Source organism: Pan troglodytes, chromosome 21, assembly GCF_028858775.2.
Source record: "Pan troglodytes isolate AG18354 chromosome 21, NHGRI_mPanTro3-v2.0_pri, whole genome shotgun sequence".
NCBI lineage: Eukaryota > Metazoa > Chordata > Mammalia > Primates > Hominidae > Pan > Pan troglodytes.
This window is the reverse complement of record NC_072419.2, coordinates 18,384,591-18,456,679: the sequence shown is the minus strand read 5'-3', so window position 1 is coordinate 18,456,679 and position 72,089 is coordinate 18,384,591. Positions and strand designations below refer to the sequence as shown.

Here is a 72,089-nt window from a genome sequence, read left to right as displayed (position 1 = left end):
GTGATAATTCTTGTGTACCTTTATATCCGGAAGAGGAAACAAAATAACTAGGGTTCTGTCAGACTTGTGCAAAGGTCAGGTCTCCTCAAAGTTACATTAGGAGAAAGGCCAGCCTGGCAGCTTCTCAATGCTCCAATTTAAAAGATGCACCAAAGACATTTCTAGAAATAAAATTGCTTTAAAAATCAATGCCACAACTCTATTTACCAGAATTCCTCAATGGGGAAGGAAGCATCCTTTGTGTGATGTCTCTCTCAAGGAGAGGGGAGACCATCAGTGTGACCCTCTGGGCCTTTCTCGCCAAGGTAAGTGGAACATTTTTGGGGCAAGAACTGGCATTGCCTAGCCCAGCCCCTTCTTCTCTGTCTTTCTTGGAATCGAGCTGCTTACAAGAAGCAAGCATTTGCTCACCCTTTGTGGTAAGGAGGGCTAACTCAGTCCATCCAACCATGTCTGAGATTAAATCTCAGTCTAAGGCTCAGTATCCAGAAACCCACTTTCCCACAGATATAAGCCATGTCCTCCAATATCAGCTTTATTTTAGAAAATCCATCTCTGTCTGCAGTGTTTAATCTTACTTCTCAGTTGTTTCAGAACTTGAGATGAAATGAGAGATATTCTTTATTGGCTCCATCCTGAAAAGCTGTAGCAACCAGAGAACTAGTCCAGGAACCTCAAGAAACATAAAGGAAGTGTCACTGATGGATCATAATAACAAACAGAAAAGCTTGGGATGTGTCTGCAACATGGGCCATGGCACATTCTTGTGAACAGAGCAAGTTGCAGATGTCTGTGTTGGTCATGGGACTTGGCTTTATCACTTTGCACTTGGGCCCTTAGCTACTATGATGCAGGCAGGGAGCATGAAGTCTAAAGTGCCAGCTTCACAGGCTTTCACCCTTGTGGAGGTTTTGTCCATAGGTGAAGGTGTATTTGTGGAGGCAAGGCTGTGAGCAAAAGTGAGTGCTTCAGCGAAGATGCTGACCTTTGGGTTTCTCCAAGGCACAAGCTTAATTGTATGTCAGGTGGCCAGTGAGTATCAACCAATAGAAGGGGTCCAGACAAGCAAATGCTCTTCTGGCCTTTGCAAGGAGGACTCTCAGTAAAGGCATAGGCTGCGTGGTGTCCTTGGGAAAATCTGAAGATTCTATGTGCATGCTACTGCAGCTTGTTCTCATAAAGCATCTGTGCTGGCCTCACCATGCATCTAAGGGCCACTTGGGAAAGAGTAATTCGATGGCTGCCGTCCACTAACAAGCCATGGTCACTATGTCAGTTATATAATGCTATGTAACAAACTTGACAACGTTATGGCTTAATAGCTGCTTATTATTTTTCATGAGTTTAGAGATTGGATGGACAGTTTTGCTGGTCTGGGCTTAGCTTGGCTGAACTCGGCTGAGCTTGCTCATGTGTCCAGCTGTGGGCTAACTGGTCAGCTAGGATGGCCTTAGCTGGATGACTTATCTCTGCTCCACATGTTTCTTGGAGGCCTTCAGCAGGGTAGCCTGGGCTTGTTCTCACAATAGTAGCAAAGATTAAAGAGAGGAAGTAAAAATGTACAAGTGCTTTTTACAGTCCCTCTTTGCATTCCATCTGCTTACTGTCCAATTGGCCAAAGCAGATCGCATAGCCAAGTGCAGAATCAATGTAAGCATTTAATGCAATCGAGCTACCTCTGCCACTAACCTGTGTTTTAAGGTGGTAGGACCTGTTAGCTGTAGGGCTGTGGCTGTGTTGAATGGGAGGCTGGCTAGGGATAGAGTGAATAACTGAAGACAACCAAGGAGAGACTGAGCACCTTCATCAGTTGCCTTCCCCTCTGCCATTTCTCCTTACAACAGGCTTCAATACTGACACAATGTTTACGGAATACCATGTTGAAGGTAAGATGTTATGAGCTTACCTCAGTGCCCACACCGCTTCATCCAGTCCTGGCTCTCCTCTGCCTGAATCCAACACAGAGTCATGAAATCCCCAGGTACATGACTGAGAGCAAAGGCTTTGGAGAGGGCATAGCCTGAATCCTGTGCCAGTTCCAACCTAACTGACTTAATGCCTTCAAGTTCACTTTCCTCATTTTTAAAAAGGGGGAGGAGGGAAAGCACTCCCTCCCTGTCAGAAAGAAATTGGACAATGGACAACACAGGGCACTAAGTAAATGCTCAATAAATTATAGCATTTACCATGGTTATTATTATCTACGAGGACAATGTAAATTTCCTCAAGAGTGGACAGAGTGAGAAAGGAGTAGCGCAAAGCAACTCCATTAACAGTGACAGATATTAATGGAGCAGATTCATCCACAGTAGAAAGGGCTTGATGTATATTTAAGCAAACAGCCTCTGCCGGGATGCAGGAAGAAACACTGTTCTCAGGAGGGAGAAGAAGGCATGTTTTTGGCTGATGATAGCTCATGAGAGAAAGCTGATTGGTTGATTTGACATGGGTACTGTCCCGTCCCCCACTTTCCAACCCTCTAATGTCATCCTCCTCCAGGAGAGCTTTGATGAAAAAGACCACAGGGACTGGGTCTTTAGGTCTGGGGCATCTAAGGAGTAATGATACTCTAGGTTCACTTTTTTTCTTAATTGTGAAAAGCTGAGGCCAAAAGACCTGAGCAGCCACAGAAAGTAGATACACAGCTTCTGATATTGGATAGGACTTATGTCAGTCCCGTTAATAAATGACATAGGGATTTGATTATATGGCTACCACAAATAAGTAAGTATATTGCGCCTGGGTGAGGCCAGGAGGAGCCATTCACATGATAGTCTATAAGAACAGTGCTCCCAGGCTTCATGTGGTGCACAAACCACACAGCTACACATGGTGGCCCTGCTTAGGTAGAAACACGTAAGTTATAGAGCTAGTGTGGAAATTCTCAGACACCTGTTCGTATCAGCCCTTTGTCTTTGAAACATTGACAACTTTCTCCAGACTAGACCTAATGGCAAACCTGATGCAACATTTGGGACGGTCAACTTGCCTTCCTGAGAATTAGGACGGACCTGAAATTGTGTATGATCTCTCACCCTCTTTCAGTGTTTCCATCCTGGTTTGGTTCCTAACACAGCAAAAAGAAATTGTCACCCTTTACCTTCAGCGTTGTACCATTTGGCTTTATTGCTGCTGTTGATGCTCCAATTGTACTCTAAAGTTTTAGAAATCCATTTATTATTTAAATAAATGAATCGTGGGCCGGGCGCGGTGGCTCACGCCTGTAATCCCAGCACTTTGGGAGGCCAAGGCGAGTGATCACCTGAGGTCAGGAGTTTGAGAGCAGCCTGCCCAACATGGCGAAACCCCATCTCTACTAAAAATACAAAAAATTACCTGGGTGTAGTGGCAGGCGCCTGTAATCCCAGCTGCTCAGGAGGCTGAAGCAGAATTGCTTGAACCCAGGGGGTGGAGGTTGCAGTGAGCCGAGATCGCGCCACTGCACTCCAGCCTGGGGAACGAGAGCAAAACTCTGTCTCAAAAACAAACAAAATATATGTGTGTGTGTGTGTATATATATATACATATATATATATAAATGAATCATGAACAGTGTTGAACCTCAATGCTTAGAAAACATGTATCCCAAATTCCTTTGTGAACCTACGCATTTTCAAATACTACTGAAGCTATAATTACCAAACTGGATGGGGAGGGTGTAAGCTCCATGCCCCCCAGAGAGTTTTCTTGGAATCTTGAAGAACTGTGAACTGTACAGTTTAAGAAAGTGTATTCAACATACCAGTAGTACTTGTAATAAAAGTCTTAGAACACAGAGGTCAGCAAAAACCTTAACTGGTGGGAATAGGGAGAAAACAAACTGAGATAGCATTTTAGAAGACATAAGTTAAAAAAAGAAAAGTTTGAGGAACTGTCTACTGAAACATGTAATTTTTCCCATAACAGACAGTAAATTATAACTGAAAATTGTAAGTGACGCTTTCAGACTCTTGAATATTCCATAAGTATAGGACTAAAGTCACAGATATGAACTTCTGTTGAATAAGGTATTTCACTCTGTAATTTATGTGAAACTTTGACTTTCTTAAAAAGAACTGCCTCCTACATATCTTTCATTCTCTTCACTTTCATTGACATTCCAGCAGCCAAATTTCTTGGGGGAGGCGCCATTTTAAGGGAGAAGCAAAGCTATTGTTTTGTTGAATTGCAGTATTATTTCTGTTTTCTATTGTTTAAAATTTTATGGTATGTGTTTTTCTTCTTCTTCTTTTTTTTTTTTTTTTTTTTGTTTTATTTCCATAGGTTTTTTGGGAACAGGTAGTGTCTGGTTACATAAGTAAGTTCTTTAATGGTGACTTGAGATTTTTGTGCACCCATCACCTGAGCAATATACACCACATCCAATTTGTAGTCTTTTGAGTTGCAATATTATTTAGATGTCTCTATGTTCCAAGGAGAAAACTCCAAACACACAGGCATAAGTAATACCAGAATTTACTAGATTAAGCATCTGCAAAGTCCAGGGCTTGATCCAGATGTCATGAGGGTTGTGGCATTTTTCTTCTGTGATTATTTTGTTCTGTCCTTCCCTGTACATTTGCCTTGTTTTCAGGCTGTCTTCCCTCTTGGTATCAAGAAGGCAGTCAGCAGTTCTGAGGAATTCCATCCACTTCCTTGTTCATATCCAAAAGTGAGACAGAGTTAGTCCTGGTCTATGTATTTCACTCTGACTCTGATAAACTAATTGCAAAAATGGCTCCAACATTCCACCCCTCCCTGAAACCACGTCCTTTGCCATGTGAACTTGTGGTTCCTCTCACCATGAAGCAGGGTCTATTTTTCCACCTCTTGAAGCTGGGATGCCCTCACGACTTGCTTTGGCCAATAGAATATGTTGGAAATCACAACATACTAGTTCGGAGCTTAGGCCTCAAGAGAATTGCACATTTTCGCTCTGTCTTAGAGTTTTTCCTTCACCATAAGCACAAGCCTTAGCTACCCTGATGTGGAATGAGAGACTACACGGAGCAGAGATAAGCCACCTCAGCTGGGCCTAACCCAGGCCAACCTGTAGACAGCCAACCTCAAAACACACGAGGGCCCAGCCTGGGAGAACAGAGCTACTTTCTGAACTGCAGCTGACCACAGACATCTAGGTAAGCCCAACTGAGATCAGAAGAACCACACAGCTGACTTACAGAGTCATGAGTTGTAACAAATGTTTATTTTTTAAAGCAACTGAGTTTTGGAGTGGTTTGTTACACAGCAATATCTAACCAATACATAGGTCCTTTAAGGCTGCCTTGATTGCATTATTTTAAGTCACTGGCTCACTTCTAAACCAAATGCTTGGACCTAGTCCGATCAATGCCCACTTGAGCTGTAGTGGGGAAGTGGAAGGAGAAACTTGAATGAATATCAAGAATTATTAAGAGGATGGGAGAAAACTGGGGATGGTGCAATCACTGTGGACAAATGGCCTGTCCACTACTATCACTTCATAAGAGTTCCTAGGTGAAGGATGATGGAATAATATGAGAATGACAGAGTAGCCACACTGGATTAAGTGACTCCTACCCAAAAGCCAGCTTCACAGCACATTCAGATTAAATATCCTGTCTCAACAAAAGTACAAACTACCGACTACCCTGAAATTTCAGGTTGCTTGAAAATTCTTGAAACCACAAGGTCAAATCTACCGACATCAATGTTTTAAGTACTAATGGTTTCTCACATTCCATATAAAAAATATTGAGACCAAATCCCACGCCTTCTAAGCTCAGAAAGCCTTCAAAAAAGAGAGCAGCCTGTACTAAGTAGGGCATGTTTTCCCATGAGGATCCAGCGTAGGCATTTAAGGCCCATAACTCACACATATTTTTTTTTTTTCTGGATGCTTTCTGTAACAAGGGATTCCTCTTGCAATACATATCAATGTAATGAAACCACTTGGTAACTCTGCTTGGAAACACCATCGAGTGTTGTTTCAATATGTTTTTTAACATTTATGTTCCAATTTTCTTTAAAGCAACTGGGACAGGATTGAAAACATTCTAGAAAAAAAAGAAAAAGAAAAAGAAAGTATGTGCATTAGAAGTGTGCTAACCTAACAGGTATAAATAGTGTAAAAGAATCATCCAGGCTGGGCGTGGTGGCTCACGTCTGTAATCCCAGCACTTTGGGAGGCCAAGGCGGGAGGATCACAAGGTCAGGAGATCGAGACCATCCTGGCCAACATGGTGAAACCCCATCTCTACTAAAAGTACAAAAATTAGCTGGGCGTGATGGCACGTGCCTATAATCCCAGTTACTCAGGAGGCTGAGGCAAGAGAATTGCTTGAACCAGGGAGTCAGAGGTTGCTGTGAGCTGAGATCGTGCCACTGCACTTCAGCCTGGCAACACAGTGAGACTCCGTCAAAAAAAAAAAAAAGAAGAAGAAGAAGAAGAATCATCCAATACAAAATAGTAATAGAAGCTGGACTTCAAAGGGCAAATAGCTACCATTAAGAGAAAGGAAACAGCATTACCTTCCAATGGGGAAGAGATGCTTCTGGCAGCAAACATCTCATGCATTGCATTTCCTTTTTCGAATTTCCCTTCTGATCTTGGAAGAAAAAGCACTACAGAATGTGCGTGCTGGGAGAAGGGATCTGCAGTCCTGAAACAATTTAATAGCATTTTAAAAATAGTATTTGTAAGTAGTCAGGTTTTATTACTAGACAGCATATCAAAGCTTAGGGGAAGCCTCTGGTAACTGATAAAAGAAGGCAACTCCAAGGAATTTTCCCATCAAAACTGACCAGATAGATTGGACAAGATTTAACATCAAATACTATGTGTACATTTAAGGACTCATCCATAAAAACTAAGGAAAACTGGATTATATTAAACAGCTGTGAAAAACAGGAACACGTGAATAAAGGTTTTGGTATCTTAACATTTTCCTATAACTTGACATTTATTTAAGGAGATCTTAGTAGGCTGTTGGTACATTCATAGTATTCATGGCCCCAGTTGACCAAATCTGCCTATATCCATGCACTTAAGTATCACGCTACCAGGCAACTCTGCTTGACCATGCGATTCCCTTTGGCCAATGAGGCAGAAGCAAATTTGACAAAAGAAGAGGCTTGAAAAGTGCTTGTTTGTTTTCTCCTTCTTTCCTGGGTTCCTGTCACCATGATGTTTGCAAGCTCAGGCTAGCTTGTTGTAGCCACATGGAGCAGAATGAAATCATCCCGCCCTAGAATGGATGCATCCATAGAATCTGTGAGAAGGCAAATCCTTAAAATCTTTAAAGGGCCTTTTTTCTGACCTCATTTCTGGTATCAAAATCTGTAATAGTTATTTCTTGCTGCATAATAAATTGCCCTAAAATGTAAGGGCTTAGAAAATAACAAACATTCAGAAATCTGGGTGGATCTTAGCAGGGTGGTTCTGCTTTGGGGTCTCTCAAGAAGTCGAAGTCAAGATGTTGGCTGAAGCTGCAGTCAGCTGAAGGCTGCCTGGGGCTGAGGATCTACTTCCAGGAGGGCTTGCTCTCAGGACTGACATTAGGAGACCTCAGGTCCTTGCTGGCTGTTAGCCGAGGCCTCCATTCCATACCACTTGGATCTCTCTATAGGATGGCTTGTGCATTGAGTGGCTTCACAACATGACCACTGGCTCCCCATAGAGCAAGTTATCCAACAAAGCAACTCAGAAGCTATAATGTCTTTTATGACCTAGTCACTAAAGTCACACACCACTATTTGTGCAATATTTTATTGGTTTCATAGGTCAGTCCATTCAGTGTGCAGGAAATCATACTGGTTTGAATACCAGAACATGAAAATTACTGGAGGTCATCGTAGGGGCTGCTTGATGATTTTGTAAATTTAGACTTTCAAGGATAGTGCTCCAAGAGCTGTATGTTTCCTTCTAGATAACACTCTTGCATTACCTGAATATCTCTTAGGCCTCACCAGCATGCAGCTCCCAGAGGATGCTACTTCAACAGTTTGTTCTAAAGCCCATGGACTCATTGGCTACCACAGGCAAATGGCAGGATTCAGCTCACGCCTGTCCTGTATCTCTCTAGCAGGCACCAGGGTTGGCAGGGGTTGGTCTTACCTTGTCTCACACTCAGTTCTTTCTAACTTCTGCTTTATTACAGTTGCCTCTCTTCCCTCATTGGTTCATACAACTATATCTACACAAACCTATCCTGGTCACTTATTCTCTCTGATGTCACTGATGTTGCTGCCACTGCCATCTGAACTCCCATCCCCAGATGCCCTAGGTACCCTTGTGTTGAAGAGGCTTATACTGGGTCATGCTTTCAGAACCACAGGCCCCTCCTTGAGCTCTGGTGCCCACCTCTCAGGCTGAAAGGAGCTCTCTTTCTCTTCACATGCATGTATGCCTGTCTGCCTGTATACATTCTTGTGTGTAGAGAAAGCTGCTTGGTTCCTGAGTGAAACGTATTTCCCTATTTTAGTCTACCTCTCTCTCTTTACTATGGTACAGGAGAACTCCACCAGTTGGAGCTCTGAGACTAAATCTAAGACTTCTGCTCTCCTCTTCCAGCCCAGCTACTGATTATGACCAATAACCTTCCTTATTTATCATGATTTTCCCTCTCTTGACCCCATGACATTTTCTGCAATCTACCTTCCACTGCCCCATCTTTCAAGTCTATCAGATGTGTCTTTCTATGTCTGAACTTTGTGTTCATAAATTCTTATTCTCTTTCTGGTGCAAGTAAATTTACCTATTTGATAAACAGATATTAATAATACTGAACATCTTCATTATAATCTTTCATAAAAGCAACTACTTAAAGACAACTTAGTTTGGGGGTGATTTGTTACATAGCAATAACTAACTCATATACAGCTCTTCTAAGAGCACATTTACATGCTGATTTTTTATTTTATTGTCCTTTTTAGTGTTCAATTATTTCATGTTTATGGGACGTTTTGTTTAAAGACTTATTTTAAATGGGAGAGTCTCCTCCAACACACACCTCCTTCCTTTTGTGCATACCTCCAGCTGCCTGTGTTTCTGCAGAACAATCCAGAACTACATCTCAGATGGTGGTGCAGAGCTGGGGGTGGCTTGGCTCAGCTCTTTGTCTCAAGGCTATGTCTGTGCTATTCAACTCCCCATATCTGCAATTGCCAGGAGCTATAGTAAGAGGCAGCTGTAGTTGGATGGGTGGTTCTTCCTTTCTCCTTTTATGAGTTTGAGAACCCACTCTCAGCCTATGGCTTCAAGCAGGTGGCTCCTCCGAAGAAATATCTCATGGAGTATGGACCTTTCCAGGACCTGCTGTTTGCATTGAGACCCGAAGATAGCAAGGCTGGAGCTTCCAGGTTCCTCACTGTGTGTGCGCGCACGTGTGTGTGATTCCGTTCCTTTTTCCTGGACATGTTTATTCTATATTTAATCCCAACTTTGTCTTTTCAATTTGTCACTTTTAATATATAACCTTTGTTACTATTTGTTAAAGAGGAGTGGAAAGTGATGAAGCTTTCACTCACCACACCACACTGACCTGGAAATCTTCATTCCTGCTTTTGAAAGATCTTCCTGGCTGCTAGAGTGGGCTAGGTTTGAGTACCAGGAAATGTGTTAGGAGGCTGTTTCAGGTAAGAGACAACTGCAGTGAGGGCTCACATGAGGGCAGTGGAGCTATGGAGAAATGGACAGATTAAAGATATGTTTTCAATGTCAAAACAGCAGGATTTGCCAATGGACAAGATATGGGAAGTGATGGAAAAAGAATCCAGGATGATTCTATCTTAAGCAGTTAGGCTGGGAGTTGTATTTTTTACTAAGATTGGGAAGATGAACAAGTTGTTTTTATTTGCTTTGGTTTTTGTTTGGGAGGAGTTGTATTAATCAAGACTTTCATTTCAGAAATGGATATTTTTAATTGTCCACTTAGAGATCCAAACGGAGTTGTGAGAAGGCAGCTAAACATACATGCCTGGAACTCAGGTCCTGGTGGAAGACATACATTTAGAAGTCATTATATATCCTGCCCCAAAACTTAGTGGCATGAACAGTAATCATTTTATTCTGCTCCCAGATTTGAGGGATTCGTATTGGACAGGGTATGGTGAGTACAGAACCTCCATGTTCCCTGATGTCTAGGGCTTCAGCTGGGAGTAACTTGAATGGCTGAGGCTGGAACAGCTGAAACTGGAGGATCCACTTCCAAGATGGCTTCCCCTCTCCCGTGCCTCTTCCCTGGGCTGAAGGCCTGACTCAGCTGGAAATGTTGACCAGGATGCCAATGTGAAGTACTAGGGTAGCCCATCTCTTATAGGACTATGTAGCCCTCCAAGAGCAAGTGTTCCCAGTGACCAAGGTCATGGCCTTTGATGACCTAGCCTTAAAAGTCACACAGCGTCACTTCCACTGGGAACTGTGAGCCACCTAAGTTCAAGGGAGTAGACATTGACTCTACCTTGTACAGGATGGAGTAGCAAAGAATTTAGGATCATGCTTAAAGCTACCGCATCTTACTCATCATCTCCCTCACTAGAAATTAAGCTCTGTGACACAGGGACTTCTGTATCCCATGTATTAGTCACAGTTCTCTAGAGAAATAGAACCAAGAGGATATATAGAGAAATATATAAATGGAGATTTATAGTACGGTAGAGTAGCTCACACCTGCTAGTAATCTCAGCACTTTGGGAAGCTGAGGCAGGAGGATCCCATGAGTTCAGGAGTTCAAGATCAGCTTGGGCAATATAGCAAGACAGTGCCTCTACAAAAAAATAAAAATAAAAAATAGCTGGGTGTCATGGTACATGCCAGCTACTTGGGAGACTGAGTGGGGAGAACGACTTGAGTCCAGGAGTTTGAGGCTACAGTGAGCTATGACGGTGCCACTGGACTCCAGCTTGGGAGACAGAGTGAGACTTCATCTCTTAAAAAATAAAAATAATTTAAAAAGAGATTTCTTATGGGCATTGGCTCACATGATTGTGGAGGTGAGAAGTTCCGTGCCAGCTGTTTGCAAGCTGGAAAGCCAGAACACTGGTGATATAATTCTGTCTGAATCTGAATGTCTGAGAACCAGGAGAGCCACTGGTTTTAGGACCAGAGTCCAAAGGCCTGATAACCAGGAACTCCAATGTCTGATGGCAAGAGAAGTCAGAGGTACCAGATTGAGAAGAGTGAAGGAGAATTCATCATTCCTCTGTCTTTGTGTTCTATTCAGGCCCTCAATAGATTGGATGATGCCTATACATATTGGGGAGAGCAGATCTTCACTCAATCTACTGATTCAAATGCTAATGTCTTCTGGAAACACTCTCACAGGCACACCCAGAGACAATGCTTTACCAGCTATCTGGACAACCCTGAGCCCAGTCAAGTTGACACATAAGATTAACTGTCACACCCTAGTACCTAGAAAGATGTATATTTGTTGAATGAATGAATGAATGAATGAATGAGGGATATAAAACCATGGAACCAGATGACATCACTTAGGGAGAAAGTACTAGAGGAAAGATTACAGGGCTCAATACCAAGCCCTCAGGGACACTCCAACATTTAGGGAGTGTGATAAAAGAGGAAGCAACAAAGTTATTTTCCATGGATCACCTGAGCACCTCGCAAATTAGTCAAGGGGACATGCCTACCTAGAACTTATGCTTCAACCTCTCCATTATGCAGTTAAACAGAACCTGGCATTCTCTGTCCTCGTGGTCTTGAGCTCCCTTCCTCAAAAAGACAGGCCATGCAGCCATGGTGTGCATCCCTAGTTGCTAAGGTCAGTTTTTTGGTGTTGGATTGGGAGGGAGTGAGTTGAATGTATGATCTGGGGAGACCATACGTAAGTAGGGAGACCCCCTGTGCTTTGAGATAAAGTCAGAGGCGGTAAGAGAAAGGGAGTACGCTATGAGCAGGGGCCCAGGACTCAGGAACCACCTCTCATCAATCACCATATTCCTTGGTGCAGAACTTGGAGGGACTGAGAATTCGAAACTTGAACCTGGCTTCCAGGTTGCTACAAAGTCATATTTGTCAAGGTAGAATACTAGAATATATTTTATTTAGCAGTTTTTCAGCTTGATTAGTATGCTAGAATATATTTTATTTAGCAGTTTGTTAGCTTAATTTATAACTTTTAATATTTTGACATATGTAGGGAGACATTTGTTCAATTGTTCTTGATTCTCTAACTGTTAGAGTTGGGCATAGTTAGGTGAAGGGTCTGAGGTGGGACAGTGTGGCTACCTCCAGAAGCCAGGGCATCTGAGCCTCAGTTCCAATCCATGGAAACCCATGCTGCACTGGCCATTACAATTTGCAAAAATTGGATTATGTTGCCACCAAGGGAACTGTGAGAATGCTCTAATAAAATCATGATCTAAACTTCCAGACTTCTCCCAGATATGATTAACAAAGATTGAGAATGCTTTTCTATTTAATTAGGGATTTTATGAAGTAGGAGTCCTCAAGTAAGCAGCTATGCATAAATCTCAATCTCTGCATTTAATGGGATGTATTATTTAAGTTTTAAAATTCAGGAGTCCAGTGTTTGTAAAAACATTAGTCTATGTTATAAGATGCTAGAGCTTGGTTGATCAGAGACCCCTTTGTTCACAGAAGTATCTGTAACAAGCCAGGTTTACTTTCAAACATATTTTCAGCTATAAATTATTGGAGTGGGTCCTGTTAGCACTGCAAATTAAATTTAGGGAAAACATTGTCTCTGCTCAGGAACTGCATGCCATGTATGAATTCTTTGATTCAATCCCTACCACAATTTAAAATATTTTTTCTTATGAAAATTTTCAAAGATAAAGAAACATAGATTGTAAAATGAAACAATGTACCCCTCACCCATTTCAACAATCACCAACATTTCCTTCAATTTTTTGTTTGGTGATAATTCCACAATAGTCTGACGTAGAATATCCTCTTTTTGACTGAAGGCAATGGGGTTCTTTCTTAGTTTGGGGTTACTTTTATTTCTTTTTTTTTTTTTTCTTTAGCTATCTGAATGAGTTTCATATGTCCTCTTTGTGTCAACCAGAATGATGGGGACCTGCTCCCCAATGAACATCTACAGATAGATAAATGCATTCATTCCACGTATGGGTTTTCACAGCATTCATGTTTGGCTACTCTTCTCCCCTGATTATTGCATAAATGCTTCCATTGTTAACCAGAAAGGAAAATGCTTCTAGGAAGAAATTGGAAAGGTGACATCAATTTAACAAAGCCATTTGGGGTTAGCACAAAATGACAGGACAGCAGGAAGCAGTTAAAAAGCTTCCCCTGACAAGAAAAGCTAAATGACTCAGAGAGCTGCTCCCAATCAGACATGCTATTGACAAGAGACCCGTTCTGATAATGACCTATGAAAGATGGCATTCTGACAACACACGATAATTTGTTTTTCTAACCAGGGTGACTTAGCAGGGGTTTGGGTAAACTGCATGGCTCCTGTGCAAATGACAGTCACATGGCAAAGCCCAACACCTGGCTCATTTTATTTATTTAGGCTGTAAGAAGCCACTTGTCATGTGTCTGGTGACATTAAGCTGTTTCTTCCCACCCGTCTCCATCATTGTGACAACATGGCCCCCACGGGCTCGTCCACCAGCCTGGTCCCTCCTTACTCTCCCACCTGTTGTGAAGCGGTCTTTTAGCTTGAGATGTGAGTGCCATTCTGCAAGATAATGTTCTTTCACCTTCAATCTTTGCTGATCAATGTGGGGATGAAGATGCAGGAAGTGGGACAGGCTGCCCAAGTCCAAAGGCTATAAAGGGAGGTCAGTGAGCAGCACTGGTGAGGCCCCTGAGGCAGGAAGGGTAGAAAGGAGGGGTGAGTGTATCCAAGAGGACCTCTAGCTCCCCATGTGAGGCTGGCTCTACCCAGCCTGAGAGAACAGCAAAGCGGACAGGAAAGAAACTTTGACACCGTCTTCTGGACTCCGGATATTTCTCAGGCTGCTGTGAGCAAGACCGGGCACTTTCTGGTAAGGAACAAACCCCGCACATCCTTTCAGCTGCTGCAAGACCTGAGGGCAGTGCTCTGTGGAGAGGAGTCAGGAGGGGCCTGGTTTCTCGCCTCTTCTCTTTATCCTGAATGGCTGGTGGATCTGGCCTGCACTCCAGGCCCTACTTGGAGGCCCAGCAGCTGAAAACCCCCCAAGGAAAAGATCTACAAAGATCATTCATGGGACTCCAGCCAAGGCTTGGCAAATCCACAAAGGCTCCTTACAGAGTTTGGGCAGTAGGCCACCAAGGTCTAACAGAGACACCTCCCTACCCCTGGCAGCTTGTCACTGTGCGACATCCCCCCACTTCACCCAAAAGAAGCTGACTCCTTTCCTTCATCCCTCTTCCAACAGCTTTGCATCTCAGAGGAAATGGTCTGGCTCATGCTCTCTCTCTCTCTTTCTCTCTCTCTCTCTCTCTCTCTCCTGTCTACTCTCTCTGTGCTCACTCCCTTTTCCACCCCCATTCCTTTCATGATTTATTTTGCCTGCAGCTATTGCTTGGATATGGTTTGTTCCCACCAACACTCATGTTGAAGTTTAGTTGCCAGTGCAGCAGCATTAGAAGGTGAGGCATAATGGGTAATTTTGTGGTCACGGGGACAGATCCTTCACCAATAGATTAATGCTGTCTTGTGAGAATGCGTGAGTTCCTGCTCTCTTGGGAATGGATTAGTTACTGCAAGAGCAGGTTGTTGTAAAGCAAGTTTCTTCCTCATGTGTTGTCCCTCTTTGCACACACCTGCTAGTCTTTCTGCTTCTCTGCCATGTCTTGATGCAGCATATGGTTCTCTTCAGAAACTGAGCAGATGCCAGTGCCATGCTCTTGGACTTTCCAGAATCATGAGCTAAATAAACCTATTTTCTTTATAAATCACTCAGCCTACCATACTCTGTTACAGCAACACAAAATAAACTAAGACACTTGTGCTATCCTGTTTCTAGTTAGGCCACATCCATGCTCCTTTCTGGAGTTTTCTTGAGTCAGAGGCCAATGTGACTTGCATATATGGAAGATTTGGTTTTACTGATCTAATACCTGTTCAACTGACACAGTGGGTGTTTCTTTGCAACTACAGGAAAGAGTTCAGTCCACTTACTACCTGGACTCTGTCTCCGTAAATGAGACATTAAAGAACGACAAGACGACCCACCACAAACATCCAAAAAATACCAAGTAGAGCTTTCTTGCACATATATTATGTGTATACATTGGACCATATCAGAAATAGATGTAACTACCTCTGCTTGGTTATGCTTTCTTGGGGTGTTTGTCTTTATGGGAAGATGGGTTCCTCCTGAATGTAGCAGGAGAGGGTAACAAAAAGGGGGTGAGAAGCTTTAACATTCCGCAGCTGGGAAGAGATCTGTCCTCAACTGCAGCCCTAGTTTTCTGATTGGGGTGAGTGATGGAGCCAACCTCTGAGAAGCCACCATGGCATGTGACTCCCATTCACATTGAATGCTACCACCAACACAACTGTACCTACAGTCATGGCATTTTTATAGGAGGTAAAACCACTCACTGGTGCACTTGAAAATATTTGAATTATATCACAATTGCTCTATTTTAATATATCTTTAAGATAAGTGTTAAATATATCTTCATTTAAGATAGATAAAATAAGTGTTCAAAGCCCAAACAAGTTAAATTTCTTGGGCTGCCCTCTCTTGATTTCTGGTAAACCTATGTGGCAAATAAAATCTCAAATTTGGGGAAGGAATGGAGTGATTTAGCAACTCTGTAGTTGACTTTTTGGCTGTTTAATAAGTAAATATGATTCCTCAATAAGTGCTATAGTCTGAATGTCTCTGTGCTTTCAAAACTCCTATGTTGAAATCCTAACCTCCAATGTGATGGTATCATGAGGTGGGGTCTTCAGGTAGCAGGAGGTAGTTAGGTCAGGAGGGTGAAGCCCTCATGAATGGATTAGTGCCCTTAGAAAAAAGTCTGCGAGACTCTTTGCCCCTTTCACCCTGTGAGGATACATCAGGAAGATGCCACCTGCGAACTAGAGAGTGGACTCTCACCAGACATTGAATCTGCTGGCACTTTGATCTTGGAATTCCAAGCCCCAGAACTGTAAGAAATCAATTTCTGTTGTGTATCAACCACCTAGTTAGTTATTTTGTTATCATAGGCTGAACTGTCTAGGACAGTAAGGAATGCAGGATCTGAGATACTCTAGAAGTTAAAACTTTCTGTTCTGTGGAAGGACAGTGAGAAAGCAGCCAGGGCTTCCCTCCAGGGCCATTGGCAAGAGAAGGGTGCTTCAGAAAGGGAAGAAACACAAACAAGATCAGCGGCATTGTTGTACCTCCCCCAAGACCACAGAGCAAGGAGCTGACATGCAAATGCATGTGGAAATTGTCAAAGGGAACCAAGACACACGGTGTAGTGTAGGAAAGTCACATAAGAAACCTATTCTGTTGAGAAGCCCTTGGTGATATGGTCACAAAATGCAGAGAAGATTAAGGAACTCCTTGTCAAACACTGCTTAGGAGTAAGGATGATGTGCCCAGACCAGCGACTTGTGAACTAGCCCTATCTAGACTTTCCCCATGTGCTGAGCTTTCCCAGGTTGAACACTGTGAGTTGGGCCCATGCCAAGGAACCCTGAAGAGAAGAAATGGGAGAGAAGCTCTAAGTAAAAAGCTGTGTGAGGCTTCTTGCTAACCTGAGCCCCATCCTTCCTCCCTCTTCCAGCCAATCCTCCTTCTGCAGTTCTCTCTGACTCCAAGGGTTGGCTGAGCTGTTTTCTTTCAGCACACGGTCTTGCCCCATCTTCCTGGAAGAAGCACATGGACCATCTAAGGTTTCCTTTGGGGTGTTGCTGTGAACAGTAATAAAACAGAGGAGAAAAGATCCTTCCTCTTCACCTCCACAACATTTTTTTGCTTTACTAGGGCCAGGTTTCCTGAGTTAAATTGTGCAGTGATGCGAGCAGGGCAGTATGTGAGAATGGAAGTAAGGTCATAAGTGACAAGATAAAAATTATATCTAATGAGGTGTTTACTAACTCCAAATGCAAGTTCCAGCTTGAGGAGTCAGAGCTTGGGGGTGAGACACAGTCCAGTGAAAAGCTACAGCTGTGCTGGCTGGAGGGTTGGGGCCTGAGAAGCAACTCTTTTATCAGCAGAATCAACTAGTTACATGGGAGGAGAACTGCCACATGGATATTTGGACAGTTTATGCCGAGTATGAGGGAGAGTTCTCCTCCTCTCCTCTATAAAACCTTCAGTAAAATCTTCAGTTCACTAACGCTTTTTGTGCAAGTAGATTTTCTGTGGATAACTTCAAGTGGCATTAAATGTAGGGTCTAGGTTGAAAAGGAGCAGAGTGTCTATCTGTAGGCTTCTCCAAGCCTAGGTTAAAGTTGTGGCTGCTTGACTGTATATATGGCCAAATATGCCATCCCTCTCTGTACACACAGCCCTGTCTGTGTGACTTGCAGCCCTTATCAGTAAAGAAGTCTAATTCTCTACCCCATGCACCTGGGAGGCCTTGTGACTTGCTTTGGCCAATAGAATGCAGCGGAAGTGACAGTTTACGAGTTGTGAGCCAAAGCCTCAAGAGGCCATATGTGTTTCTTCCTGTTGCATGTGACATTTTTGTGCCTCCACCATAGCCATGAAGATGTGCTTGGGCTAGTTCGCTGGAGGATGAGACAATCAGAGTAAACCTGCCCTAGCAGAAGGCAGTCAACCCTCACACATGTGAGTAAACCCAGTCAAGACCTGCAAAGCTGCCTAGACCACCTGTGGAAGCACAACTGCATTGCAATATGCGACTGAGGTGTTGTGTTTGTTTTGTATTACGTGGGCAACAGAAAGCTGACACAAATGTATTTTAATTTTGACATTCTGGGTGGTAGGTCAGAGGCAAGAAGGAAAAAGACAGAGGGGCTCGAGAACAGGCTGGACAGGGGCCCCGTGAAGCCTAGTGGGCAGATAAGTCAGCTTGGGTTTGGAGGCTGGGAGAGGATGCACTGCAGGCCAGCACCTATCTGGAGGAAGTGCAATGGTTACAGAGACAGTCCCAAGCATAGGCAGGCACTAAGACCAGTTCATGGTGATCAGACCATTAAGTAGGTGGCATGTCAAGTGCATGAGTTAGAATCAGCACACTGCTGATCAGATTGGATCTCTGGCCCTCTGAGAAGCAGATGGAAGGATGAGGGTATAGGGAGATGAACAGGCAGGAGCCAGGTCAACTAGCAGAGATCAGGATCAAAAAGTTAAGAGTCAGAGACTGGGCCTTTGATAATCAGCCCCACTGCACCCTGGGTAGCTTATCTTCACTTTTCTAGGATCTTCATCCTTCTCCCCATCTCCTGACCCCTGTGGTCTTCATTGGCATGGCTCTCACCGCCCTAACTGCTCCTCTGGCCTCCAGCATGATCCAGTCTGTTCTTCCCAGATGCAGATGGTGGTTTTGTTGGAGTTGGCTCCAGGGTCATGGGTTCAGGGTATAAGCACCAGACTGATTTCTCAGAGTGTGTGGTGCCAGGGTCCCCAGCAAGAATCACAGTGCTAAGCTGGAAGTCCATGTGGCATCGAAGGAAGGTTCCAGGATTTGTCTACCTCAGGGTTCTCAATCTTTCACGCGCATTAGCAGAAACCTGACTACCTCTCTCCAGCTTCATGTAAACAAATGGGACTGGCTGTGCCCAAGACCTCCTAAATGAGAATCTCTGGGGACAGGTTGGAGGATGCTCTTACAGGTTTACTTTGCAAAATAGAGGAGAATATGGTCCTGAAAAGGGGACACAGAATTAGCTTCTGGGATGGTAGAGCCCTAGGGAAATGAGGTCCAAGTGCTGGCTCATGAACTGAGACTGCAGATGGGGACATTCGTGGGGAAGACAGAGATGAAGTACCAACAACCATGGGGACACCCAAATAAAGTTGCGAGTGCTTCGGGCACACCTGTGTTTACTTGAATAAAAACAATTAGCCATTCAAATATTCCCTGTAACATTCACATTACTTATAATAAAGGTCAAACCTGCCCTCAACACATAACAAATAAAGTCAATGCTAAAACTGATTTCAATCTCAAATATTTGTAGAAGGCACTATATCTAAAATTGCGTAAGGCTGTAGGCCACAAAAAGACCTTATTTTGACTCTAGCATAACTAGTAAAGGTGATATTCATATTTTTTTCCTGCAAAATAGACTCCTCTTGGAAAATGTCTCAAAAACTTGTTATGCACACACACGTTCAGCTTTTACAAAGTAATTTTCTGAGAAATCCTACACAATTCTCTAGCAGAGAAGCTGTCTGATGTGCTAGAATCCATCTAATCAGAATAAATCATTTCTATCTCTCATTAACATGACAAAATTGAAATATTTATAAGAAGTTTGGTTAGAGTATGAGAATTCCTCAATAACCCAGCTCTCTGTAGCTTTATATTCTCCCTATTGACCACAGTAATTTAAAAAAGCAACAAAATCACTTTTTAATTGTCTGCATTGATCCAAATTGTTAAAAGTAGGTATAAACTATAAGTAAACTGGTTCTCATAAATGCAAATGAGGCAAATGCATAGGTTTAATCTGTGGCTTTTAACATTTTTTCACTTAATGAACATTTATGTGGCACTTCGTTTTTGCCAGGTACTATTGTCAGTGCTTTAGAAATAATGTATTTCATAGTCATAATGACCATTTTGAGGAAGTCACTATTGTTACTGCCATCATTCTTGACGGAACTGAGGCTCAGAGAGGTGAAGTAACTTCTCCAATGTCACCTGCGGTTAGAGCCATGGTCAAAACCAGGCCGTGGTCTGGCTCTAGGATTTGAGCTATTAACCTCTACCCTGTTGACTCTTGTTTTACCTTCTTCCTAAAAGATTGTAAAGATACAATCAAGGGTGGATTCTATATACCAACTATCTACAGAGGATGGTAGAGAAAAACTGTTTGCCTTCCCTCTCCATAGGATAAATGTAAGGCAAGAGGTTGCATCCCACTTCAGCAAGCCCCTTTCTGACTGGATGTTGAAAAGCACACAGCACCCTGGGGATCTCCCCTCCACACTTCTAAGACCTCCATCCTTCTTTCCATCCCTGGCCCCTCTGGCCTTCACTGGCATTGGCATGGATCTCTCAGCCCGAACTGCGCCTCTTTCCTCCAGTCTGATCCAGCATACTGTTCCCAAGGCTGTTTCTAAAACACAAAACTGTTGTTTTCTGTAACTCAAATCTCTATGTCACTGATTTATTTTGTGGATAAAAACCAGATAATTTAGCCTAATACACGAAGTGCTTACTTCATGCCTCTGCCCAGCCGATCATCCTACTCCAAACCTGGCACACAGTAGGTGGCCTCATTCTTCCACAGGTTCCCTTTACTGAACTGTATTAAGCTGTCTGCCATTCTGTCCCCACTGATATTTCCTCTTCCAGAATTCCCTTCATCCCCCTTTCCCCTCATGACAATTTGCATCACCAGTCTTCACAAAGATCATTCTAGTGCATCCTTTACAACCCAACTTAAGCATCATTTCCTCTGGGAAACTTACTGTTCTACCCCAAGGCAAGCCACATCACCTCTTACTGGTCTCTGACTCTCCGGCATCTCTGTGACTGCCGGGGATGAAGCAAAAGATCAATAAATGATTGGTGAATGAATGAATGGTGGGTTGATCCCTTGAATGATTCATTAAACCTTCTGTCTCTTCTAGGGAACTCAATTATGCAAAAAAACAATATATTCTTCAGTCCATTAATGCCTCCAAATGTTCTTGGACTTTTTCTTGAAGACTGAAGAGCTACGACAGCCTTTAATTTTGAATTGATTAACGTTCAATGCACTGTATCAACACAATTATAAGGGGTGCTGAAATAATTTAAAGTTTAGTACTGTTTAAGACAAGCACAAAAATGAAAATTCCCTAAGACAGCTAGAATGTCTCTCAAAAGCACATTTTTACATATTCTACAGTATAACAGAATGTACCCTCTGCTTCAAGCTTTGAAAGATTATTTGTGCTTCCCTAGTCACTATCTTTCTTTTGACTTTTCGAAGATAGTTTAGGGAAGAAACTTCATATTGTACAGCCACAGTAAAGGCTGCTACATATCAAAATATTTTATAGACTTTCCTTGTTTCTCACAAAAGTCTTCATACTTCAGGCTGCTCACTGATTTGCTGCAGCACTCCATGTCAAAGCTAACATGGAGGCCACTAGTATGACTTGTCTTTAATTTCTTTCAGGTGTAATTTTACTCTAAAACCATTGAAATCAAAGAGAGTTTATTAAATATAAAACTGCCCACCAGTCATAAAAACAAAAATGTCTTAATTTGAAGTAACTTTCCGTACTGTTGTCACATGAATTGAAAAAGGACATCATCCTCATAGTAACTTTGAGCACATGCCCACTCTGATTACTACCAACAGCTTAAAGAGAGATCTTAAGAGTATTGTTTAAGGGCTAGTAGTCTCATAGATAACTTTTATTATGTCCTACATACAGATATATTTAAAGTACAGGTTTAACAAAGAGTGGGTTGTTTTGTCTCACTATCTGTCTTGAGGTTAGGGACTTTTTAGATGGCAGAGCATAAAACAGCAGCATCTGCTAGTAAAACTGCTGTCCACTGGACACTGAAGTAGATGGGCATGTGAACAATGATCATGAGGATAGTTAGGGTCGGCAAAAATAGGAATTACACTTTCCCTACTGCCCTTCACATCTCAAAAAAGTTTAAGAGGCAACAGGGGGAGATGCCCAAGTTCGGAAAGTATACCCAAACATTGTCCGGAGACCAATCTGTAGCTGCTAGTGCCTTACACTGCTTGAAGTGCGGCAGGGTCGGCCACAGTCTTCACTTCTTCTTCACAGGTATTTCCATCTCACCTACCTGGCAATTTCTTAGTTGAGAAACTTTTCACCAGTGTTTATGTTGGTTATGGAAATAAATGAAGAAACTATTTTTGGAAATTTTCCCTGGTATTAGTTTTTAGAACACATACTCTGAAAAGAAGAGGATAAGGGAAGTGTAGAGCAAAGGGAATAGTTGGTCAATAAATGTAAATGGCTCCATAAAAATGTTGAAATGTACTAACGAGGAATCCACAAAGTGTGTTCATCTTCACCGAAGCACCTCAAAGGCACTCAAAACCCTGCTCTAATAAACACTTAACCACAGGTTTTCAGGGCAACTTGCTTGTTTTGGCCTCCACATTTTATACCGTTTAGGTCCTCAGAAATGCTTTTCTCCTTCCTGTTTTCTTCCAAGTGTAAGCCCATGGCTTTCACAGGCAAGTTATAGAGTCGACTGGGAAGACAGTGTACTTTCCTCGACATGTAGATCCCAAGTCCCAACAATGAAGGAGGATCGTTCCCAATTGTCTTGGAATAATGAAAATAAACATATATGGATTAAGTGGCAACAAAGATGAGATAATGGCTAAGGCATTCCGGGATTAAAGATCTTACAACTCAGGTTGTAACTGTGATTAAACTGATGAGAGTGGGGAGTTCCAGTGCCTTTGTTCTTTGGAGTAATTCCAAAACTCCTCTGGGCAAGTATGCTATGGAAACTGAATCCCGAGTAGATGAAGCGGTTAAGCAAATATACAGGGTTTCACACTAAACTGCAGTAGAAAAGCATCAGAAACTGCAGAAAAAAGAAGTGTATGTTCATAATTATGTATGATTATGTGGATGTGTGTATATAAATACTTGATATAAAGAAATATAATGGAAAACTAGTTGAGCATATAAAAACTATATTCAAAATTCTTACGTGCCATTTTTTAAATTCCTAGACTTAAGCTACTGTAACAAAGGAAAAAGCAGCATTGGTCATATCAGAAGCCAGATGTCATTCAGTATCAACACCCCCCTTAGCACAGGAAGATCCAGACATTTGAGCAACTATAGCTTCAGAATACCGGCCAACCACGAATTCCATAATAGAAATATAAATGCATCCATTCATTCCCTCTCATTAACAGTCAGGCTTTGAACAATGCAAGTGATTAACACATTCATTGTTCTGTTATCCTTTTGCCTCAAATTTTTACTTCTTTAGGGATCAAAGATATCTGAACACTTAGCTAACAAATGCCTCTGCGAAACCATCTCTGCAAAACGTAGTGGGCATCAAAAGTGCCAGAATGAATTTTTGACTATTTCAAGGGTGTGACAAAAACACTAAGGAAAACAAATCTATGAACTAGTTTTATTTGCATTTAACATGATTATACACATTCATGTGTCTAACAAGATCTGCACTGTTACATTAAAAATACAGTACAATAACATTCAACATGAGGTACTTCATATTTATGTATTTTTTCCTTCATAAATAATGCTGTAAGCTACTAAATTCAAGCACACTGATGCACAAGTGGCTACAGTGTCTTGAATTAGCTGAGCTTATTTAAACACCTTAATAAACAAAAAAGTTCAGTGCAATAATTATGTAGAAATTAGACCATTTACTTAAATACTATTTTAAGATATGCTTAAAGAATGTCACATTAGAACTGCTAGCCTAGTTCCCCTTTATCCCCAGAATGAACAACGACAAAGACTGCCAGCCAGATACGTTGGGGAAAAGCATCTACAGTGTATTCTGCTTAATAAAGTTGTGTTTATAGAATAGAGTTGCCTGCTTTGTTAGAACAATGGTTTCTAGTTTTAAAAGCTACAAAATCCAAGATTACAAAAGCAAATAAAGCAAGCATATTAGCCTTCATTCCATTTCATTGAAAATGCATAAAGGACAATAGGGTTTAAAATGTAAAATTTCTTATTCTAAATACAATTTTCAAATTTTACCCACAGCTCTCGGTACCAGCCAATCAGATGGTAGATATGTTTTAAAGTAATAACAATTAACATAAAATTACATTATTCTATACACAGTGTACAGGATTTCACACGACTTTCACCAGCAGCTCACTAGTCACATGGAGGCAGCTAGCAAACATGGGCACTGACAGTGAGCGTTAGTGATGAACGCACTGCACCTGAAGACTATCACACCCACCTCAACAATCTGATAGGATGCAATTAAAGTTTCTTCTCTGGCTTACAAACAAGTGCCTTCTTATAAGGTCTACCAATTTGCACAGTAGCTATGAGTTACTGAAATGTGTAACCATAATTTAAAAACCAAATCTTTTGTAGAAGTGTGCTTTTTAATTGAAAATGTACCTTTGTACTTCAATGCTTTGCCAAACTACCTGTAATCTCCCCAATAAGAAATAATTGTACTTTTAGAACGTTGTCCTGGAAATACTCATCTATAATCACCAGTAACAGCTTTTCATCATCTATGCTAATAGATGTAGGTAATGGCAAGAGTGATTAAAACATTTCCAATAATCCAGTGTTCTCCTCCCTCAGGGAAGCCGGCTGAAGGCAACAAGCCCACATCTACAGGGGAAGAAGTGGCCCAGAGGCACAGTGAATACGTCAGGGCAGTCACTCATGGGCCTTGCTGGGGCCAGCAGGAGGACCATTACTGTCCCACCTCTTACTAGCCAGGTAGAGAGGAGACAGCTCCTGAGCTGGCAAACACACTTGCATGCGCATGGGTGCGCAGGCACACACACACCCCAGGACTAACTCCTGGCTCCAGACAAGCCAGTTTCAGGCTTGCAGAGCAGGAGCAGGAGGCGGCCAAGGACCACACTCTGGGTGGCGGCGGGGAAGCCATCTCAGGATCACACTGAGCAGAAAAGCTGCCCAGAAACACATGGATACTTCAACTGGAAGTGAACACACTGGACACTGCCAGGGACACAGGCACTAAACCAGCACAAGCCAGCAGCGAAGGAGAATTTAATAAGCTTTTCCCTCCTTTGTTTACATTATCTGCGGACAAGTAAGGGAGCTAGATGTGATACCGATGCAGTGAATATTAGGTATAATAAAATGTGTCACTCCAGGCCATTTTTTATAAACCCTGCAGGCATATGTTGGCACTTTAAGATGGCCAGGGGCCAGATTCTAGCAGTCTAGGAACAGGACAAAATTAAAATTAACAAAGAATATAGTATACAATCAAAGTGGATCAGGTAAAGTATATTTCAAATTTAAAAAAATGAACAAAGGTATCTCATTACATTAAATGTAGTGCTACAAAACTAGTTGCTACTCCATTTGTATAAATAATTGTTTGGTCCTCTTTTAATGGGGAAAAAGAAAATAGAAATTCTACACAGTATGACTTATACAAATAAGCAAACAGTGGGGATCAAAAGCTAAGTGGAGAGAAGAGTTTGGCTTTTTCAAACTGCATATTCTTACATGCCATCAGTTAAATTATTTGTAGTATGAGTCTTTTTCAGGCTTCCTTTTTAAACTGTCTTAGTTTAAATTAGTAGGAGTTTAACTTTTTACTGACAATAAAATCTAAAAATTTACTTCTAAAAGAAGTATCTGTATTGAAATTTTTTGTCTTCTAAACTAAAAGAAAATAAATCTGCTTGTAGAAGTCATGGCCTAAACAAATGCCCCCAGTTCGTTATTTTCCAATTTTACATTGATATTCTGAAGTGTTTAATACCTAACAATCTTATGAATTTAGTAATTTTTTAAATCCCAGAAGCAACAAATGTAAAAGGAATAAAATGAGAGCCAAACACAACCACTGTCTACTTTCTAAATTATTACTCATTACAAGGCAAAACTTCTTTCAAAATTGTACACTGAGGTTTATCTGTTTTGGGGGGTAAGAGGAGTTCTGTTTAAAAATAACTCTTGTTATCACTTTATTTCTGTTCATCAAATAACGTCCAAAAGGAAATTCAAGGTGATCCAAAATTATCTTCAGACGGACAAAACTGAGAGGGTGGTGGAACGCTTGGGAAAGCACATAATCTCCCCAGGTTCATAGATGCAACTCTAAAAACCACAAAGCCTTAATAAGAACGTTAGCTCTTTTAAGCAGATAGTTAAAAGCGGAATGCTGCATTTTTGCCTGTACATAATTAAAAGGTTAAAAGAAATTAGAACCTGCCTACCGCTTCATTCATTACAAATTACCGGCACTGATCACATATTTGCAGATGAGCTAAGCATCAGGCAAGTTGGAACCAGATGTGCACTTTGGAGCTCAAGCTGCTTCAGGAAGTGAGTTTTCAAGCATAGAATATAAGTTCAGGGATCTGCCCTCCCTGTACCCCAGTGCCATTGGTGCTATCTGAGGAGCACTGAAACTGGACAGTCACTTTGCCACACTGAACTTCTGTCATGCCTTCTTGTCCAAAGTAGCTGAGTTCATTGCCATCCAGTATCACACTGGCTGTGTAGAAGGTGTCTGGCTCGATCTGCACTGGGTATTCAAACCATACGGGAAAGGTATTGCTGGACCCATCTGAGAAGTACTTGCTCAAGTTCTGCCCCAGGACAACGCCCTGCCGCTTAAGTTCAATCTTGGCACTGTATTCTGCAGAACCACAGCTGGAGCCATACAGCCCAAAGCCAGCAATGAACACTCTTTTATCAACTGCAAACTGGATGCTGTCACAGCGACCACGATAGCGCCATTGGTTGCTTCGATAGGCACACGACTGGAAACGGTGACAGCGCTGGGGGACAAGGCCCTTACGGGCTTTACTCACAAACTGAAGCTCAGGCTTTTTGGCTGCAGTATACCAGAGGAAGATGTCGTTGGTCTCATTGAGAGTTAATACCCCGGACTGTGCAGCACCATTTGCAAAATCATCGAGGGCCATTGTGGGTATGCGGATCAAGTAAAGTGCCTTTCCTAGAACCTTGCGTTTATTTTCAATGCTCAACGCCAGATCTTGTCGTTGGCATTCTACTTCAGCCCAGTTGAGAGCTGCCTCAAAAACCACAATTTCTTTGGCATTCAGAGTTTCCCTACGGAGAATACTTTCTAGTGTCTGGAAGTCAATATCGCAGAATCCCTCAGACTTGAGAGCTAACTCAGCCTGGGCATCAATCACCTCCCAGCAACGCTGGGTCAGGTCTGGCTCCTCGAACAGGCAGCTCTGGGAGAGGAGCACACAGGCATTCTTGGCACTCAGGCTGGTCTCCAGGAAATTAACACAGGCTCTGGCAAGGTGAGGGACAATGTACTTTTTGGCAGCATAAAGTGTGGCCAGCACTGTGTCAGCAGCCAAGTCAATTTCATCACAATAGATATATCTGTAAAAAGCACATAACATGTAAGTGGAATTTTCACAAAATGAGTACATCCAGCAAGAAAAGATACAACCACTTTCAAGTTTGTTCTGAGAACATCATCTTATGTGACAGTTAATACAAACATATTTGCAGAGTAAAGGAACATTCGAAACATATTAATAAATTATTAATATTTTAACCCAGTAGTAAAGTTTGTATAATTAAAGATATTAACTTTGTGCTACCATTCTAGCCTCCATTTTATAAGCTGCATTCAGTGTCATCTCAACAAAACAGAAGCTATTGAAACTGAAAAACAACTGCATATTGAATAGTCAACATTACAAAAAAATAGCAAAATTCTATTATATATACTACATTATATTTAACCAAGAATAGTCTCGTTATGTTTTAAGAGCAATTATTGCATCTTCATGCTTTTGGAGTTTTCCTAAACACAAAATAAAACCTGAGATTAATATTTTCCAAATAGTTCCAAGTTCAATGGATTATCAAAAGTATGGACTGCAATGCTATCGTCCAGTTAACTTTACATAGAATCCAACAGACTTTTTGTTTGTTTTTGTTTTTTAAACTCAAAACTCTTCCTTCTCCACACATTCCTTCTACCTTCAGAATTCAAGATTACATTATTTCCAGATATATTTAATTAAAAGACAAAGTAGGAAAGCTTAAATATGTATTATTCCTGTGCTTCTGTGAACTGTCCTTATTTCAGGATATAAAACACTTCACAGGATACACTTTTTGGAGACAGTGGCAGTCTCCCAAAGAGGCATGTAAAGGTAGTCATCATCTGCTTCTCTTCTACCTAAGGTCTACAGCTACTTTATCTTGAGTTTTCCTTTAGTTATTGTATTTCACCTTAGTGAAACACATAAAACTTAAGAAATTAGCAACAGCTTCTATAAGAAAGTAAAACACAAGAATGGCAATGAGAAAAATGTCCACGATCACAAATGAAACCTGCCTTTTTGCTCACAGGAACTTTTCTCTTCTCTGATAGGCTAAGTCACCTACTGATGGCAAGGCCACTTGATAGTACACCTGCGGCTCAGTGATGCTCTGACTGTGAGCCAGGACCCTGGGGAGGATCCTAGAGCATGGTCAGCACTTTTGAGCTCTTACCCTGGAACTGTCAAGGGAGCAGCTGTCCTCTTTTTCTGACAACCCCAGGAATACTGGCTACTCATACTCGATGAAGCAGGCCACCACTTTCACAACTACAGCACTAGAGCAAATGGCACCTGACTCATTTCTGATCTTACCACATTTTGTGGACTGCATGTATAATTTTATAAAGCTTTATCAATATATACTATAGGCAATGCATCTGTGGGAAAAGATACTTGTCAAATGATTCATCAAATGACTTAGGTGAGATGTAATTCTCTGCCATTCTTGTTCATGTTTCCTAATTATGTATATATCAGGAATGATACAACATCCTACTTGACTGCAGTGAAGACAAAATGCTGAACTAGTGCTAGCAATCTCCTCAGCAACAGAAAACACTGTAAAAAATACAAAGCTGACTTCATGCAGTGGGGATCCTTGCAGGTAAAACTGGTTTCTGTACATATATCTCCAAAAGATTACAAAGGTTAAAAGTAGCAGATTAGTTTACATTTTGGTACTTCACACGCTCACTTGCCTTTAATTTCCCCATCCCCTACTGTGAAAGTTCTTGTCAGTGACAATTATATTTCAAAACTGTAAGATGAATAATGAATTAAATACTTTTAAGTTCTAGAACTAACTACAGTACTTATTTTTCAGAAGACAGTAAACAATGTATGGCAACATTTTAACTATATGTAGGAGTACTGTCCAACTTGTTGACCCACTGAATACTTTTTTCAACAAACATTTTACTTATTCCAATGAACTGAAATCCCTAGAGCAACAGATAACCTTAAAGTAATACACTTTGCTGTGCTAGAATAAAGATTAGGAAAAATCATATAAATACTATTTGGAATAATAATTAGATTATGATCACTTGGTGGACTACCACATTGTCTAGTACCGTACATGATAAAGAAGCTGATTCTATAACGTGTTTAACATATACTGGTGCCTGCAGAAGACCCACCAGACAGAAAACTATCTTTTTTATAAATATATAACGTATCTTTAAATTTCATACTTCTGTATTACCAATGAAAGTTTTTCTGTATAAATCCACATGAAACTGTACGAGACTATCCATATCTTTCTAAGATTTCCCCTGTAATGTCAAATGCAAGTACTTTTTACCCTTGAGAGTGTCTGATTTTATATGAGTATGTATATGTATGTGTACACAAAGATCAGATTATTTCAACAGATGATAAGTTTTTCATTTGCTCTTAGGAGACAATAACTCTTAGAATACTCAGGAATCTCCCAACTGGTGTTACTTAAATAAGGTACTTAACTTCTGAAATTGTGAAGCAAAAACATTTGTTTAAAGACTTTTTCACACACAATGCTTTCAGAGAGAACATCTTCTATTAAATAATGCTAATACCAGAAAGTTATTTGTCTTTAATTTTAAGTTGCTAAAAATCATCACTACACATGCCACTTGCTCCCAAATTCTACGTCACGGTGCGATTATAAATGCTGCATAATTCCATATGCTTTCCACGGAAAGCTAAAGTGTTCTTTTCCGAAAACATTTACAAGGTAAGCAGCACCCTCTTTCTTCATCAGTCTTCTTTTCTGTTACGCAGAACTTAAATTTAACTGTGAAACCAGCAGGGTACAAACACAGCATAAACAAACTCTTTCCAAACACACGAATGATGCTTACTTCAGCATAGCGAGAAAAGCAGCAGGTTCGACATCTGGTATACGGATTTCATCTTTGTCCTCTGCAAGTTCTCCGTAAAACATCGCATGGAACACAGAGCTCCCAACAGCTAAAACATACTGTGTAGAAAGGGAAATCTTATTTCATACACTAAATTGAAGGCATTTCCAGCAAATCAATGCAGAAAAACAACACTAGGCAATCAGGTTTAGTAAACATAGCGTACCTAAAATCTACTGCTTTGAAAAAGCCAAGGTACACAGGGTAGCTTGCCATGGAAGCATAAGACCATGCTGCTAATTATTTCAAAGCTTTAAGAGATTAATGCACATGTCCCCTCATTACTAAATACATACAATAATAGCTTACATAACTAATTTCTAGGAGAAGGGTAAACATACGACTTTCCTGACCTGTCACAACAACTTCCCATGTCTGGAGAGTTAAGAGGGGATGTGTGAGATATAAAGCAGTATAGAAGGAAACAAAGAAAAAATTAAGCGTGGCCAAAGCCCTCTGGAGAGGGTGCGCTCTCTCCCTAATCGAGTGAAACATGCACTGCCTGACATCGGCAAGCTGCCCACACCAAGTTACAGGCTTATGGAGAGGGTCCCTCTTTGTAAACGTCAGGACTAAACCGGTCATGCAGCTGTTGCTTACTTTGTGTCCTGGCAACCGTTGAGTCCCACCTGGTGGCCCAACCACAAAATGTACATCTGCCATCAAATCATTATTGAACATCATCGCATTTCTATAAACAGAGGCAACTCATTAATTCACAGCAGCCTGCATTTTTAACATCCCCTTCCCCAACATACAAAACCCACAAAAGACTTGCAAGCTAAGCAACAGTCCAGTAACTTCAAGGCAAAACAACAAATAAAGGTTCTAACTAAACTGTTCATAATCATTGCAAACATAAGGGAAGTAACTAAAGTTTAAAATAAAAGTTATACAAACTTTTAATAAAGCTAAGGACAAATAAAAGGTTCCTATTTTCTATGGCCCATAGACAACCCTGTCACTTGAATGTTACAGCTTGCAAAAACATTTTTATCTAAGAGGAAAACAGCTGTACTGTTTTGGAAAAGATACAAGGCAATTTTCCATTACCAATAAAAAGCTTCTGGGAAAAGAGGAAACACATTTGTGTTCAAATACATTACAGGTTTTGCAAAAGCAGAAACTTCAACACAGGAAAACTTTTAAAGTAAATAGACTAGCGCGGCACTTACCTCTCTCTAATGGTGGGATAAAGACCCTGCCAGTTTGGGGCCGGGATAAGGTTGTTGTTACTGAGATTCTGCTGGTGGTACTGCTGGACGCTGGTGCTGCTGGAGTTGGCTGGCTTTTTACGGGGGAATATATCAGCAGCCATCTTCTTCTTTTTAGTCTTCAAGGTAATTATTTCATAACAAACTGGTGGCAACTTGCTGCTGTTGCTACTGTTGCTGCTGGTATTTGCTTTCTTTGAGCTTTTCTTGGACCTGTTCTTTACCGTCTCTGGAAGCATCAAGAAGAAGGTGAGACATTTCATGTTCTTTTCCTTGTCATCTACCATGAGTACAGTGTGTCTCTCTTTAGAGTTAGATATCCCAAATTGGTTTGAACATCAAGGAAAAGAGATTAGCCCGGGCTAAGAGGTTAACTGAAACCAACAAAGCTGGTATTTTGCTGCTTTTCTCAGCCAGGCAAGGTGACCTTTTCACTATGTTGAATAGAAACTGGCTTTAAGTTTTATCCAGTACTGGGTCTGTTAAATATATCCCCATCATGATTCCTGTTTCTCTTATTTGCTCATAAAAATAACTGTTTCCTAGATCACCTGAAAATGCTACACTGCAAAGATGACAGGCACAGAGCTGTAGCACTTGTTTTCTGAATTAGGTTAGCAAGATGGGCTGGAGCTGCGTGAGTCTGTTCAGCCGGCTGAAGTTGTGTGGTGAATGGATCGGAGGAGAGTAGGTATTACAGCCCTGCAGATGGAGTCAGACAGCCAGTGCTCCGAGCCAATAGCTGAAGTCACCAATCATGATTGGACCAAGCAAAACAGTGACACCTATTGTAACATGCATAGTTCTGATATTAAAGGAACAGCAGTTGCATTTTCTTGTCTACTGTATATTTAAACAAGATAAATAACATATGAAATATATTTGACAACAGGAAGGGAGGAGTTTATGCCCACAGATTTCTCTTCAGTAGACATACATTATGTCCCCAGTTAAGCAGGATCAATTAACAAAGGGTAGGGACAGATATCTATATTTCTACTAAAATCTTTTTCCCAGCAGCATTTAGTTTCAAATACTTAAAACAAAATCCTCCAGTCTATAAACTGAAAAGGGCTATTAATAGCAAAACACATTTATTACACTTTAAAGGCAAAGGACGTTATTTTTCTTTTTCTTAGCCTCTTTTGAGTGCAAGTCATAGTCTAGTGCTAAAGAAGAGAACTGAGGCCATGTGTTCAGTTTACCTCCCAGTGTTTTCTAGCTTCTATAATGGTCTTTGACAGGTGTCTCAGGTCACAAAATACTGTTAATTAGATTAAGATTATACCCGTACACCTAAGTACACTAAAGCATAAGATAAACTCTAGAAGTAAAAATAAGATTCAAATAAAAACAAATCTGATGATCAATGTTCAAAGGCTATAATTCACTAAAAATATTTCAGATGGGGCCATGTTCAGGATCTCAAAATTCAACTTAACTGTTAAGGCTACATTTAGTCTTGTCTTAATTTTAAAGAATATAATCCACAACTTCTAAGACAGAACAAATAACAAGGCTATTCAAAATGATAAATGTTCGGATTCCACCTAGTTAAAATGCAAACAGGTTCTCTCTGCTTTGAATTAGAAGAATATAAGCTACCATTTGATTTTTGTAGGTGTGAATCCTCCAACCATTTCTAGCGTTGGTGAGCAAAAAAAACAAAAACACCTGCAATAGGTTCTGTACATGCTTATTTATTGTAAAGAGGGACTAATTAAAATATTTAATCTCACCCCTATCTATTTGGATCACGCTCATTTGTTCAAAGCACAGCAGCCATTTGCTACCCCCCAGGCAAATGCACCCTTCATGACCACAGCCCTCCTTGTTGTAACATTTGTCTGAATAATGACTGCCTGACACAGTGAGGGCTCAGCAAATAAGAGTTACGATTGTTATTGTTATAATTAATAATCTGCTAAAGGCAGTTACCAGAAATCAGTCTTTAAATCCCTAGAACACTAAATTGAACCAAGAAATATCCTCTTTATTGTTGTTATTATTATTCTTAAAACCATTTGCAAAGCCTCTGTAAGAGAACCAGGGCCTGTAGCACAGTTACCTGTCTCCATTTTAGATGGATCCTGAAGCACTGCTTATTTATTATGATTATCATGTTCTCAACAACAGAACACACACATACAGATACCTCCAAATCATCTTCATACACACTTTAACACACAATGTTAGAGAGGGATCTAGAAACCAGTTTAAAAAGCACATAGAGAAAGTCATGAAGAAACAAGTAAGCTCCTATTGACCTAATTATTCAGAATAGGGTTAACACTAAAGGATTTCTCTCTTGCTCAAGTGCCACTGAACTTCCTTGACCACTTCCTTGCAGGAAAGCTCCCATGCCAGGTAGGCCTTTCTGACTGGGATTAATCTCATAAATATTTCTAACAAATCTAGTATCTGGCTTTTCAGGTCAGAAGTAATCAATTAGAATGGAAAGGGAAACCAGCTGCTTTTAGGCAGACATACTATTAATTGGTAGCTGGATGGAGACAAAATAGAAAAAACATAAAACACAGATACGAGAACTTAGAAGGGTTTGTGATCTTTACTCATTTTGCATATGGCTCAATACCCATCACCAAGAAGTCTCCAAAACACATGGCTCTTACACCACTAAGTTAAAGAAAAAAAGTAAAGTGGATGTAACAGTTTGAGAAAGAGAATTATGCAATATTGTAGAACATGTTTTCTAAAATTACAGATATCAGTTATTTAGAAAAATAAGTTTTGTAGAAAATTCTGACAATACTAGTTAAATGAAGTAGTGCCAAATCTGAATCATCTACAACAGTGCTACAAAGAGGGGCATTATTACTCCAATGTATGTAAGGACTGATGAGCATGGCTGTTTAAAATCAAGACAGAAAAATTATCTGACGGCTACTTTTTCTTACCACGGTAATAAGGCAAGTAATGCAGGTTCTTGCTACTGAAAATGTAGTTGAAGGATCAGCAGCAGCATCTACAGGGAGCCTGTTAGTAACCCAGAATCTCAGCCAGACTCTGGATCAGAATCTGCATTTCATATGGTATTCAAGGTTGAAAAAAACTTCACACAGATAACTACTGACTACTAGATGTCTTCCCAATGATCCAGTACCAACATCTGGTGCCATATGTTGCATTCAACTATTAAGTGAATTGAAAATAACTCAAAATAATTTAATTTAGTTTGGACATTAAAAACTTAACAAGCCCTCACATCTTGTTCTGAAATTCTTCTGATTAGGCCCCAAATGTCAAATTCTACGATTGAGGTGTGCAGACAGCCAACTGAGAGGGACCAAGATATTCTCTGGAAAGGAAGCGCCAGCCCCAATTATTTTAAAAGATAATGACAGTGATGATTTCGGCAGGAAAAATAAGGAATTAAAAAATGTCAACTATGAAGCAGATAATCACTTAGTACTTTTAAATGGTCTACTTCACAATTGTATTTCAACAAATTAGCAATGTAGCATGGTAAAATTAGCAACCAATCTAGTTCAGTCCTGGCTGGGCCACTTAAAATAGAGAAAGGGGAGTATTTGAACAAATCATTTAGCCTTTAAGGGCCTCAGTTTTCCTCAGCTATAAGATGGAAGAGATTCACCCAGAATGAATGTTTTTCAAACTTTACACTCAATCCACAGTAAGAAATGCATTTTATATTCTGACTTAGTACTAAACATAAACACACATACAGGCATACAAATGGAAAGACATGGCTCAAAAAACAAAACCTACTCTTAGCATGTTATGATATACACTCTGATATTTTCTATTTTCTTCTTTCTTCTTTTCTTTTCAATGTTGGTCATAATCCATTCAACTGATCTCACGACCACAGTTTAAGAAACACTGGTCTAGGTTATTTCTAAGGGCATTTAAGGTTTAACACACTAGGTTCTTTTCTTTTTTTTTAATTTATTTTATTATTATTACACTTTAAGTTTTAGTGTACATGTGCACAATGTGCAGGTTAGTTACATATGTATACATGAACACACTAGGTTATTTTCTATCAAGAATTCAGACTAGGGACCACCAGATGATGGCAAGTTCATGAAACTCCTCAAACTGTCGGTGAAATTGGCAGTATGTGTGCATTTATTTTTCTAGAAAGAGAAGCCATGGCTTTCATCTGCCATGAGTAATTGCAACCCAAAATACAATAAAATGTTAGGGTTAAAATGTTATTAAACTATAAGATTGATTTGAATATACGAAATTTTGGTATCACTTTATTCTTTCATTTCTATAGTCTACTACATTAAATACAAATTATGGTTTCTTTTCCTATAGTCTACTACATTAAATACAAATTATGGCTTCTTTTCCTCCTTGATTAAATATAAATAGTTAAAACTCCATCTGTTGAGTCTGTAACCCAGAAACATCACCCACTGGGTTGAAGGGTAAAAAAGGATAGCAGCCTGATGTCTACTGCTACATTTTACTCCTAAAATTTCTTTCCAATCGGCATTTTATCACTTGTTTCTACACTTCCTGAATTTTAGAGCTGTCTGCCCTAATGAGGTAAATAGGCCAAGAAGTCCATCAAGTTTGTATGAAAGTATTCCCAAAATAAAACATACTGACTATGCAGTGTATTAGGTGTTGGGCATACGGCGGTGAGCAAGACTAGAAACCAAACTTAAAAAGTTAGCTAATAATAGTGTGTTTCAGTTGATTTTGTAATTGCCAGAAAGCTGAATCACTGTTAACCTATTTCCATTCAATTCCCAAAATAACAAAATTATCCACAGAATTTAAGCTCACTTAGATCATCCTTTTCACCACTGGAAGGTTTGTCAGCAATCCTACCTTTATTTAATACAATCTGACATATTCACTTTGCAGACTTGAATGAGGTTTGAAACTGAACGGGACTCCAGAAATCATTTAATGCAACTCTTTTTTCACAGGTATGGCAACTGGTGTCAGAAGTATAAGGGGTTTGTGAAAATTCCACAGTAAAGAAGTGGGGCAACACCTGGACTACGAGGCGGATCTCCTGGCTTGTCATGTTGTTTGCTTCATTCACTCTAATATTCACTCACAGTAATTACCTCACACACTTACAGAATGCTCAATTGTCATATTTCTAATCTACTTTAAAAGAAGACCTTTCTTTTAAAGTTTACAAAGATGAAAACCATGAACATATGTAGTCTGCACCCCTGTAGGGGCACACTACAGTCAAGAATGCTGAAAGGATACTTGTGGAATGAGATGGAAGAAAGGAACCGCAGTGAGGACGCTGCTCAAAAACAGAAGAGGCTCTCCAGGTAAAATAAAGTTAGAAACCAGCTACTCACGGTTAACACCAACTTCTATGTCAACAACTAATAATGCTGGCAACTCTTGTTTAACTTGCTCTAACTCTGGACTCCTTGTCTGGACTTGTACATGGTTTACTACAAGGCCGCTAAAAAGTAACAGCAGTGAGGTTAACAGAGGTTTAAACAAGGTAAGGTAGACTGAAGAAATACCTATCACTTCCAAAAATGATTAACATAACCTAACAGAGGAGAGTAGTTTAATCTGGTAAGTTATGAGGGAATAGTGTTTTGTTTTTGCTTATTTGTCCCTTCGATACTGAGCAAAAATTATGCTTTTGATTTGGGAGGTAAAAAGATAAGCAACAAAATGTTGGCAGTCCCCAAAGTCAGCAGAAGCTGCTTTCTAAATTTGGAAATAAATATGGAGTCAAGCGCTGGAAGCATAGCATAGCTAAAAAAGCAAGAGCTAACAACAAGTGACCTTAAGGTTAGTATTTGTGAGCCTCATTTTCCACATCTGCCAAATGGGGTAATTAGACCCAGCTTCTCCCTCAGGTTTATTGTGAAGGCAAGATTATATGTTTTGTGAAAGCACTTTAGTTAAAAACAGTCTACAAAGGTAAGTTCTCACCATTAGCAACAATTGTGCCCAAAGCAGGAAACGTTTGTGATGCAATCATCTAAAACACAAAATCTCAAAGATTAATCTAGCTCCTCATCCTTGTACTCTTTTCAGACTGCACAGCTACTGACATTTCATCCTATCTGCAGGCTTCCTCTAGCCCCACCTATGGGCCAAGCAGGTCCCATTTTGCTGTGAATCTGATTTTGCAGGGAAGGTTCAATAATAAGCAAGATTTGTGCTGTGCACTGTGATCCGGTCCACACCCAATGTCCAAATCCCACAGTGTTATTTCCAAACCTGCACTTGAACCCACACTTCAGGCTGGGTGCCCATTGTGGACTTCAAACCTCCATGAGGCCACCTGTTGGCTGATTCACTGCTGTGCCCACTTCCTGAGACAGCCTCCTGCAAGGAGTCCATCTAGCCACCCAGCCATATCTCACTAGCAACTCAATTTGGCCTCTCTCGACAATGACCCAGTTTGAATTCCAGCACCAAGGTTGATAACTAAGGCCAAGTATTTGGCCAAGGCATACCTCAGTGCTGTCCACAGGATAAGGTTCATGGTCAGTTTCATTAAGCCACCTTTTCACCACACAGAGCTCCAGTTAACCTTGAATTGTACTTTAGATTTGGGGTGAGCGGGGGGTGGGGAGGAATGCCCAAAGGTAGAATGTGGTAATTCTTAGAAGGCAGGGAACGATGATTCTTTTTAAAATTCCATATGGCACTTACCATGACATTTGACGATTATAGCTCTTACATACACACTGTGTCTCAGTGTGCACCTTGTTTGGAATACTAAACTACTCATCTAAATCCCAAATTATTCTCTTCCATACATTAAGTGATCTTGAAAAGGGGTATATAAAGTTTACCAGGAGATACTCTGAAGATGGCTATTTAAAGGAATATTATAATTTCTTTTGTAAAGTTGAAGATACTTCAATAAAAAAAGGCAACCAATTGCTAAGTTTTACATACTCTAGATCAAGTTTGTCCAACCTGCGGCCCTGCAAGAGGCCTAGGATGGCTTTGAATGCAGCCTCAAACAAATTCGCCACCTTTCTTAAAACATTATGAGATTTTTTTTTTCTGCAATTTTTTTAGCTCATGGGCTATCCTTAGTGTTAGCATACTTTATGTGTGGCTCAAGACAATTCTTCCAACATGGCCCAGGGAAGCCAAAAGGTTAGACAACTCTGCTCTAGATGATCTCATGGTACATTTCCTCAGGTGTATTGACTACATGATCGCCTATCTTTTCCAATTATAGGTTTCCAGGATTTAAAAAATCTGTATAATATTTGCCAGAAATAGTGATTTACTTAATATAATTTTCTTTACATTTTAATATGATTATGACCAATACCCAACTAAAACTCTGTGTACATATGTAAGTGCCATATTTTATGGACTGTAGATTCCTTGTGCCTCCCCCACCCTCGCCACTTTAACATCTCTGAAACTGGTTTGTGTCTTTTAATTGATGCCATCTCATGAGTATAACTATTAGGCCTTTTTTTTCCTTTCTTAGCAGTACATAAAGTAATGGCATGTCTTACACCTGATGGCACCCTACAGTCAGTGAAATACGGTAAAATTTGTACAATTCAACAGAAAGAAAGAAATCTTTTTTTTAGGTTGCTTAATTATTTCCTTAACCAGGCAAGATGATGGCTCAGAATTCTGGCTGAACTACATTAGAATAATTGAGCTTTCATCAAGTAGTTATTTGATAAAGTATATAATCACAATTCTCAATTGAGACTGCTACTATGACAACCATTGATATGGTAGAATAATATCTAGATGGAAATCTCAAAATGAGAATTTGCATTGCCAGGACTGGTAAGAGTTCCAGCATTAATATAATGCATTTCTAGTATTTTCTCATGCCACACAATTGTACATAAAATGTACATAAAACTGATCAGTATAAGCCTGTAACTCTCTGGGTAATATTTGCTAAAGATATTTTATCAATCAATTCAAGATTTATTAACTTACAACTACTTTATACATAGGTTAAATATGGAGCTAAATGACTCATTAGAAGATATTGCTTACTTTCAAACAAATAGAATCCATATTAAAATGTCAGCTTAAGAGAGAGAAACATTATCATAATACAATGATCCCAATATATGTATGACTTTCTACTAGGTACTTGAAAATAGTCTATCCAAAGAAAAGTAAAATCAAGGCTCAGGAGGTCCCTTTCAAAAAGGCCTGAATGGGGCTGTTCCAACAAAGGACTTCAATCCTACTGGGAATGCTGGAATGGAACAACCTCACCCAACCATTGCTGTGGCTTTCTCCAGGTCATTTGTTGGCTTTAAATAACAGAAGAAGAAAATAATATGTTTCGGTCAAAGAAAAAGGAAAGTGTTTCCAAAGAGATGTTTTACTTTGGCTAGTATTAGTTTTTTTTGTTTTTTTTTTTCTGATATTCGAAAGATAGTCACCAAGAACATCTCCTCAATCAGATCATCAAAGTCCAAAAGCTTCTCTCACATGTTAACCAAAGAGTATCTTGTTCTATTTGGGAAAAACACCTTTTCCAAGAACACATGGGATGGGAAGAAAGAATCCAGACAACTCCCAAATCACCAGATATTCTACATCAGTCCTGATTATTAGTGAGGTTCCAAGTATCACAGCCAAATTTCCCCAACATCCACAACTAAGTTCTATACCTTTAGTCACTCAGTGCTTAGAAATAAACACTGCTCTCCTGTCCTTCAATTTACTGCCTCCCCGCCATCAACACCAAACACCTGAATTATATCAATTATCTTAGATTTTAAATTGTGCTCACTGTAAAACGAACAGGACAGGTTGGGAAAGGCAAGGCCAGAAAAAGCTTTTTATTTTGTTGTTTTGTTTTGTTTTGTTTTGCAAAACCACATAGAAAAGACCAGTTACAATTTCACATTTTGACAATCACTATACACATATCCAGAAGGTCTCAATTAATTACTATTTAATGAAATGCTATCCTTTGTTTTACAATGTATGCGACCAGAATGAAATATAGTTATTTTGGGCAAACAATACAAGATGTAACATTAAGAGGTCTGCTATGCTGAGTGAAATCTGAGAAATCTTGCTGTGGGAAAACTTAAACATCCATGAAGTTACAAAGTAGCTTAACACTCAATTTCTAACATACCTTCTCTAGAGTAGATACCACCAAATAAAAATGAAAAAAGGCACCTACATTTCTAAAATAAATAATAATAATATTCCCTAACAAAAAATTCAAGTAGAATTAGAAGGCTGTGACAGAGCATTATTACAGAAACCAGTTTCTGGCAAAAACTCACAGTAAAAGCTCTTCTAGAACCAAATTAAAAGATACATTTTATGCTACTTTTTGTTTTTTTTTTTTTTTGACAGGGGGTTTCGCCCTTGTTGCCCAGGCTGGAGCACAATGGCACAATCTCAGCTCACTGCAACCTCCGCCTCCCGGGTTCAAGCAATTCTCCTGCCTCAACTTCCCAAATACCTGAGATTACAGGAATGCGCCACCACACCAGGCTAAGTTTGTATTTTTAGTAGAGACGGGGTTTCACCATGTTGGTCAGGCTGGTCTCAAACTCCTGACCTCATGTGATCCACCCGAACTCCTGACCTCATGTGATGCACCCGCCTAGGCCTCCCAAAGTACTGGAATTACAGGCATGGGCCACCGCGCCTGGCCGTTTTATGCTACTTTTAATTAGCTTAAAAGTATACAATCCCCATCAACTGTTGTGAAGTACACAATAGAAAGGCACAGTATACTTTAAATGTTGGTATAACCTTAAATATAATAACACCAAGTAACATTCACAAACTACCACCATTTGCTGCAGGAAATAATAATTCGACACTGATAAAGCACTTCTTTGTTGCTTCAACCTCTCATGCTATTATAATCAGAATAAAAATTGAGGTTCCATACCTAGCTTTATCACATGTATTAGAACTAAGGAAATAGAGTATTTCAAAAAAAATTCAATTCTCTAATATTCTCTAAAATAAAAATAATTATTTTTTTAATTAAGAGCTACTATATAAGTAGGTCAGTACTTGAACTGCCCAGAGATTTAGAGTAAAATAAGCTAATTGCTCATGAAATAATGCTAAAATAAGTCTCACTTAAAGTGGGGACTATTCATGAAAACATGTTCTTAAATTTGAGTTTCTCCAGTCTCTGCATCACATAACAATAGGGAGGACAGCATTTATAATACATAGGAACTTTAACCATAATAAACAGATTAAAAACATTAAAGTCAAAATACATCTTCAAAGAGTGGCAACTCAACTGTCAGTACTTTAAAAAAAAAAAAAAAAAAAAACACAGAGAAGCAACCACTCCACCATAGTTAACAGAGATATGAACTCATACAAGATCCAAGGTGATGATGACTGGAACCAGACCAAGGAAGGACAATCTCTGAAAATGGTGATCACAATTTACATCTGAGTCAGGTCTCTCTGCATAAGGATTTTACTTGTCATCTGCGGAGATGCCATAATTTCTACTAAGAGTTCCGTATAGGAGACCTGGGTGATGTCAGTATTTGACTGAAGTAACACTCTTGTAAAATTTAAAATATAGCATCAAAAATGAGACAAAAAGAGGCATGTGGTCAAATCTTTACTCTATAATGCTCTTCTCTAAGGGGCTATCATCTAAATTGAGGAAGGTCTCTCTCACATACCAGAGAAGTGCAAACAAGCATCCGCCCCGGAAGAAGGGAAGAAATTCCGTCTCACCTTTCCCAGTGAGAGGAAGCATGGCTTGCAATGCATTTTCGATCTCCATGACCTGGCTCAATTCCCAATTAGATCTTTTGACTCATCCTCTTCATTCACCCACCCTGCAAACCAGACTATTCCCACACTACAAATGGGTCCATTGCTTCCTGCCATCCTCACTGCCCTTTCTTCTGTACAACCCTACGTATAAAAAGCCTACCCACCCATCCTTCAAGACGCAGTCCAAAGGATACCTAAGCAAGGAAGGTTTCCTGGTGCTTCCAGACTCATCATGCCCAAATGCAGTACTTTCTCACATTCTATCTTGCCTTATGTTGCCTGATTAAAGTGTGCTTTCTCTGAGGACTGCATCTCCATATCTGCAACAGTGCCATGCCCATGCACCTGGCTTTCAATGGTTACACAAGAGGAGGTTAAAGCCCAACACTTCCAAGTCCAATTAGAACTCCAGATCACACTTGTGGGGTGCAACTGGTCCTAGACCAAAATGGTCTGAAACTAAGATCTACAGTGTTTCTAGCTGACTGAGATGCAAGCTTAGACTAGGTAGAGTGGAAAAGAACCTGAATACCTATTAAATGTGTCCTGGGGCTCTCCTGAACATGTCTAAGCACAAATGCAGTATTATAATACCACATTAATCTCACAGCTAATCCAACTGTAAACACCAAAGCTCAACTTAAAGCAAGTCCCTACATGCTTAGAGTAAGGCTTCACTACATTAAAAGTCTAAAATTTAATGTAATACACATATTCACAGAGAAGTGTGGGTTAACCAGGAACAAGAACTATTACCAGGACAAAGCTGCCTTTATCAACCGGCCTCAACTCATGGCCTGGCATATTTATTTATAGTGCTAGTAAAGAATTTTAATGATTTAATGAACTGGAAAGGATGATAAATTCTCAGCAATTCACGTGAAAAGAGGAAAGAAGTCACATGAATAATCCAAAAAAAGGATAATTAAAAAGACTGTCTAATGTGGTCCTGAAATGTGTTTCACCTGTACTTAACACTGAATCGATGAATTTCCACTACATTAGACACACCCAGTCTTCAAACAAAGTAATAAAATAGGCTTGTGTGTATAGGGCAGTAGGAAAATGCATGCCTCCCCTGCAAATAAACCACAATTCTAAGATGGGCGATGTCTCATTTCAGATTACTGCAGAGCAAAAGCACAAGTAGAAAAGTATACTGCTTACATGCATGAGTCTCTGTCTCACTTCACTAAGAAGAATCAGACAAGTAATCAGGTGTTTGACTTTTTTACAAAAAAAAAAAGAATTCTCAACTTCCATCTATATATTCCCTTACAACATTGAAGTAAGAGGCTGGGTACGGTGGCTCACACCTGTAATCCTAGCACTTTGGGAGGCCTAGCTGGGTGGATCACCTGAGGTCAGGAGTTCAAGAACAGACTGTCCAACATGGTGAAACCCCATCTCTACTACAAATACAAAAATTAGCCAGGTGTGGTGGCATGTGCCTGTAATCCCAGCTACTTGAGAGGCTGAGGCAGGAGAATAGCTTGAGCCTGGGAGGCAGAGGTTGCAGTGAGCACCGATAACACCATTGCACTCCACCCTGGGCTACAGAACGAGACTCCGTCTCAAAAAAAAAAAAAAAAAAAAAAAAAAAAGGAGTAATAATAAATGGAAATTATGGTATCAGTAGTGGAATAACTTATTTTTGGCCAAAACTGGAAAGTATCTTGCTGGGCCGGTGTGTTTATGGAACCTTTACCACCAGCAACGATTTTAAAAACCATTAAGAGTGTTGAAAATGTGAAGTCATAGTTTTGAGATTTGTGTTGGCCAAAATAAATAAATAAATAAATCCGCTCGAATTTTTCAATAACAAATTCACTGGCCATAAAAGTATATTTCTTAGAAGGCAGGGTGAGGTAAATTCATTCCATGTGTGCCTGTTGTTCAATGTGTATATGACTTAAAACTATGAAGCCTTTTAAGCAGTTCTGACTTGCACTGGTTAAGAAAGTAAGTAGAACAAGTGACCAAATCTCTCTGCAACCTCCCAGCAACATCTGCTAGTGGTGATGCAGAACAAAGGCCACAATGGAAGGGATCATTTGCTCCTAACAGAAAAGGCAAGAGTTTCACCAGGAACTACAAAAGATAAAAATGGCTCCATAGTCTGGCTCTGTAACTTTTCTTACTATTGATGCCGCTGGTTTCTAAGCCATCTGAAGGTCACTCCAGTGACTCTGAGCAAAAATGAACAGTGCCAAAGGAGCAGTAAAGTCACCTTACTTTTCCGCAGTCCTCCTCACACACACCTGAATGATGGGGGATTTATTTACGCATAGCGGTAAAACGGCCTGGGTAAGTGCAAAATAGCTATTGTGCATTCCCCTTTGCTATAATCAATGTATTGTTTCATGGGGAATCTCTGGGAGATGCAATAGTAAAAATTATTGATTTTATTAAACTTCAGCTGTTGAGTAAACACTTTTAAAATATTCTACGTCATGAAATTGGGAAGTATGCACAAAGCATTTCTGGTCAAATTGAAATAGAATGGTTTCCTTGAGAAAAAACACGTGTACAACTATTTGTGTTACAAGTCAAACCAGCAGCTTTTTTCTTGAAATGCCATTGTTACTTGACAGAAGCAGCAAACTATGCTTATTCAGACTAAGGTATTTGGCAGACATTTTCTCAAAAATGAATGAAGTGAGCCTGTCACTGCAAGGAAAACTGACAGTATTTATTGCTGATAATAAAATTCAAGGCTTCAAGCAAAAATTAGAATTTGGAAACCTTGATTACACCACCAAGAGCCTGACAGCTTCCCAATACTCAAAAGACTGTTCTGATAAGAGCAGTGATATTAAATGAACATGATTTTTGATACTGTATAATGAAATGTGTCAACACTTGAAAGATTTGCATAACTCAGTGAACCAACCTTTTCTAATAAGAATGCAATTACAATACAAAATCATGCATTGGTAAAAGATCCAAAGTACAATGGTCGACCAATGGATTTAAAGTATAACAAGAGTACAAAACGTTCATCGATACGGTTTTAGATTCCACATGGCAATTAACCTTTAAGAAACTACTACTTATGAAGCTTTGGTGAGGTATCAAATATCCACAATCATCTGAAAATGCTATTAAAATATTCTTTTCCAGCTATACATCTGTTTGAGGCCAGATTTTCTTCACATGCTTCAATGAAAACAATTATTTTTAAATAAACACTTAATTTTTAAAATTTTGACAACAGTATATTAATAGATATGACCCCTATAAACAAGCTTTCTGGGCTTTTGAAAATAATTAAGAGTATAAAAGGGTCCCAAAACCAAAACGTATGAGAAAAGCTGATGCCCAGCTTCATAAGAAGTTTGGATTTTATCGTAAGCATAATCGTAAGCCTCTAGAGGCTTTTGATATGGTTTGGATTTGTGTCTCCATCCACATTTCATGATGAATTGTAATCCCCAATGTTGAGGGAGGGATCTGGTGGGAGGTGACTGGATCATAGGGGTGGATTTCCACCTTGATAGTAAGTAAGTTCTCATGAGATCTGGTTGTTTGAAAGTGCATAACACTTGCCCCTTTGCTTGCTCTCTCCTGCCAGCGCGTGAAGATGTACTTGCTTCCCCTTTACTTTCTGCCATGATTCTGTTTCCTGAGCACCCTCCCCAGCCATGCTTCCTGTAGAGCCTGCAGAACTGTGAGCCAATTAAACCTCTTTTCTTTATAAATTAAACAGTCTCAGGTAGCTGCTTTACAGCAGTGTTAGAACGGACTCATACAGCTATTAACAAAAAAAATTCTTAATGAACTATATACAAGATCAGGGCCAACTTTTTACACATACCTGCTTTTTCCCTTTCATTCTCCTAGAAAACAGTAACTAATTCTCAGAGCACAAATCTCAACCATTCACTCCAAAATATATTTTTGCACATTGTAGACAGAATGAAGGATATAAGAGACAATCTCTGCCACAAAAATTAAAAGCGGTGGCTCACACCTGTAATCCCAGCATTTTGGGAGGCCAAGGCAGGCAGATCACCTGAGGTCAGGAGTTTGAAACCAGCCTGGCCAATATGACGAAATGCTGTCTCTACTAAAAATACAAAAAATTAGCTGGGCATGGTGGCGGGCACCTGTAATCCCAGCTACTCCAGACGCTGAAGCAGGAGAATCGCTTGAACCAGGGAGGTGGAGGTTGCAGTGAGCCGAGATCATGCCACTGCATACAGCCTGGGCAACGAGAGCGAAACTCCGCCTCAAAAAAAAAAAATTAAGAACAGTCAAAGAGCTAATATTCCATCTGTTCAAAGGCACTGTTAGGCATCTCGTCAATACCCCAACCTCAAAAAATTCACAGAATTTAGGGTGCAAAATCATATTAATTGACATCCTCTTTGAAGACATTAAGAAAAAAATTATAAATGAGCTTTGAGGTAGACAAGTATCCCTACAAACTTCACATAAACCAGCAAGAAAACAAACATCTCTCTCTGAAAATCTGCTTTCTCCTACATCATATTTCCTTAGGAGAATTGGGGGTAGCAATCTTTGGTGTTCTCCTAAAGCAAGCATGGCTGCCAATGTTTAAGATAATTTGTTAACTTTTTTCTTTCATTTAAAGAGAGACATATCAGGCAGAATATGACTCTTCCTACAGTGCCATTTTAATATTGTATCTACAGAGTATGGCATTTGATACCATACAATATCGAAATCTTCCTATATACTAAATAGAAGAAAATAGTTTGTTGGAAATAAAGTTTAGGTTAGGACTTTGTAAAAGTCCAAAAGAAATACTTAATCTAAATAACATTTTATTTAAAAATACAGGTAACCCTTGAACGCTATGGGTTTGAACTGCTCTGGTCCACTTATATCTAGATTTTTTTCAATAACTATATTGGAAAATTAGTTGGAGATTTGTGTAACAATTAAAAAAAAACAGATGAACTGCACAGCCTAGATATATTGAAATTTTTTTAAGTTTTGTATTTCATTAATGGATAAAACATGTAGCTGTGAGTCTATTTTATCATTTACTACCATAAAACATACACACATCTATGAGAGTTACCAAAATTTATGCACACAAACACATACTGACTGTATACAGTGCCATTCCCAGTCCAGAGAAATGTAAACAAATGTAAAAATGCAGTATTAAATCATAAAGGCATAAAATTAACTGTAGTACATACTATTCTACTGTAATAATTTCATAGCCATCTCCTGTTATTCCTGTGGTGAACTCAAGTGTTGCCAGTATCTGCCTAAAATGCCATATGATGCTAATCATCTCAGCATGAGCACTTTCTCTCCCCAATATATTGCTTATGGCAGTAAAATGTGATCTCTGGTGGTTCTTGTGCATTTCTCATCATGTTTAGTGCAATACAGTAAACCACGAATAACACCATGAGACCCATACAAAGTGCCATTAGTGATGCTAGAAGTGCTTCCGAGAAGCATAGAAAAGACACTACAAGAAAAAAGTTGAATTGCTTGATATGTACTGTAGATTGAGGTCTGTAGCTGTGGTCACCCACCATTTCAGACAGATGATTCATCTTGTAAACAGATGATGTAAACTTACAATATTGATGAATACAGTACATTTCTATAAATGTATTTTCACTTCCTTATGATTTTCATAATATATTATTTTCCCTAGTTTATTGTAAGAATGTAGTATATAATATATATGACATACAAAATATGCGTTTATTGACTGTTTATGTTCTCAATAAAGCTTCTGGTCAACAGTAAGCTATTAGTTAAGTTTTTGTGAGTCAAAAGTTACACATGGATTTTCAACTGTGCAGGGTGGGAGGTCGGTGGGGCGGGGGCAGGCATCAATGCCTCTTTATGCTCAAGTTGTTCAAGGGTCTAGTCTTTTACTAGAGCTAGCATCCAAACACCTTCCCATCTTCACTCTTAAAAAAATTTTAAGAGGTTATACATTTTAGTAGGATTCTGATCCTCACAACTACTTCACACTCAGTAACTATATAATATTATAGAAACACTGTAAAATCAAAATATAGGTTGTCCTTATCTTGAGCATCTCATTTTCCTATAAGCCAAACCGAACACCATTATATATTGACATCCCTAACCCACACCCACCTAGTCAAATCCGTCACTGCCTGGTGATGATTTTGAGTATATGCTAGGAGATATTTGCTAGCTAAGAGTTCAGAACTGATTCTGACATTTTGCGGGGGATCACTGATAAGAGAAAGTAGCTAATAAAGTAATAAAACATTTCAAGTACGCGTGAGCTGATCCCACAGAAATACTTATTGAATGGTATTAAATTAACTAGACAATCTACTAATTTAAATAAATAAATTACATAGCATTTATTAAGTAGGTGCTGAAATCATCTTGGGGAAGGGTAAGGAAGTCCACCATGAGAGACTGACTGCGACTGCATAGGGATCAAAAGTGACTGCACAAGTGACTGCACATGTGCACGCTCCCTCCACTGTTGACCACTTTCACTAACAGCTCACTCTCCAATAGATGATCTTCAGCTTCAAGCACTTATTCATCCTGTCTCCCAAGGCCACAAAAGATGGTGAACAAAAAAACCACAGGAAGAGACAGAGCACTCTGGAATGCACCTCCACCCAACACTGATGTCTAAGTGGTAGAGCGGGGAGGTGCTGTGCAAGAGAATGCTACCAACAGTTCCCTGTAGCCTGAACCTGCATCCTGAGCAGGAGGAGGGACTTTTGTAGCTTCTCACCATTTTTTTCTATGGAAAATAAGATTTTGGGAAAAATCACCCGATATAACCTCAATTAAGAATTTTACCAATTTCCAGGTTTTCTAGGAATATAGATCATTCTCCAACAACACATTAAATTTGTAGATGGACTTTGGCCGGGTGCGGTGGCTCAAGCCTGTAATCCCAGCACTTTGGGAGGCTGAGGCAGGCAGATCACGAGGTCAGGATATCGAGACCATCCTGGCTAACATGGTGAAACCCCATCTCTACTAAAAATACAAAAACAAAATTAGCTGGGCATGGTGGCGGGCACCTATAGTCCCAGCTACTCGGGACGCTGAGGCGGGAGAAAGGCGTGAACCCGGAAGGCAGAGCTTGCAGTGAGCCGAGATGTCGCCACTGCACTCCAGCCTGGGCGACAGAGCCACACTCCGTCTCAAAAAAAAAAAAAAAAGTAGGTGGACTTTATTATATTTGACTTTTTGCTACATTCTCCATGAACAAAGGTATGAAAATAGGTGGCAGTCTACATTAGAAGTCCTTCTCTATCCACAGAGACCTAAAGTACAACATCATAGCAGAGGGCCAAAATTAGTCCCTCACTATAGAGTATGTTTGCTGGTGATGGGTAGGCAAGACCGCCACTTTCAAAAAAAACAGATTAGTAGAAGAAATTAGGTGGCATTAAAAGACAAAAACTCTCACAAAGGCAACAAATACTTAAAGAGTCTCCAAAGCAGGTGTAGAACTTTAAACGAGATGTGTTTTCCAACTGGGCTGTCCATTAATGGCCTAAACTGAGGGCAATGTGATTTATCATCAGAAAGATACGTTGGTTAATTTTTTCCATTCAGCCTTGGCCAATAGTACTGAATATTTAGGGTTCAATATAAAATGAATTTGTAACAGCACTATTTTCAAAAGAATGAGTCTTCGCGACAACAAAAAGTAGATCTAATCAGAGTTGCAAAGGCAAGGGAAATTTATCAGGTAGAATAGATGCATTCAAAGCAATGGAACTTGTGAAATTTTATTTCCAATGTGCATGGTAATCACCGCTAAAATGTTTACACCTAATTAAATATGGGGAATGCTCTTACTTATATAGCATCATAGAAAAATTAAGGAGAGATCAAATATACACAAGGAGCTAGGTATATTTTGAATTATTTTGACAGTAGAGTTGAAGAAAATTTTCACATTTTTGTGTATAGGTAACAACTATTGGGCTTATCCATTTCTAAACACACATACATCATGGTTTTTATTTACTGTGTATTCTTCAGTTGCATAAACCATCTCTAAAATAATCATCTTTTTTTTCTTGCAAATCACGGCACTTGCTTGCACAGTAAATTGCAACAGTGAAAATCTACAAATGTTTCTTGCTCTATTAAGAAAGAGAAGGAAAGGGAGTCTGATGTTTTTGAGATATTCTTGGATTTGAAGGACACAAAAGGAGCCTAGAAACACAATAAGCAAAACTTTAAAATGACTGCTTGGTAAGTGCAGCAAACCACCATGGCACACATTTACCTATGTAACAAATCTTCATGCCTGCACATGTATCCTGGAAGTAAAAATAAAATACAATTAGAAAAAAAAGAAAAGAAAAGAATGCAAATACTTTAAGGGTCTGAGACATGAGGAGCCATGGAAAATAACGGGAAGTGTCCAAGAGATCAAATACAGTGCTCATCCACTTCTCAGATTTGTGTGAGGACTAGAGGGGGCATAATAATTATTTAATATAATTCATATGAAAAAAAAAATCAGGTATTTTAAAAACAATAAAATAAAATGACTGCTATAAGGATTGCTGTAGGGATGACTACAACATTCTCTTGTCTGGAAAACAGAAGGTAAAGGACTGAGATCCTTTGATTTTGTGGATTTAGTAAAAGGTTCAATTACGTGCATCCAAGTGGCTCTGAGGATTTCAAAATCACCTTAGAAGTTATTTCAGCAAGAACCTCATAGGAAAAAAGACTAGAAGGGGCCATGAAAGATGTCCCAAACAGCAAGAAGGCATTAAAAGGGGGAGAGCAAATGGTTATCACCCACATTAAGGGACAAATATTTGCAGACTGGTTAAAGAACAAAATATAGTAACAGTATATCACTGATATTTACCAGGGAACCCAGGTATGTTTTGAAAAGCTCCCAGGTGATGTCACACCTACTCTTGATTAAAAACTGAAATATAAAGAGAGAAGATTCTAGAATACAATTCACATCATTCAGATGTGAATCAGGGCACTTGGCCAGGCTTTTTTGTCAGTTAAGTGACCTGGTCCTATCCATTAGTACTTTACAGAGAGCACCCTATTTAATTCTCATAACCACTCTCTGTATTATTATCTCCATTATAAACTATAAATGTTCTTGAACTTCTCCCTTGCTGGTGGGATAAGTCAACGTTAGATCCACAAATGCTAAAACACTATGCATGTGTTGCTTTATGGGAAATTCACTGAAAAAAAAATTGGAGAAGGCAGACTACATTCATTCATTCAAAAAATATTTACTGAGCATCTTCTATGTGCTAGGCACTCGGGACACTTAATAAACATACTCGACCTCAAGGAATTTATAGTCTAGCAGAGGTAGGAAAGAGAGGCAATTCACAAAATAGACAAATAAATAGTAACTTAGAAGGTAACAGATGCAACGGAAAAATAAAATGCAGAGCACTGCAAGAGACATACAGGATGCAGATTGCAATTGTAACTAGAGTAATCGCACAGACAAAATGCTATTTTAGTGAAGACCTGAAAGAGGTGAGGGAGTTGACCATGAATATATCTGGGAGCTGGGGGGGTAGGATAAATATTATAGGCAGAGGAAAAAGTCCAGTGCAAAGACCTAAAATGGAAATGTGCCTGCCACGTTCAAGGATTAGCAAGGAGGTAAGGAAGGCTGGAATGCAAAGTGCCGAGTGGGAGACAAGAGGGAGAAGAGGTCAGTTAGTGAGAATCAGATCATGTAGGGCTTTTTAATTTTTATTTATTTATTTATTTGTAGACAGAATCTCACTCTGTCCCCCAGGCTGGAATGCAATGGCACGATCTCGGCTCACTGCATGCAACCTCCGCCTTCCAGGTTCAAGAGATTCTCCTGCCTCAGCCTCCCAAGTACCTGGAATTACAGGTGCATGCCATCACGTCTGGCTAATTTTTGTATTTTTAGTAGACATAAGGTTTCACCATGTTGGCCAGGCTGGTCTTCAACTGCTGACCTCAAGTGATCTGCCCACCCCAGCCTACCAAAGTGCTGGATTACAGGCGTGAACCACCATGCCCGGCCCAGATCATGTAAGGTTTTATGAATCATAAGAACACTGGCCTTTATTCTGAGTGACATGGAAGCCACTGGAGGGTTTTAAGCATAATTTGACTTATGTTTTTAAAAGATCACTCTGATGTTAAGCAGATGGAAAATTAAAGAGAAGCCAGGGAAGGAAAAGGAGACCAGTGATCTGTTAGGAGGCCATGGGCCACGGCAATACTCCAGGCAAGAAATGCAGGAGACTTGGACAAAGATGCTGGTAGTACGGACGGGAAAAGTAGTTAAACTGATTCTGGATACGTTTTGAAGACAGAACAGCAGGATTTGCTGACAACCTGGAAACAGAGTTGGAGAGAAAGAGAAGAGTCAGGAGGATTCCATGTCTTTTTTTTTTTTTTTTTTTTTTTTTTTTTTTTTTTTTTTTTTTTTTTTTGGTTAAATAACATGAAAAAAATGGAGCTAACACCCACTAGGTTGGTGCAAAAGTAATTTGCCATTAATGCAAAAAACCACAATTACTTTTGCACCAACCTAATAAAATGGGGCAGGCTGCAGATGGAGCAGGTTTGCAGAGAAAGATCAGAAATTTTGTTCTGGCCATATTTAGGCTGAAGCGTCTTTCACATATTCACGTTAAGAAGTCAAAAAAGTAGTTGGAGATGTCTGAGGTGGAAATATACATTTAGGAGTCTTAAGTAGCTACACAGTATTTTATTAAAGCCCTGTGACTATTTGTGACAACAGGCGGGTGAGAACTGAGCCTTGGCACATTCTAAATTCATAGGCTGGTGAGAAGAGAAAACCGACACAAATTTAAAAACAACTGAAAAGAAACCAGAAGGCCAGCGGTATAGAAGGGAAGGCAACAGTGTGTGGTGTCCTCAAGAATCAAATGAAGGAAGAATATTAAAAAAGGAGGAATAACAAATTACATCAAATACTGCCAACAGGTAAAGATGTGACTTGAGTGTCAGCTATAACTTGGAATATTCGCTTGTGAAAAATCCCTAGTGACATCTCCTATACCACCCCAACCAAGACAATATGCTCATGCATTGAATATGTTATACTACATTCTTCCCATGCATTCAATTTGTTTTTCTGAAGAACCATCCATAAGGAAAATTTTGATCCAATTTAATATTTGGGACTCAAATCAGTAGACTCTTCAGAAATACCAGCAGATAAACTGCAGATGCTAATGATCACTTGCTAATATTCAATTCCCATGTCTTAAAAACATAAAATTACCTCTAGGCAACTTGGAAATGAAAGGATAGATTTTCTTTTTCCTGATGAAGAATTATGATAAACCAAAAAGCCAATATTCTACTATTCTTTTCCTTACTAAAATAAAGAACAATAAAAGTGTGTACATTATCACCATTACTATTCAATAACGTTCCAGAAAGATGTTATAACGTTACAGAATGCTAAATCTAGTGCAAACCGCCACAGAACCAAAATAAAAGTCATAACTATTTAAAAGTAGATAAAAGTGTCATTGTCTGCCACTCATATAACTTGGGAACATACAAAAATAAACTGCAAAGCTTTTCGCATAAGTGCCAGCTATAAAATAAATACACCAAAATCAACCACCATTTTAGACTACCGACAGCCAATTTGAAGAGCCCATCACAAAGTAACAAAAACAAATACCTAAGAAGAACTCTAACAGGAAACATTAGGATTCAGATGAAGAAAACAACTCTGCTGAGAGATAAAAGGTCATGAATAATCTTTCATGACCCTTAAAAGAAACACTGATTACAGATGGCAGTCCTTGCCAACGAAACAAAATGTAACATGATCCGGTATTTTTTTAGTTCTAAGGATTCATCTTCTGAGCCTTCCAGATTAAGACGACAAATTTAACACACATATCCAATTACACCCTTTCCCTAAACCCCACTTAAGTGACAGTAAGAGATCTTTCTAGAAGACATAGAGACCCAAGGACTTAAAGAACTGTAATGGAAACTACAAATCATGAAAGTGGAAAACAGATGGACAAGTGGCAACTGTCTCAGCCAACTTGAGAGAGGGAATGCTATACCAACAGTGAGAAAAGCCGAGAAGTACTCACTCCAGTCTGCTCAAAGACTGAGGGTAAAAGGGTGACAGGTTAAAATAAGGTCAGTAAAAGCTGCATGAGAAGCTCTAAAATTCCAAGATGCCTTCCCCACCTCCTCACTGTAGACCATTGGCAGACAATCCTAGAACCTAGCAAGACTAGAGATTTGTTCTTGGAAGAGTAGGTAAATAGGTAAGTCTGTATGGTGAACCTTCTCCAACGTGACTCTACACAGAGAATGCTGAAACCCCAGCCAGATTCCTCCATGAACACTGGAACCTACACTCTTTCCTCAGTGCAAAACTTTACTGGAAGACCACTCTCTGACCAGCCCAAGAAGACCCTACAAATGGCCCCAGTGAAAAACGCAGGAGAAACAGTAAACAATCCAAAGTAGCTGCCACTGGGGAGGGAGAGTAAGGGATGGGGGGAAGAAGAGGCAGATGAAAGACCATCTATTTTACAATAAGCCTCCTAGACTTTTAAAACTGTGCATGTATGAAATACAATAATCTTTATCTGAAAGGACAAGGGCATAGAATTGTAATGTTAAAAGGATAGTGTGACTTGCTCTGCCAGGTATTTCTAAATATTCTAAATCTATGATTAAAAAGATGTGGCATTGATTAAGACTAGAGGATCAACACACAGAGAAGCAAGACCTAAAACTGAAGCAGACCTCAAAGTTAGTCAAGATCTTAAAAAACAATAAAGACCACAAAGCAAAGAAGAAAGGAGGAACTATTTAACAAATGGTGGTAGAACTCGCTAACTAGGGAAAAGGAAGAGGAGGCAGTGGCGGTATAGGAGCGCTTCATATCCATGTACAATTATAGAATTAAATGTAAAAAGATCTAACATATTTCCAAAATGTTGTTTATCTCACCTTTCAGATAAAGATTATTAAATTTAATATATGCATACAGCTTTAAAGTCTAAAAGCCTTATTGTAAAATAAGTGGTCTTCCTCAACGCCTTAGTCTTCCTCCCCGTCCACTTTTGACTGCTTACTGCTTCTCCTGAGTTTTTCACTGGGGCCATTTGCAGGGTCTTTCTGGGCTTTCCAAGCATGAACAAATACAAGGAAAAAATCATAAAGGACAAGGTAGAGACTTGTTTATATAGAAATAAAAATATTTTATTGGTTGAAAAACGCCAAAAAGTGAAAGAAATAATGGCCTGTGGAGAAGAAAAAAAAAAAACTAAAAACATGATAAAGGCGCAATCTTCTTCAGATAAAACAGGTATTTAATTTTTTTAAATCACCACTTTAAAGTAGGCAAAGTACCAGAAGAGAGAGCTCCCAAAAAGGAAAACAAAAGAAAAAAAACAGATGATCAATTTCAATAGCTACCAAAAAATAAATTAAAAGATCATATTTTTATAGAAAAATCAGGAAAGATGATGAACACTGGAGTGCTGACACACTACAGGTAGACCATACACTCTGTAAGGGAATGTTATGGCATAAGCAATTTGGCAACAAGCCACAAGAGTCATAAAAGAGTTCACCTCTGCCCCAGGATTTCTACTGCTATAAATCTAACCTGAGTAAATCCGAAATATTTAAACTTTCAGACAAGGGCATTTTTCTCAGCTCCACCTGTGTGTCCACTCTCACGTACTGAGCCTACATCATTTGGTCGACCCTGCTGGCCTTCCTCTACTTAGTTCATTCCATCTCACCAAAACTCTATGGTGCAGGCACCATGACCCTTATTCCAAGGAAATGCGATTAAAGAGGTAATTAAGGTCACTTAGGAAGTGGCCGTGCTAGGATTGGCAACCAAAGGGTTTAATACTGTATTCTCAAGCCACTAAAACTAAAAATAATACGTAAAACAACAGAAAACTAGTTCAATAAACTTGGGTGTATTCATCATTAAAAATCTTATTTTCAAAGGGTTTACAGAAAAAGGAAACGTCTCTAATATTTACTTCATATTAAATAAAAGTGCAATATTTAAAACTACAGATAAAATTAAAGGCCAATTTTGTTCAAAAGTATGTCTATGCAGACAAACAAAAAGAGTAAAATGGAAGCACATCATCTAATTACCAGTTGTTTCTTTTTAGATGATATGACGGTGATTTTTACTTTCTTAATTTTTTTCAGTGATTCCCAAAATGTCTCCCAACAGGAAATATTTAATTTTTTAAAAGAAACAAAGCAACAACAAATTCTCAACTGTATTTGCTTAATTTGAATAAACAAAGGACATGTCGATAAATGTACATTAATGCACCCCTTCAAGGAATTTGAGACTGGACAACTATGCTGAAAGAGATACTAAATTGAAAAGGCTTAAAGGTAATTTTTAAATGTGTGATGAAAGAAGGGAAGATTAAGTGAGAGATTATTATTTTAGCAGCCCAGCATCACTGCTGGAACTACAAGGTCCATCACATGATAGGGGTTTCCACCAGTATTCCTTTCTCACAGTAAATGGGAAAAATTCACCTTACAGGATTTGCTTGAGAGCTCAGTTAACAGAAATTTAAACAGCACATAAAATAGATTTTAGTAAGAGAAAACCATTTCAACTCCCAACACAAACTCAAAAATCACTGGAATCCTAAATGCATTTTGGAATTGACTAAAGTCTGATAACTTACAAAGTTTAAAATATTTTTTTAAAAACACAATTAAAAACAAGTATGTTAAATGACCTATTTCTGTACTATTTTGTTCAGAAGAGTTTTAACAGTTCCTTGCAAGGCAAAATGGAATTAGATGTCTATAGCATACCTGTTTTGAGCATTAAAAAAAAAAAATGAACATTTTTTCAAATTGATCTTTGGATGCATGTGTTTGGGCAGGGAAGTAGGAGAATGTGTAGACTAATTGTGCCTTTCCTTTGTTAAAGTATAATATTACAAGCAGTTTAACATTTTGTAAAGAATGTTGGCAGAGTACTTTCTAGGAACAAAACAACTTAAAAGCTAAGCATGGCATTTTTGCCACAAATTATCAAAAGTTTTTCCGCACAGATGTGGAGTTATATTTCACTTTTAAAATTTTTAAATATAAGATATAACTTAGGGCTTTAGAGAAATAGTGCATACAATTCTTAGGCATGTGCACCTCCAAGAAAACATGCTAAAAAAGAAAAAGAAAACATTGTTTCCACTTCATTTTGGAAGTTTGTTAAACAAGTTATCAGTGCAAGGATTGGGAAAGAATGAGAAATCAAGAAAGAACATGGCTGCTAGTAATTATTATCCCATACAACGGCGTTAATAATCTGTAAGTATCTCAGAAAGAACATCTTGGAACTGCATAAGCTCACCCTTACCTGCGCTGAGGCCAAGAAATGAAAAAGGGTGATTCAAAAATTCTTTCGAAAAGGAAGAGTCCTGTTCAGAAACCCAAGGGTAAGAGGACCCGCCCACTTCCCCTGGAGGACTCGTTGCTATGGGAACCCGCAGTAACCCTTTAAAGCCAGTAACCTGTGGGGGAGGAAGATCCTCCCTGAGATTAAAGTTAAAACAGGGGATCTGGCAGAGGGTTGAGTAGGGGACTGAGGTAGGGTTAAAAGAAGGGGAAAGCCCTTGGCTGGGCAGGGAGTCAGTGAAAGCGGGCTTAGTAACCTCAACAGAAATTCAAAACAACACTTAGAACAATTGTTTTGAGTGCTAGAGTCACATTATAGTTCACAAAGTTTGAACCGTTAGAGACGCTTCCCTCCCTCCCTGGTGGGAAACAAACCCCTCTTTGTGAGTTCCTGTCTAGGAAAATGAATTTGAGTTTCATCTCACCAATTACAAACTGAATGCTACTACTCTGTGAAACTAAAGTCTTGACTTTCTTATATTAAACCAGTGTTTCCAAACTCGGCTGCGCGATCACCTGGGGATCTTTAAAAAATACACTGTGTTAATTGGTCTGGTGTGCGATTGGGCTTGAAGAGTTTTAAAACTCCCTAGCGACTCCTCTGTGCAGCCAAGTTTGGGGAAACTGTATTACAGGATTTGGCGAGGTGGCGGGGAATATTTAAAAAAGAAAAAGCACCGTGATCTCCCTTGGTCTTTTGAGGACTAATAATAGAATTAGCTCGCTTTCACCAGGCACACACAGGACAATGGGTTGCTTGATAAATAGGGATCCCCAGCAGGCCCGAACAATACTTTCTTTGAAAAGGCCAGGAGGTAAAAGCCTTTTCTTCCCAAGAGAGCAAACATCCTTCTTCCCGAACACCAAACTTGTACGTCTATTTTTAGAGCAAACGGGCCACAAATGCCACTCAGAACTCGGAGGACTAGTCCAGCCTCAGGAGGAAGCCGCCCCCGCCATCGCCCGCCGCCACTCGCTGGGTTCCCGCGGCGCCTGAGGCCGCGCAAACCCGGAGCGTCGGTCGCCGGAGTCCCCCCCGGACCCCGCTCGCCGCGCCCCGCCGGCAGCGCCTCAGGAAAGTTACTTAGGGGAAGTTTGCTCCGCTTCCCACCGCGCGCCTCCCCGGGAGAGGGGCGCGGCCCCCGCCACCTGCTAGGCGCCGAGGCTTCCCGACCGCGCCCCCTGCCTGGACCTCCGCCACCTCCGGGGTCGCGCACCCCGCGGGCGTCCGCACGGCCAGGCGGGCTCGTGCGCCCCTCCCCGCGGTCTTTCGGCTGAGGCGGCCCTGCCCCTCCGCCCCCGGCACCAGGACCTCCGCGCGGGCCCGACGCGCCCCACTGGGACCCCCCCCCCCTTGGAAAGCCAGCCCGCGCGGCCAGCGCCTCTCGAGCCCGGGAGACGGATATGGGATCCTCTGGTCCCGTGGGTCCGAGGCCGACCTGCGGCCACCAGCCCGGCCTCTCCTCGCTTCGCTCGGCCCCTCCGGCCGGCCGCAGGGCGCGCGCCCCTGCCCGGGCGGTCCCGCGCTGCGCACGCGCGGAGGCGCCGACCCGCTCGCCCGCGGCGCCCTCACTCACCGCCAGCGCTCCTCCTCGCCTCGGGCGACGCAGCCGTCCGCCGCCTTGCCCTGTGCCCGCTCCTCAGGCCCCGGCCGGGGCACTCGGAGATCCAGCGCCCGGCGGGCTCGGCGGGCTCGGCGGGCACCCGCACGCAGGGCACGCTCTGCGGGAGCGAGCGCGCGTGCCCGAGCACCGGGAGGGAGCGGAGCGGCATGGGAGGTGCTCCCGGAGGCGGCCTTGGATACGGGGCATGCGCAATGTCTGCCCTTTCCTCAAGCAGGAGTGAGGGGTGGGCGGGAACCCTGGCTTGGAGAAGGCGGGGAGGGTGGAGGAGAGCCAGCACTCCCGCATCTCTGAGAGGCCACTTCGTCCTTATCCCACGAACTGCAGTTTTTCTCTCTGGGTCATTCATCAATGAATGTATTAAGCATTTATTGAACACTTGCACTGGCAGAGTGAATGTGCGGGATACAGGGCATCCTCCGGTGATAGAGGGCCGATTGCATTTGGCTTTGGGGCTCCTTTTTAGGCACTGATGCCAGCCCTCTCTCTAACAGATAAGGAGGGTGCATAAATAGAGGTCTCGTAATACCTAACGACTACACTCTTCAGTGATCTGGGGAAGGAGAGTAGCTGCTGGTTGGGTTGATCATGAAAACTTCGTTGAGAAGCGAAAAAGAGGAAAGGTGAATACGAAGGCATAAGTGGCAAAAAAAAAAAAAAAAAAAATCGAACAGCATATGAATCCATGCATCCTGTCGGGGACAAGTTTAATCTGAGTGTATTGTTCTTAGTGAAAGATGAAAACGGCGGCCAGAAAGGTAGTTGAAGCTCATCTGGAAATAATCTTTAATGCTTAGCACGACTTCAGCTTTATTCCGTGGATAATTGAGAGGCACGGAAGAAGGGGAGAAGGGGAGCCCAGTGGTGGCTTGATAAAATGCAGAATTTAGGAATATAAAGTGAAAACTAGAGACATGAAATGCTGTAATATATGTTCTAGGTAAGAAGTAGTAGGGTCCTAAGTTCAAGGGTTGGTATCAGGAATGGAAAGGATCAAAAAGTTTCCAGAGACTGTGAAGGACAGAATGACTCCCTTACTTATGTCACTGCCTCTTGGGTAGAGAGATATTTATCATGACAGGCGCCTACTTCATTAGATTAGATCATCATCCTTGGCAAAATGTATATCGGTGGATAAATTAGACCTATACAATACTGTTAGGACAAGTGGATGCTTCTTTTAGCATGAGTTTGGCCCTGGGAGAACGTATTTCTGCTCAGTTGAAAAACCATTAATTTGAGAGACAGCATACATAGTGAAAGACACCTGGGCTTTGGACAACAAAAGTCCCTTTGATAAAGTTCAAATACCTCATAATACACTATATTGTCTAAATTACTTACTATCTGTGAGCCTTACTGTGTTCATCTGTAACATGGGATCATAATATTTACCTTGTATAATGGTAAGTTTTATGTGTCAACTTGGCTAGGTCATGGTATCCAGATATTTGGACAAACATTAGATGTTTCAGTGAAGGTATTTTTTAGATGAGATTAACAATGAAATCAGTAGACTTTGAGGAAAGCTGATTACTCTTAATAATGTGTATGATTTTCATCCAATCAGCTGAAGACCTTAGTAGAAAAATGCTGACTTCCCCTAAGCAAGAAGGAATTCTGGCAGCAAACAGCCATTGACTTGCACCTTTTCCCTGGACCTGAAGCCCACCTACCTACTCTGAAAATTTTGGAGTTGCCAAGCTTCCACAAGCATATAAGCCAATACCTTTCTCTCTCTTTCTCTTTTTTCTCTCTCTTAAACTGCAAAAAGCAAACAAACAAACAAACAGCAGGTCCAAAATGGAGTCACTCATACTAGTGTCACATAACCAAACCAAAACTTGCGTTATTTACTTGCAAGGTTTGACCTTGTGAGAAATCAGAAGAGAGATAACAGTGAAATCCAACTAGGCCAACAAGATTTTGCTTACATCTGTAGAAGAAAAGTAACCTTGAAATGACCAACCCTCTATTTGTTCTTTATTTCTGCTTTTCTCTTCTTTTTTCTGCCCATAAAACTCACCCACTCTGTTTAGCTCATCAGAGTTTCTTTCTACTTTGTAGACTGGATGCTGCCCAGTTCATGAATCGCTAATAAAAGCCAATCAGATATTTGAAACTCAATTTGGTGAAATTTCTTTAATTGACATATATTTAAAATAAATATATAGATATATATCCATCCTGTTGGCTCTGTTTCTCTGGAGAACTCTGACTAATACACCTTGAAAGGTTATGAAGATTATGTAAATTAATTCTCATCTGAAAAACAAGCATTATAATCTTTAATTTGTGAGGCTGTAAAAAATTAAACACAAGTGCATAAAGCACCCAATTTATAGCAGAGTCTGAGTAAATGATAACTACTATTACTTATGAATGAACACTGGAGGGAAAAACCAGACAAAGAGATAGGATAGATATTAGCACTTTGAAAGCCTTTTCTCAGTTCACTGGGTAATAAATATGTAAAAAACAAATTTAAGAGGTAAAAGAAAATTTTGGTGTCCCTAGCTCTGACACACTAAAAATGTGATAAATATTGCAATTACTTGCAAATAAATTCCTTAAGAGCCATTAACTAAAGTTAGACTCTAGCTGTACTCTCAAACACTAAACATGCAAAGCAGAGATATGAATTCATATCTGAACAGTTTACTCCAATTTAAGTTCCAGTTGAATTCACTCTGCTTGCTACTAGGAAGGAGAAACCTGGAAAGAGCTTATTTTTGAAATAATTCCCAATCGCACAGAGTAGGTGCATGCTAGAGCACTCAATCAATGTGTTTGTTGAATAGTCTTCTGGGTGAGCTTATTGTTATGGGGAGTATGAAAAAGTGGTTAAAATATTCCATTTGTTCTACAAATATTACTATTTGTTATGTACTAGGCAGCATCCTGCCCTCAGAGAATTTATCAAATAGAACAGAAAAATGCATAACTATAACTGTAATTTAAGGCAGAATGTGACAAGTGCCTTAAGGGGAACATAAATGGTTGGGCCAATTGTACCTTGCTCAGGTAGTTAATGCTGAGGGCTCACTTTCCTAATCATGTCTCCATAGTGGTTCCCAGCTTTTCATATTTTCTTATGGTGAAAGCCAATGAAATACATGAGCATCTTATAAATACGTTTTGAGCAAAGTTGGTAAATATCAAGTCAACATTCTCATTACCCTGACTCTTTTGCTTCTGAGTTCGCTTTCATGGAATACAGTAAGAGAGGGTGAAGCAGGAGAAGCACAATCCATTCAAATGTAACAGTTTCTCCTTTTCTTCCTCTTATTATGTGTCTCGGCTGTTTCATTTAAGGCAGATTTAACTTTAGAGTGAAAAACAAAAAATAACAGGTAATTTTTCTGACTTAAGATTTATGAGCAAAATACATAAAAACTAACATGAAAATAACAAAAGGTGGGGTTTAGATTTATGAAAGGGTGATGAATGATTGAGTTGGAAACCATTAACTAGGTGGACAAAGATGACGATCATGTTTGTCCCATGACCAGCATTGTCACAAGGTGACTCCTTTTTCCTTTTGGCTAAGAACGAAATATTCCACCATGCATAAGTACAAACAAACTCCAGGAGTGACAAAAACAAATGATTTGGGGAAAATACACATTTTAGTATATTTTAAATAATGAGGATGGTATTTTATTATGAGAATTTGTGAATATATTAAAGTTTTGCCACAACGACTTGGAAATAAATGTATCTGGAATTAAAGGAAGCTAGGAATTAAAGGAACTGGAATTAAAGTATTTGTATGTACTACAAATACAATGTTTTAGAAATTGAAAGAAATGGCCTCAAGCCGTGGATGATAATTATCATCTGATGTTCCATGAAAGAGTCATATAAGCAAAGTGACCCCCAAATTCTAAAGGAGCCAAGAAGCCAAAGAGGAGGCAGACAAATTTAGTTTGTCAGTGTTGGTGGATTTATTCTGGGACTTAGAGACAGAAGAATGTCCTTGGATAGCCACAAAACAAGTAGATCTCTGCACCTGTTACTCCCCATACCCAAGGCTTATCTACTATAGGGAAAATGTATACGTATTCCAGCAAGACAATGAAAGGCAACTCTCCAAAACAAGAAAGAATGCTATGTGTGTCACAACCTATAATTTTTATGATAACATCAAGGTTGCTTTGCTCTAAAAGCAGGAGCACAGTTTCTTACACTAGGGACAGTAAATAAAGTAGCAATCAGGTGGTATTCATGGGACTAGGGCTGATCAGAAATTAACACTGCAGATTAGCATCCAAGATGGAGCCACTTTTGTCTCCATATCTGATGAATAATAGGATGACACTAGGAGATGGGAAATAAGTTAAAATGTATCCTGGGCCAGAGTTTTAAAAATATATATATAAACCTGGCATGGTGCCTTGCAAATATAATCAATGTGCTAGCTCTAAATGGTTTAAAATTAGACTAAAACAGAATTAGCTATACATAATTCATATGCAGCATTCTCCCTTTCATGGTCTTTCTTTTTACTTACGCTATTCAAAAAAATTCAGCCACATCAGTATCACAGGTAGACTGTTGTCCACTCAATAAAGAGAATGGTAATGTAGGGGTTTCTTACTGCAAATGGTCCCCAACTTTTAATGATTAGATTTACAATTTTTTGACTTTATGATGGTGTGAGTTCAGTAGAAACTGTAATTTGAATTTTTTATTTTGATCTGTTCCCAGGCTAGCAATATCTGGTTCGATATTCTCTCACTATGCTGAGAAGTCAGCCACAGCTCCCAGTGAGCTACTTGATCACAAGGGTAACAACTGATACTCTACAGTGTGCTACATTTGACAAATTATGTGATATATTAAACACTTTATTATAAAATAGTATTTGTGTTAGATGACTTTGCCCAACCCGAAGCTAATGTAAGTGTTACGAACACGTTTAAGATAGGCTAAGCTAAGCTACTATGTTTGGTAGGTTAGGTATATTAAATGCATTTTCCACTTATTATGTTTTCAACTTACGATGGGTTTATTGGGCTGTTACTCCATTGTAAGTTGAGGAGCATCTGTGGAAGAATATTTGATCATGAAAAAATCCAAATTTAATAAAATGGCTAGCAGGAACAATATTGATTATTTTTTTACAGGTTCTATCTCCCTTTTTCCTTTAAGATTTTATTCAACAAAATATGATTGGTTGACACACAACTTTTCAATAAGATGACTTTTGCAAATTTTAATGACATCCGTAACTTGAATTGTATGTTAACTTAACATAAGTGCAACATTTAAAGTACTAAATTGAGTGTAATCATAACAATTAAATGCATATAAATTATTTTGCATAAGCAACAACAAAAGCAGGACAAGAAACCTACTATTGGCTTACGGTTTTTCTTTTCTTTTCTTTTCTTTTCTTTTCTTTTCTTTTTTTTTTTTTTTTTTGGGACAGTCTCCCTCTGTTGCCTATGCTGGAGTGCAGTGGTGTGGTCTCCACTCACTGCAACCTCTGTCTCCCACCTCCTGGGCTCAAGCAATTCTCCTGCCTCTGCCTCCCAAGTAGCTGGGATTACAGGGGCCTGCCACCACACCCGGCTAAATTTTTGTATTTTTAGTAGAGACAGGGTTTCACCATGTTGGGCAGGCTGGTCTCGAACCCCTGACCTCGTGATCCACCTGCCTTGCCCTCCCAAAGCGCTGGGATTATAGGCATAAGCCACCCAGCCTGGCTGTACAGTTTTTCTTTGAAAATGAACCTCCTATAGAACATTAAATCCAGTTTTCTAGAATGTAAACACATACTTCATTAAATCAGTTTTTGTAAAATCACATGAATATTAAAATAAGTATTTCCATACATCATATTCTAGTTTAGTGGGGCAGTCTGGATTAGTGCTGTTTAATGGAAAAAAAAAATGTGAGCCGCAAATGTGAGTTACATAAGTAATTTTACATTTTCCACTAGTAGCATTTTAAAAAGCAAAGTCTCAGGATACAAAATCAATGTGCAAAAATCATAAGCATTCCTATACACCAATAATAGAGAGCCAAATCATGAGTGCACTCCCATTTACAATTGCTACAAAGGAATAAAATACCTAGGAACACAACTCACAAGGGATGTGAAGGAACTCTTCAAGGAGAACTACAGGCCATTGCTCAAGGGAGTAAGAGAGGACACAAACAAATGGAAAAACATTCCATGCTCATGGATGAAGAATCAATATCGTGAAAATGGCCATACTGCCCAAAGTAATTTACAGATTCAATGCTATCCCCATCAAGTTACCACTAATCTTCTTCACAGAATTAGAAAAAAACTACTTTAAATTTTATATGGAACCAAAAAAGAGCCCGCATAGCCAAGACAATCCTAAGCAAAAAGAACAAAACTGGAGGCATCACGCTACCTGACTTCAAACTATACTACAAGGCTACAGCAACCAAAACACCCTGGTACTGGTACCCAAACAGATATATAGGCCACTGGAACAGAACAGAGGCCTCAGAAATAATGCCACGCATCTACAACTACCTCATCTTTGACAAACCTGACAAAAACAAGCAATGGGGAAAGGATTCCCTATTTAATAAATGTTGTTGGGAAAATTGGCTAACCATATGCAGAAAACTGAAACTGGACCCCTTCCTTACACCTTTTACAAAAATTATTTCAAGATGGATTAAAGACCTAAACATAAGACCTAAACCCATAAAAACCCTAGAAAAAAAACCAAGGCAATACCATTCAGGACATAGGCATGGGTAAGGACTTCATGACTAAAAACACCAAAAGCGATGGCAACGAAAGCCAAAATTGACAAATGGGATCAAATTAAACTAAAGAACTTCTGCACAGCAAAAGAAACTATCTTCAGAGTGAATAGGCAACCTACAGAATGGGAGAAAATTTTTGCAATCTATCCATCTGACAAAGGGCTAATATCCAGAACCTACAAAGAACATAAACAAATTTACAAGAAAAAAACAAATAACCCCATCAAAAAGTGGGCAAAGGATATGAACAGACACTTCTCAAAAGGAGACATTTATGCAGCCAACAAACGTATGAAAAAAAGCTCATCATCACTGGTCATTAAAGAAATGGAAATCAAACCACACTGAGATACCATCTCACACCAGTTAGAATGGCGATCATTAAAGAGTCAGGAAACAACAGATGCTGGAGAGGATGTGAAGAAATAGAAATGCTTTTACACTGTCGGGGGAAGTATAAATTAGCTCAACCATTGTGGAAGACAGTGTGGAAATTCCTCAAGGATCTAGAACCAGAAATACCATTTGCCCCCACAATCCCATTACTGGGTATATACCCAAAGGATTATAAATCATTCTACTATAAAGACACATGCACACATATGTTTATTGCAGCACTATTCACAATAGCAAAGACTTGAAATCAACCCAAATGCCCATTAATGATAGACTGGATAAAGAAAATGTGGCACATATACACCACGTGGAATACTATGCTGCCATAAAAAAAGATGGGTTCATGTCCTTTGAGGGACATAGATGAAGCTGGAAACCATCATTCTCAGCAAACTAACACAGGAAAAGAAAACCAAACACTGCATGTTCTCACTCATAAGTGGGAGTTGAACAATAAGAACACATGGACACAGGGAAGGGAACACCACACACTGGAGCCTGTCGGGGCGGGGGGCTAGGGGAGGGATAGCATTAGGAGAAATACCTAATGTAGATAGATAACGGGTTGATGGGTGCAGCAAACCACCATGGCACATGTATACCTATGTTACAAACCTGCACGTTCTGCACATATATCCCAGAATTTAGAGCAAAATAATAAAAAATAATAATAAGATACAAAATTATCTATATATGATCATAGAACTATACACAGTATTTGCATACAATAAAACAAAAATGAAACAAAAAAGTAAAACAAACAGATGAAATTAATAATGTATTTAACCCAAATATCAACATATTATTATTTCAACATGTAGCAAGTGTAAAAAATTATTAACAAGATATTTTACATTTTTTTACACTACGTCTTCAAAATCTGGTGTGTATTTTCTACTTACAGCTCATCTTGATTCAGACCAGCCATATATCAAATACTTACTAGCCACGTGTGACTCACGGCTATTGTATTGGAAAGCACAGATCTAGGACTAAGTTGTTGATTCTCAAACTTGGCTGCACATTGGAATTACCTGAGAAACTTGAATATTTTTTTTGAGATGGAGTTTCGCTCTCATGCCCCAGGCTGGGGTGCAATGGCGCGACCTTGGCTCACTGCAACCTCCGCCTCCCAGGTTCAAACAAAACATTTTTGATATCTGTATCACAGTCCCATAATTCCAGCATATTTGTTCTGGGGTGCTACCAGGGCGTTGAGAGTCTTTTTAAAGGTCTTTAGGTGATTCTAATATGTAGCAAAGTTTAAGAATTGCTAGTCTCACTTATTTACATATTTAGAAAAGCATGATCAGAACTTTGATATTATGAAATCTGTGGCAAGTATGAAATCTGTGGCAATTATTCTACATTTTCTTTATTTAAAACCAACATCATCTAAAAATCATGCTGAAGCATACTGGTGCTGTAGCATAAAAAGCATACATGGTATATGTACATCACTGGTATATTTTAATAAAAGTAATAATCGCTGATAAAATGTCAATGCTTTGATTAATGTGGCCATGGGTTCAAATGTAACATGAATGATTCCAAGTAAGGATTTTTTCCTCTTTTTTTATTTTTTTTATTTTTTGAGACAGGGTCTCACTGTCACCCAGGCTGGAGTGCAGTGGCGCGATCTCAGCTTACTGAGACCTCCACCTGGCCCTCAGCCTCCCAGGTAACTGGGACCACAGGTGCAGACCACCACTCCCAGCTAATTTTTTAATTTTTTTGTAGAGACAGGGTTTCATCATGGCTCTCGCCGGGGTTGCCCAAGCTTGTCTCAAACTCCTGAGCTCAAGGGATCAGCACTAGCCTCCCAAAGTGCTAGGATTAGAGGTCTGAGCCACATCATGCCCAGCCTCCAGGTGAGAATTTAGTCTCAGCACTTGAACTGTTAAGTACTGGCACTTCTGTATGTGTTCTACTGAGGAAGAAAAACTTTGTCTCTACCCTCTTAAGTTCAGTGTTTGGGGACATGTGAACTAAACTGAAACTGACATATTCGCAGGAAAATAAACAAAGTTTATCCATATGCATGTGGGAATGCACGAAAGTTGTGGCTCTATAAATAGTTAAAGATGAGGGTTTATATACATAATTTTATGGTGTGTGGAGAAAAGGCTTCTGTGGGAAAAACCAATGGGTTTCTAGGAAAACCAATGGGAGACAAAAGTTTGTGATACTGTTTGTTTATGCAAGTCCAAATGGCCTTCTCCATTTTTTTCTTCATAGCCATAAAACTCCCTCAGAGAGGGGATTTATAGCAGCCTCATTCCCAGAATTTTTGTTTTTACTGAGATAAGGGAAGCCCTGGGAAGCTGCCTTTCTGTATCTGTTGAATCTCAAATATCTTTATTTTAAAATAATTTTTGTATCAATTCTGAAGGCCCAAGTTGGTCCCAAAGATTTTTTAACTTTATAATTGTTTAGCAAATCTCCTAACAGAGAAAGTGCCTCTGACAGTGGGTCAGGAAACCTTTTCATCATGCTTATATTTATTTGATGTGTCAACTCTTGTGTCCAGTACCCTGAATGACAAGTATGAAGGCTAACCCACATGCTTAACAAATATTTCCCATCTTATTTTCTACTCCAGGGATTATTCATTATCTGTACCTAGTAGGTATACTTAATATTGCTGAGTACTTCAAGACTTAGTGGCTTTAAAATCATCTTTATTACTTCCATTATGCCTGTGGGTCTGCTGGAAAGTTTTGTTTCTCGGCCAGTCTCCATTAATCTCTCCTAGGTTCTCTCAAACATTGACATTTAGTGGGTGGGTACCTGGAGGCTAGTTGGTCTAGGACAGCCTCAGATGAAACAACTCAGTTCTGCTCCATGTGGTCTCTCTTGGAAGGCTGCCACTGCTCTGAGAACAAAGCCAGGCTAGCCTGCTGGAGCATGAGAGACCATGTGGAGCAGGAAGTACACGTTCAAGTCTGATTGCATCAAGTTTCCACTGTCTCATTGGCCAAAGCAATTCCCAAGGACAAGCCCAGAGTCAAGGTGGGAGGACACTACTGAAGGGAATGGATACCGGTATTAGCATATTCAATCTACTACGCATAGTGCTTTATGCAATTAGCCCCACCATGTTTTATTCTGTCCATTACAGTTGCTCTCATTCCGAAACATTCTTAGTTATGGCAGTGTTGAATATCTTTTTTTTTCCAAACTAAATGTCTTGCCTTTAAGTTTTATTAGTATCCTATTGTTTGGAACTATATTTTATGGTTCAGTCATTTTTATACTTTTAAAACCCCTGTTTAAACTTGGTTATATGAATAAATAATAAAAATGAATGTAATCTTTGCTCAAGCAGTCAGTAAACAGATGCAATATGTTTAAAAGACTTTATGCTTTGTCTTGAGTTCCAAAAATGTTTAAAGGCAACCTAATTTCAAAAAGATTAAATAAGTAAGTCCTCATAGGCATACAATATTGATAAATGTTCCCTTCCTACCACTCATTGTCCATTCAACATTTGTAGTTCGCATGTACATTTTTCACTGCACTTTTTCACAATCAGCTCAATTCATCCTGTAAAATCATTTCTGGTTGAATTTTGATGTGAACATGCTAAAGAGTTGTATGTGGAGAGATTCTCAAACTTGGACATTAGAGTAAAAGGCATTATATTTTATCAACTGGAAATATAAGTAAACTATGTTTAAAAAGTAAAACAACTGCATTTCCTCCTCTAGGATGACTTATTTTGTATCTTTGGTGTTTCAGAATCCTATAGAATTATCTTTTCCCCATTATACAGGCATTGTAAATTATTTGTTCCTAGAATATAACCTTATAAGATTAAAAGAGCTTTGAATTACCATGCAACATTTTGTGCCTATCTGAGTAAATGACAAAATAGACTAAGAAAACATCACCTAGTTATGTTATGTTGTTTACTCTTTGAAAATATGTATTGTTGTGCAAATCCTAGCAAGGAAGAAAAGACTAAATTCTCTTGTGTGTAACTGGAGAAAGTATTCTTTCTGAGCAAATAATACTTGGACCAGGAGAAGCCCAATGGATCTGGATTCTCTCAAGATGATCTTCACGGTCTTGGGGCATACAGGAGCCCAATGTAACAGCACAAATCCATACCCCACCACATCCTCTTGCATTAGTTTTCCTCAGAACCAACCGCCTAAACAGGATTCAAGGGAAAGCAATTTATTCTGCAATGATCAGAGGAAACTCTGTAGCGAAGTAGGGAAGTGAAACAAACAAGAGGAGGCCACTATGTTACCACTGTGGCCAGATGGAGCTCAATCCTGCTTGGGGGAACTGGCAGGGATATCCTGATGAACCTGATGAAAGGTGGAGGGCGCTGGAATCATTATTTACTAACTCCCATTCATCAAGGGACAAGAGAGCTGAAAGCACTATCTGCCAGTTTCCATCCATGAAAGACTGTGGGTTGTTCTCAGAAAACTAGTTTCCTAGCACCTACATTCAGTCCCTGCTCATGAGCTGCACATGGTTCTGTGGCCGGAAAAAAAGAAAAGAAAAAGAAAAGGCAAAGAATCTTATTTGCTGGTAATTGGAAGTCATCCCTCTTGCACCTGAATGTGTAAGGGACTCTTACACCAGTATGCACCAGATACGCAGAGACACACAGCATAGCATCATGAAGGTCTTTCTCAGGCACACCTGAATATTACCTTATTCTCCTCAAGGATTGCCTTCTTTCCTATATTGTCTTTACTGCCCTCTCTGACCCTCTCACATTTTAATACCTTCAACAGAGGTATGCTCTGAAGGTGGACATAGTAGACAGTGACCCACTGCACCCAGTGAACAAGGCAAAAATACGGGTTTGTCAAACCATCAGGCTATGTGTGTGCTCTCTGATCAAGGCACCTTAGATGCAGATGATTTCCAGAAAGTCTGGAAGAAATTGCATGAAGGTGTAGATGTGCGGAAGCAGATCTGAAGACAAAGGTGCTAGCAGATACTCATCGACAACAGTGGTTCTCAATTGGAGGAGATTTTACAGACTATCCAACACTTGCCCCACCCCCCGCCACCGAGGATATTTGGCAATAGCTGGAAACATTTGGTTTTGCTTGTCACAGCTGTGGGAGAAGTGCTACTGGCATCAGGTGCTTGGAGGCCAGGAATGCTGCTAAACATTCTACAAGGCACAAGACAATGCACATAATCATAGTCATCCTCAAAGTTCCATTGTGATGCTGTTGGGAAACCCTGATCTAAAGAAACATCAGGCCGGGCGCGGTGGCTCACGCCTGTATGGGAGGTCGAGGCGGGTGGATCACGAGGTCAGGAGATCGAGACCACGGTGAAACCCCGTCTCTACTAAAAATACAAAAAAATTTAGCCGGGCGCGGTGGCGGGCGCCTGTAGCCCCAGCTACTCGGGAGGCTGAGCCAGGAGAATGGCGTGAACCCGGGAGGCAGAGCTTGCAATGAGCCGAGATCGCGCCACGGCACTCCAGCCTGGGCAACAGAGCGAGACTCCATCTTAAAAAAAAAAAAAAAGAAACATCAGTGGAAGAGGAAGAAACTGCAGGTCATGCATTCCAGTCTTCTCTCCTAATCTTTACTTTCAATTTTTACTCTAACATGCAAAGTTTCCATTGATTTCTAAAGGTGATTCTAAGCATGTTGGGAGGTACAAAAAGAAAACTCATTATGGTTTTTGAAACTTTACTAAATTGAATAGGGGAGTAGCAGTCTAACCTTTAAAAATGTTTCCAGATGCTGAACATAGGATTGAAATGCTAAATGGAAAGAACTAACTATTACTGATTAGTAGTGCAATGGCAGAAAAGGGCAGATTTCTTTTGATGTACCGAGTCATGAAGGACATAAAGACGCTGACATTCAGTGATTAATTTCTGGAAATGTGGTCGAACGAATCAAATTATGTATCATTTGATGCCATTAAATTTGAGTTCCTGCATTATATGTGGACCTTTCACTTTTCAAGCATTCTCAGTGTGTGAAATTGAAT

At 39.9% G+C, this 72,089-nt stretch overlaps 1 protein-coding gene across 7 annotated transcripts; it reads right to left on the bottom strand.

Annotated features, from left to right (window-relative positions):
- Window positions 1-23,165: 23,165 nt before the first annotated feature.
- BTBD3 (BTB domain containing 3) lies at window positions 23,166-59,124 on the bottom strand. 7 transcript variants are annotated; one of them, XM_525266.7, is made up of 5 exons: window positions 58,905-59,124; window positions 31,156-31,423; window positions 30,581-30,671; window positions 29,921-30,039; window positions 23,166-27,123 (listed from the first exon to the last, which is right to left on the bottom strand). In XM_525266.7, exons 1-5 carry the CDS (start codon window positions 59,098-59,100, stop codon window positions 26,091-26,093), a joined length of 1,707 nt encoding a protein of 568 aa, XP_525266.4. In that variant the 5' UTR covers window positions 59,101-59,124; the 3' UTR covers window positions 23,166-26,090. The 7 variants fall into 7 exon arrangements, with proteins under 7 accessions (XP_525266.4, XP_063659034.1, XP_054530584.1 ...); XM_063802964.1 differs by having other exon boundaries at window positions 31,156-31,979; window positions 58,905-59,051; XM_054674609.2 differs by lacking the exon at window positions 58,905-59,124 and adding an exon at window positions 58,767-58,855 and having other exon boundaries at window positions 31,156-31,979.
- Between the last annotated feature and the right edge of the window lie 12,965 nt (window positions 59,125-72,089).

Bases quoted from the DNA above. Each gene is read 5' to 3' on its own strand.
- BTBD3 (XM_525266.7), bottom strand. From the start codon at position 59,100: ATGCCGCTCCGCTCCCTCCCGGTGCTCGGGCACGCGCGCTCGCTCCCG. The intron at 31,424-58,904 runs GTGAGTGAGGGC...TGATGCTTCCAG, and splicing joins GGCGAGGAGGAGCGCTGGCG to AGACGGTAAAGAACAGGTCC. The intron at 30,672-31,155 runs GTAAGTGCCGCG...CTCTGTTTATAG, and splicing joins TATCCCACCATTAGAGAGAG to AAATGCGATGATGTTCAATA.